Raw genomic sequence first — 72,089 nt, 5'->3', positions numbered from 1 at the left:
GATAATTTGAGTTCTTCCTTTCCAATTTGTGTCCCCTTGATCTTCTTCAACTGTCTTATTGCTCTAGCAAGGACTTCCAGCACTATATTGAAGAGATATGGAGAGAGTGGGCAGCCTTGTCTTGTCCCTGATTTCAGTGGGATCGCTTTAATTTTCTCTCTGTTCTGTTTGATGTTGGCTATAGGCTTGCTGTATATTGCTTTTTCTATGTTTAGATATGTGCCTTGTATCCCTGATCTCTCCAATACTTTGAACATGAATGGATGTTGGATTTTGTCAAATGCTTTTTCAGCATCTAGGGAGATTATCATGTGGTTTTTTTCTTTCAGTTTGTTAATATGGTGGATCACATTGATCGATTTCTGTATACTGAACCACCCCTGCATGCCTGGGATGAAGCCTACTTGGTCATAGTGGATAATATCTTTGATGTGTTCTTGGATTCGGTTTGCAAGTATTTTATTAAGTATTTTTACATCAATGTTCATAAGGGAGATTGGCCGGAAATTCTCTTTCTTTGTTGAGTCTTTGTGAGGCTAAGGCACCAAGGTGACTGTGGCTTCATAAAATGAATTTGGTAATATTCCTTCTGTTTCTATTTTTTGGAATAGTTTGAAGAGAATTGGTGTTACCTCTTCTTTGAAGGTCTGGTAGAATTCTGCGCTGAAGCCATTTGGTCCTGGGCTTTTTTTGGATGGGAGACTTTTGATGTGAGACATTTCCCTGACTAGTTGACCACATGCCCACCTTAATTCTTCCCATTTTTGAAACAGAATCCTGCCATGAAGTCCAGGCTGTTTTCAAGCTTTCTGTGATCCTCCTGTTGTAGCTTCCTGAGGGTGGGAACTACAGGCATGCTTGGATACAAAGCAATTTACTGAAGCCAAAGCCAATTAGTGAGCCAAAGCCATTTAGTTCAGCCAATGCCAATTAGTGGAAAAGTTAACAAAAGCAGCACTACGACCATAGGTCATGGGTGATAGATTTAGGTGAGAACATGTGCTTGTCATTCTTGGATCATCTTTGAGATATCTTAAGGAAACTTTCCTGAGATATCTTGCAGGAGGTATCTCAAACCATAAAACAGTTATGCAATCTTCTGCAGCAGTAAATTAGTAAGAGGTAAGTCAGAATGATGAATTATGGGAGTAAGCATGACTTAATTTTACAGGGTCTCAAGGAGTACCTCGAGATGGGAGGAGTAAGGTGAAGGAGTCTGGTAATTGGAATTCTGCCTCTTGGCCTTGGCAGATACTGGTCTTATCAATAGTTCTATTGTTCAGAGATTGTCCTTGGCACTCATTCTCTGCAAGTGGTCTTCTCTGAGACTGAGAAGTAGATAGCAAGCTCCCTGCACCCTTGGGATCCAGACAGCAAACTTTGTATAACCTTGAGCTAATTCTGAATGCCTTGCCAGGTGGCACAGGTGTGTTGCTACTGTGAAAAAAAAAAAAAAAAAAAAAAAAACTTGCTTGTACCCTTTGCTTTATAAGTGTTGTTTGCATGTTCAGTAAATTGAGACTTGATCAGGCATCTGTCTTGCCTCCATTCTTCACATCTCTGTCTACCAATTTCCCTCTTTCAGGTGGATCCTGTTCATCTAGCCTGTGGGATGGGTCAGTTGGTGCCCAAAAAAGGGACCTTGAAAAAGAGGCGCAAAAGTGAGAAAGATTGGATTTTTGGAGCTCCAGATGCCTAAGTAAAAACAGTGCTTGATGATACCGCCCATTGCACAGAGGAAGATAAGGTAGGCAGGCAGCTCAATCATTGAGCAGAGCAGTAGCAGGGAGTTATTTATGGGACTTTAAACTCAATGTTAAAATAAACAGGATGAATTGGGAGAAATACCCTTATACCATTTAGATTGTAATTGAAGTATGTGCCTCCTTCCCAGTTGAAGGTATGTAAATATGGAAACATGGAGAGTGTAGGGAACCATTTGCAAGAGTTTTACACTAATAATGGTTCTGAGAAGGTAACTGTTATATGGGTTCCTCTGTGGAATCTAATTAGAGATGTGTTGGATCCTAGGCACGAGACTGATAAAATGAAAAATTTTGATCTCACAAGCTAAACAATGACTTAAAGAAATTGGAGCAGCCAAACAGGGAGGAAAAAAAAATTACTTCTAATGTTCTTTCAAATGTTCATAAAGGAGCTCAAACCGATTTGTGTAATTTGAGAGCAGAAAATAATTTAAGAGCTAGATAGTGAGGGTGAAAGGTAGTCAGCCTAAGAAACTGCCAAGTCTCATAATTCAGACTGGCTGCCTGTGCCCTCTGCCTGCCCCCTCCCCCCCATGGCTTTCCCTGTCATATGTGCAGGAGATACAGGACTCTGCAGGAAGATATTACTGTTCTTAAAGAGAAAGTCCAATTGGAAAGAAAAAAAAATTCAGTTAACAGAATTAGACAAATTAAAATAAAAAATAGTAATAATAATAATAGTAAATAATAATAACAATAATAAAATTGGATTGTTTGCACTGGTAAATTTTAAAGTTGGTTTACTTTTAAAATTATAATTGTGCTTTATGAATTCACTCCTAAAGAGAATGCTTTGTTTTAATATTACAAAAACAGGTTTTAAAAAAATATATAAATGTTTAAAAAGCAGGTACCGCCATTGTTCTTTCTCTTTGTCTCTGTTTTTTTTTTGTTTTTGTGTGCTGGCTTTCTGCTTTGGTTTTTGGTTTTGGTTTGCTCTCCAAGTCTAGGAAAACGTGGAGAGTTTGCAATCTAGTCGAGGGAATAAGAAAGACCCTCCAATTCCCTGAGAAGGATCTTATAAAAGCTCTACTTTTTTTTGGCACCAGGAGAAAGGGTCCAGGAGACCTTATTTTGTGTGATAATAGGGCTGCTGGAGCTTACTCTCAATTTGGAAGCTGTGGAGAAGGCCATGGGTGCTCTGCTCCTTCTGGTATCTGTGTGTGTGGAAGGGACCCATGAGAGGGTCCAGTCCGTGTGGAATTCATGGTACATGTGTCCTGTAGAGGCTGGTCAAGCCCTGGTATTTGAGTATTCTAGTTACTCCAAGGTGACAATGGAGGATTTCTATGTTCCTTTGCTATGCCTCTATGTGTGTTTATGTTTATTTGTGGACAAACATGATATTTTCAAATCTGGCTGATGATATTAATATTGTTAGACATATACTAATATTTTTATACATGAGGATGTTTGACTCAACACCTCTGAGTTTCGTCCTCGACCATCAGAGTTAAATTTTACAATATGTTTTAAAAATTATCAGGTATTTTAAAACAATAAGCCTTGGTCAGTCTAACAAGAAACTTAAATCAGTTTCTCAAAACTTTGGGCAAGTTCAAAAGACCTTGGTAATTATTTTATTAATTTTGAGAAGTAAAAATGAAGCCATGCTCTTTGAGACAACTAAACAAAAACCTCAGTTATTACAATACATCATATAAAAAAAAAAAAAAACTATGAAATACATTATTCATTTAAAAAGGCTGAATGTCACCTGCCAGCAGTGTCACCTAATACCACCCGAGATAAAGCTGGACAAAGAGAGAGACAGGGGGACACAGAGAGAGACAGGGCGACCCAGAGAAGGACACCTAGTCTACATGCTGATTTAATGGGTGTCAGGTTAACACTTAACATAGGCAAAAGTGTGCAAACAGTTTCTTAGGCAAATAATTTTATCTAGCCAAAACCTGAGAGGTCTCACTGGAGGTTGCACAAAGTTCGAAGTCTGTCTCAAGGTTGCAGGGAGCTTGTTTGCTACTTCTCAGGCTCAGAGCACCCCACCTGCAGAGACTGACTGCCAAGGACAATCTCTAAGAAATAGAATGATGTATAAGACCGGCACCTGCCAAGGCCAAGAGGCAGAATTCCAATTACCAGACTCCTTCAAGAAGGGTTAAGAAAAAGGATTTAGTTAGCTTCTTTGTTTCAATTGCTAATATTTACCCCTGGTTTCCACAAGAAGGCACTATTGTTGTAAGACTCTGGAAGAAAGATGGAAATTGTCTTAAAAAATTTATGATTCTTCTGGTCCACAAAAGGTGCCTGTCCAGACATTTTATTACTGGAATTTGATTAATGATATTCTTCAGGTCAGACATTCCCAACCTGACTTGGCTGAGGTAGTTTCTCAACTGAAAAGTTCCTCCAAAAGGATTCTAGAGTCAGTCCCAAATCCTTTGAAGTAGGTAGGGACAAGGCTGCACTACCCCAACATTCCCGAGTTCCCTCTCTTTCTCCATAGCTATGTCAGAACCAGAGGCTCCAGTCGTAGTTCAGCCTGCAGCCCATTTCCTTTACCCCTCCCTTACAACTCTTCACTTGTAGACACAGGACCATCATAATGACCTAACTTTCTCTGAAAAGGCCACTCCCCTTGAGGAAAAAGTTGCCAGCTATTGTAATGTAGACTGGCATCACCTTCTGTCTTTCCTGGCTCTGGCAGCTGCCCCATTTTATGGACTCCATATATTAAAGTTCCTCCTTTCTGTGCACCAGCCTTATCTTTTGATTCTGACATAGAGGATGCAGCTCAGTACACTAAAACTAAACTCAGTCAGGAGTTCAAATCCCTCAGGGGAACTGCTTTAAAAGAAAGGAGAGCATTTAACATGTCATAAAGAACTGCAGGAAATTGTCTCCTGTACCAATGAGTTCTATGGCCTCCCAAACTCTTTTTTCAAATTGATTTAATGTCTCTGGTTTTATGTTGAGGTCTTTGATCCACTGGAGGTTTAGTTTTATGCAGTCTGATAAGTATGGATCTATTTGCATTTTTCTACATGTAGATATCCAGTTTGACCAGCACCATTTCTTGAAGATGCTATATTTTTCCATTGTATGGTTTTGGCATCTTTGTCAAAGATCACATGTCCATAAGTGTGTGTGTGTGTATTTATTTCTGCTTCTTCTGTTCAGTCCATTTGATCCTCCATTCTGTTTCTATGCCAGTACCATGCAGTTTTTATTACAGTTGCTCTATAGTACAGCTTAAGATCAGGGAAGGAGATAGCTCCAGAAGAGCTGTTATTGTAGAGGATTGTTTTAGCAATTCTGTTTTTTTTTTTTTTTTTTTTTTTTTGTTATCCCATAGGACATTGAGAATTTATCTTTCCAGGTCTGTAAAAAATTGTGTTGGTAACTTGATGGGAATTGCATTGACTCTGTACATTGCTTTTAGTAAGATGGCCATTTTTACTATGTTAATCCTGCCAAGCCATGAGCATGGGAGATCTTTCCATCTTCTGATCTCTTCTTCTAATTCTTTCTTCAGAAACTTGAATTTTTTTTCAAACAAGTCTTTGACTTGCTTGGTTATGTCATTTGTGGCTATTGTGAAGGGTATTGTTTTCCTAATTTCTTTCACAGCCATTTTATCATTTGTATACACGAGGGCTACTGAATGGTGTGATATATTTGTTATGAGGCCACTTTGGTACAGGTGTTTATCAGCTGTAGGAGTTCCCTGGGAGGATTTTTGGGGTCATTCATGTAAACTATCATATCATCTGCACATAGTGATAATTTGAGATCTTTCTTTCTAATTTGCATCCCCTTGAACTCCTTCAACAATGTTATTCCTCTAGAAAGGAATTCCACAACTATGTTGAAGAGATATGGAGAGAGTGGGCAGCCTTGCATTGTCTCTGATTTCAGTGGTATTGCTTTAAGTTTCTCTCTGTTCTGTTTGATGTTTAGTTATGTGCCTTTTATTCCTGATCTCTCCAAGACTTCAAACATGAATGGATATTTGATTTTGTCAAATACTTTTTAATCATCTAAGGAGATTATCATGTGTACTATTATTTTTTTCATTTAGTTTGTTATTATAGTGGATCACATTGATGGATTTCCTTATGTTGAAACACCCTTGCATGCCTGGGATGTAGCCTACTTGGTCATAGTGGAAGATATCTTTGGTGTGATCTTGTATTCAGTATGCAAGTATTTTGTTGACCATTTTCACAGCAATGTTCATAAGGGAGATTGGCCTGAAATACTCTTTCTTTGTTGGGTCTTTGACAAGTTTACTTTCTGAAGTGACTGTGGCTTCATAGAATGAGTTTGGTAGTGCTCCTTCTGTTTCTGTTTTGTAGAATCTTATGTAGAGAACTGGAGTTAGGTCTTCTTTCAAATTCTGGTAGAATTCTGCACTAATAACCTTTGGCCCTGGCCTTCTTTGGAATGGGAGACTTTTGATGGGAACTTCTATTTCCTTGGGGGATATAGCATTATTTAATAGATTTTCCTGGTCGTGCTTCAGTTTTGGTTAGTGAAATCGATCAAGAAAATTGTCCATTTCATTTAGATTTTCAAATTTTGTGGCATATAGAGATTTGAACTTCCTGAACAGAACACTAACAGCATAGGCTCTAAGAACAACAATCAATAAAGTGGATGTCATGAAACTGCAAAGCTTTTGTAAATCAAAGGACACTGTCATCAAAACAAAATGACTGCCTACAGATCTGAAAAGAATCTTCACCAACTTTTTTTCTGACAGAGCAATAATATACAGTATATACAAAAAATAAAGAAGCTGAAAAGAAGCAAACCATGTAATCCAATTGAAAACTAGGGAACAAAGCTCAACAGAGATTTCTCTGCAGAGGAATATGGAATGGCAGAGAAACACTTAAAGATGCTCAATGTCATTAGCCATCAGGGAAATGCAAATCAAAAAGAACCTGAGATTTCACCTTACACTTATCAGAATGGTCAAGATGAAAAACTCAAGCAAAATCACATGCTGGAGAGGTTGTGGAGAAAGGGGAACCTTCTTCCACTGCTGATTGGAATGTAAACTTGTAAAACCACTCTGGTAATGAATCTGTCTTTTTCTCAGACAAATAGGAATAGTGTTTCCTCAAGATCCAGCCGTACCACTCCTAGGCATATATCCAAAAGAGGCTCAATTACACATAAGGACATTTGCTCAACCATGTTCTTAGCAGCTTTCTTTGTAATAGCCAGAAGCTGGAAACAACCCAGATGCCCCTCAACTGAAGAATGGATGCAGAATGTGTGGTACAACTACACAATGCAGTATTACTCAGCAATGAAAAATAAGGAAATCATGAAACTTGCAGGTAAATGGTGGGATCTGGAATCATCCTGAGTGAGATGTTCCAGAAGCAGAAAGACACACACAGTCTATACTCATGCATTCATACATGTAATATAGGAAGAACCTTTTAAAATCTGTACATCTAAAGAACCTACAAAAGAGAGAGGACCCTGACTAAAATGCTAACTCCCTATCCCGAAAAGCAAAGAGGAAGGACATCAGAAGAAGAAGAAAACAGGAAACAAACTAGAATGCAGCCACAGAGGGCTTCTGAAAGGCTCTTCTCTACAGACTATCAGAGCAGATGATGAGACTTATGGCCAAACTTTGGGCAGTGTGCTTGGAATCTTATGTAAGAAGTGGGAAATAGTAAGATCTGGAGAGGACAATAACTCCACAAGGAGAGCAACAGAACCAGAAATTTGAACACAGGCGTCTTCTCAGAGACTCATACTCCAATCAAGTACCATGCATGGAGATAACCTAGAACAACTGCACAGATGTAGTTTCTGCACAGATGGCAGATAACCTAGAACAACTGCACAGATGTAGTTTCTGCACAGATGGCAGTTTCTTGTCCAATTGGGTTACATAGTAATGGGAAGAGAGACTGCCTTTTACATAATCTGATTGGCCTGCTCTTTAATCAATATCCTCTGAGGGGAGAGAAGTTTTACCAGGCCTCAAAAGATGACAATCCATTCACTCTTGATGAGCTCTGATAGATTAAGATCAGAAGGATAGAGAGGAGTAACATCCTCTCAGTGGACTTGGGGAGGGGCAAGTGTGAAGATGGGGGTGACAGGGTAGGATAGGGAGGGGAGGAGAGAGGGGCTCTATATGAGGGGATTCAAAGTGAATAAAGTGTAATTAATTAAAAAAATATAAAAATAAAGAGAAGAACTGAGGAAATTGGATCTTGAATTGACCCAACCCCTAACTGAAGCTTCTTCCCTCCCTCCGAAGCCAAAGAACAAGGTTCATAATACACTGCGGGTTTTACCTGTAACTCCTAGCAGAGCACAGGCTCCTACCCTTTGCCCTGCCAAAGAGGTTCAGTCCACCTCAGGCCCTGTAGTTGAAGGAGAGGATGAGGAGGAGAATCTTACCTCCAGTGAAGGGGCCCCTGCAGATGAAAATGAAATTTCTGCCACCTCAGCTGGGTAGTGGGATGGAACATATGAAGAACTGTATTGTCTCATTGGGCTTAGATATATCAAAGAAGTAAAAAACGAACTTTCACAATATGGACCAGTTGTTCCCTTCCCACTGTCCATAAATGAAACTCTGAGTGAAAACTGGCTGACACACAATGATGGGTAATTTTTGATTCCAGCTGTATTGTCAGGGGGCGATTTTGTCCTCTAGAAGTCAGAATTTGATGTATTTTGCATGGAAACCACATGGTGTATCTCAGTGGCTTGGCAGCGATTCCAAACACTTGACCTTGCAGAAATTATGAGCTAATAACCCCTATGACACCAATAAGCAACAAGTCAAGTATCCACCTGGTCTTCTTTATCAAATACAAACTGTAGGACTCAAGGCTTGGGAACAGCTTCCCCCTAAGGAAGCCCAAACAAACTCCCTAGGTAAAATCCAGCAAGGACCAGAGGATCCCTACAATAATTTCATCAGCCATATTACTGACATTTCAGAACAGATTCTGGCCTCACATGAAAATGAGAGTGAATTCATAAAACCTCTGGCTTACCCAAATGCTAACCCTCCCTGCCCAGCTGCCTTATGGCCATACCCTGAAGGCAAAGACATTTCTGTTTATATCAAGTACTATGCAGGCATCAGCTCAGCTCATTCTATTGGCATAGCTGTTGGAGCTGCATTCCAGGGCCTACCTCAGGGCACCCTCCCTAAAGCTTGCTTTACTTGCAAACAACCATGACATTTTGCCAAGGAATGCAAGGCCAATAAAACTGAGCACCAGCTGGCTTCTACTAGAGGTCCTCTCAACACTGGCCCTCAGATTGTATGTCTAAAAAGGATACTCAAGGCAATCCCCTACCAAAACAGGGTAACTTCTTAAGGGGCCTGTCTCTGGCCCGAACAAGAAGGAAACCTCTGGGGCTACAGCATTTGTCCCCCAAACATCAACCCCTCACGCTCAGGCATCTCAAACATTTTCCCCATTCCCCAACAATCAAGCCATCCCTCCCTACCCATAGCAACAGGCAGGAAGAACAGGGTTGGACTTGTGTGCCTCCATCAGCACAATCCTAACACCTGGGAATTCAGGTCTTGCATAGGGGAGTTTTTGGCCCCTTGCCTCCTGGCAACTTTGTACTACTTCTTAGTCTCACTAGTTCAATTCTCCAGGGACTACATATCTCTGCCAGAGTTATTGACAATGATTATACAGGAGAGATAAAGATTCTAGCTTCTTCCACTTCTGGTCTCTTAACTTGTAACTAGAAACAAAGAATTGCTCAGCTTTTACTGCTTCCCTCATCCATTTTAACCAGAAAAACTTTTTATAATTCAGAGGCAGCAATAATTTTGACTCCTTCCATGCTTACTGGATTCAGACTATTATTCAATAGGATAGAACCTTCCTCAATTTAAAATTGGATGGAAAAAGCTTTGATGCCACTATAATTATACACACACACACACACACACACACACACACACACACACAAATGGCCTCCCTCCTGGCCCCTTTCAACTTCCTTAACCCACCTCAGGGTCTAGAGATGAAAGTCCAATCCCCAGCATAGTTCGAAACTTTTCAAATGCACAGATGAGGAAGGAAATACAGTGTGTGCCTGGCCTACCAGATAATCTCTGGGGTTGGGATATTGTCTCAGAGTTAAATATCATTATGTGTAGTCCAAATGAAATTTTTACCCAGCAAATGCTAAAAATAAAACAGACCTTCCTTCCCAGGCAAGGCTTATGAAAACATTAGCAGGGAATAAAAGAACCTATCCAGGTAATTGAAAACATGACCATGCAGGATTAGGCAGGACAAATTTTGCCTAATTCTTTAGGTGAGGAGTCCCTAAACTCCATGGAGACAAAATCACTTGGAAATCTGAAGAAGCTGTTTGGGTTGACCAATGGCCTTCAGCCTCAGAAAGGTTAGCAGCAAGTATGGCATTAGTACAGGAACAGGTTGCCACTGGCCACATTGAACCTACTCCTCCTCCTTGGAACAAACCTATTTTTTGTTGTTAAGTAAAAGTCTGGCAAATGGAGGTTAGTGCAAGACCTAAGAGAAGTTAATGAAACTCTGCTTACCATGGGTGCTTTACATCCAGGACTGCCTACCACTGTAGACTTCCCTGCTGACTTTTATAAGACAGGTATGGATATTAAAGCCTGCTTTTTTACCATCCACCTGCATTCACAGGATAAAAGAGCTTTTTTTTAAGCCCGCCAGTAACAAACTTCAAAGGGACTATGCCTTGCTTCCAATGGAATGTTTTGTCCCAAGGCATGGCTAATAGTCCCACTTTGTGTCAAAAGTGTGTAGCCCAGATTATTGATCCTTTTAGAACCTTTTGGCCTTCTGTTTATATAGTATGTTATATGGACGATATCCTTTTAGTTGTACCTGATGGCTCACTGCTGCTTCATTCTTGTCAAACCTTTCACAAAAATTAATAGATTATGGTTTACAACTTACACTAGATAAAATTCAATTAAAAGACTCATATTTTTATTTACAAGTTGAGCTCCATTGTCAAAAAATTACTACAAAAAAGATCCAGTTAAAAACTAGCCATTTAAGACTTTCAATGATTTTCAAAAGATCTTAGGAAATATCAATCAGATAAGACCTATTCTTAAAATCACTACAAGGAGCTTAAACTTCTCTTTTATATTCTCAAGGGAGAATCTAACCCTTCTTCCCTTCACTCTTAAACCACAGCAGGGACAGAGGCCCTTCAGGTTGTGAAAACACCTATCCAAAACAAGCTAGGTACATTTTATTCCTCTTAGGAACCCCTTCTCTTTCTCCTGTGTACCTCATCCCATAAGCACACTGGGGTGTTCTGGCAACATAATCCTCTGTTGTGGACTCATGTCTTCACCTCTCCCAAAGGTTCTTGCCCTTAATACTCCTTTGGTTGCAAAACTCATCCTTGTGGGACACAGACAAAGCTGTAATTTATTTGGCAAAGTTCGTGATAAAATAATACTGCCCTATTCTAAAGGTCAGTTAGAATGGCTCATGCAAACTACTGATATTTGTCCCATTGTCTGTTCTTCCTTTTCTGGGATAATTGATAACCATTATCCTGCTAATGAGTTACTTCAATTATTAAAATCCACACTCTCATCTTCCCCAAGATAACGTCAAATGCACACTTAGTGCTTACAAATGGCTCCTATAATGGGGTCCTTGCCTATACTATTAATGGAAAAACTAATTCTATCCAATCTCCTTTTAAATCAGCACCACTTATAGAGCATTTTGCAGTAGTTAATTTTTTTCATATTTCAGTAAATTTCCCTTTTCATCTATATACTGACAGAGCCTGCCTATATTGGCCACTCTGTTCCACTTCATGAAAGGGTTCCCTATATTAGACCTTCTACAAGTTTTGCTCCTCTTTTTGTCAAGTTCCAGAAGTTAATGAACTCTAGAAGTCAACCCTTTTATCTTGGTCACCTCCTAGAGTAAGCAGACCTTCCAGTTCTATTCTCTTTGGGAAATTCATGTGCCTATGCTTCCACACATTTGGCATTCCCCATTTCAGTAAACCCTGTTGAGCAGGCCAGAATAAAAAATGTGCCCTACATCATTTAAATTCCCATACATTTTAACTGCTTTTTAAAATCACCTGGGAGCAGGCATGCCAAATTTTCAAACACTGTCCCCCCAGTATCACTCTCTTGCCCACTCCCCATTTGGGAGTTAATCCCAGAGGCCTCTTTCCAAATGAAATATGGCAGATGGATGTTACTCACTTACCTGAATTTGGCAATGTTAAATATCTTAGTGAAACAATAGATATCTTCAGTGGATTCATTTTTGCCAGTTTACATACAGGAGAAGCCTCAAAAAATATTATAGCTCATGTTTTAAAATGCTTCTCATTTATGGGCAAAACTAAGGTTTTAAGAACACATAATGGTCGTGCTTACTCTGGAAAAACCTTTAGGAATTTTACCATCAATTACAAATTAAACACATCCTCATGAAATATTCTTTATCATGCACTGTTTGTTCTTAATTTCATAAGCTTGCATGCCTATGGCAAGTCACCTGCTTATCATCGTTGGAGTCCTGAAACAAAAATTATGCCACAGTCATGTGGAAAGACCCACTCACATCCAAATGGATTGGTCCAGACACATCCGGTGTTGAGGATCAGTTTGCCTGATTGACACCAAGGAGGGAGCAGCCAGATGGCGGCCAGAAAGGCTAATATTACAAATAGACAGCTTTCCTCTAAACAGCAGAAAAAAATAAAAGTAGCCTGAGACAAATCATGGACTCCAGACATCCAGGGTAGCCAGCCCTTCTGCGATCCTACTTCTTCTTCTTCTTCTTCTTTTTTTTTTTTTTTTAAGATGATAGCACTTTGGATAATATTCCTGGGAGTGATAATGCAAGGCCAGAAGGTGATTAAGGACCAGAAGAACAATGTCCAACAACCCTATAAATATACTTGGAAAGTTTCTGGAGAAAATTGTGAAGTATATTATGCAAAATCACAAGTCACTTTGGATACAGAGTGGTGCCCTGACATGTCCTTTCTTGCCCCTAAGTCACTCTTCACATGTTAGCAATGAGAACAAGCAAATGGGCTTTATACCTGCCCAGAGTATAAAAGGATTCAGGGATGTGGAGGTGCTGGAGCCTTTTACTGTGCCTTCTGGGTATGTGAACTCTCAGTTGTAATTGCCACAGGAATTTGGGGACACCTTAATAGTGATGATTACATTGTGATAACTAATATATTTAAGATTGATATTAACTCCTGGAAATCACATTATTATTTGACAAATACCTGTGACAGGCTAAGATGGTGCTAGAGTTGGAAGCAGCTCCAGGTCCCCATCTTAGAGCTGTCTTTACTTCTAAAGGAAAACCAAAATCACTTCTCTGGCATAGGGGCCTGACATGGGGCCTACACCTATACTACTGGTGTGCCAAGAATGGTCCAGGAGTTATCATTTACCTCACCCTAAGGAAAGAATCAGGTATTCCACCTGTAGCTATTGGACCCAATCCTGTCCTCTCCCAACCCACATAGTTAGAACCCAGGAAAAAAGATTTTCCCACACAGACAGAGCCTAAAGAAACTGTCCCTGCCTCCCCAACTCCTTCCTTTGCTGGTAAGCCTATCCCCTCCTTATTTGAAGATTGGATGGATACATGCTATATTATTTTAGACTTTGCTAATCATAACTTTTTAGCCCTGAATCATACATTCCTGAGCTTACCTAGTCCTCTAGGTTTTTTTATGATGCTGCCCCTCCCTTTTATGAAGACATTGCTGTCACTGAGGAAATCTACTCCTCTGACCATTCTAAATGCAGATGGTCACAACAAGCTGAGGCTAGATTAACACTGCCTTCTGTTTCTGGGCTTGGGTTATGCATAGGCAATAGTATTCCTCAGATACAGACATCTTTGTAATGGAACCATTACACAGTCAAGCCACTTTACCAATTCTATCCTCCCAGGTGACAATAGCTGATGGAATTCAGTGATGGCCTGACTCCCTGTATATACACACCCCTCACCTCAAAAGCAATACTACAACATCATCTGTGTCATTGTCCCTTTTATTGTCCACAAAACTTATTGTTCTTGGGAAGTTTTTGCCAGTTTGGGGAACCCATTAATGACCATGCATTGCTCAGAACAAAAATAGAGTTTATACTTGCTGTTACACTAACTGTCCTCCTTGGAATCTGAGCTGCTGGTGCTGGGACAGGTATCACCTCTTTCATTCTCTCCAATAAACATTACTTTGTCCTTCTCCTGAAAAGTGAGATGTATGTTGAGAGATTGGAGATTGGCATTACCAATTGGAGGAATCCCTCCTCTCACTGTCTGAAGTTGTCCTATAAATTGAAGAGTTCTAGACTTGCTTGTCTTCCAGCAAGGGGGACTCTGTGCTGCCCTGAAGGGAAGAGTGCTGCTTTATACTGGGATTGTAAGGCACAGCATGGCTAAGGTTAGGGAAGGCTTAGAAGAGAGAAAGAGATAGAGAGAACAAGAGGAAAGTTGGTTTCACAATTGGTTTTCAATGTCTCCCTGGATCACCAGTCTCCTTCCTTCAATTGTGGGACCCATTGGGGGTTTCCTTCTCCTCATATCTATTGGCCCATGGGACATTAAAAAACTTAATTAGTATTATAAAACAGCAAATTGATTCCCTGGCATCTAAACCCTTACAAGTTCATTATCACAGACTTGGTTTGGCTAACAGAGGCTTAGATGAGCTCCAGGGCAACTGCTGAGAGTCTATCTCAACAGTCTTGACTGCTGCATTTGGTCTCATGAGAAAATCAGAAAACTCAGATAAATGCTTGCCTGATGTAGCTTGGGTACCTGTAAGGGGTACAAGATGGTGTAGGGCAGGGGTAGGGCCTAATTGCCATTTTCTGAGTCCCCTGAGAATCAAAACTGACTGCATTGTGTTTGGTGTCTGATTACCCCTAAAGACAATCTGCTGCGGATGCCCTCAGGTGTTGTTGGGGTCTACTTCTCCTCCCCAAAAAGATACCCAAAAAGGCTATAAAATTCCTTTGGAGGATCAGGTCAATACTTCCCACTCTGGTTAATGCCCGCCATTTGTTGGGGGCCATATGAAGGCCCCAAGGAGGTCTGCTCTGGGAAAGTGCATAAGGAACTTTCCCACCAAATTACCACCCCCCAGGACAAGGTCCTGTGAAGAGTCACAATGTGTTCCTGTGATAGGCTTATTGCAACTGCCAACAGGCTTATCTGATCTACTTCCCCTACCCTCTGAAGCCTCTCTTTTTTTTCCCACCACTTATGATGGTCTCTCCACCCCTGCTACCCCCTGTCCTCCAAACCTATAAAAAGCTTAAACTGTTTCAATAAAGTTGAGACCTCTACAAGAAACATTACTGCCTGGTCTCCATTTCTTCTCCTGCCATTCTTATTTTACAGGTAGGTGTCCTCCTAGATCAATCCACCTCAGAGTCCCTGACAGTCAGAAGCAACCATCTGCAAAAGAGCTTATGAGGTCAATGCCTACCTAGTAGACTCTTAAATTGTTTAAGAAAGGAGAAGATGCTGACATCCAAAGCTATTTACTGAAGCCAAAACCAATTATTGAGCCAAAGCCATTTAGTGGAGCCAATGCCCATTTATTGGAAATTTACCAACAGCTGCACTAGGACACCAGGTCATGGGTGATAGATTTATGTGAGAACATCTGCTTGTCAGTCTTGGAACATCCTTGAGATACCTTACGGAAACATTCTTGAGGTAACTTGCAGGAGGTTCCTCAAACCATAAAACACCTTTGCTATCTTCTGCAGCAGTAAATTAGCCTTCCCCCTTTTCCCGCCTTCTCTTATATAGTTGTGTAAAAATTTCAAATAAACGAGGCTTTGATCAGAAAATAGACTTAGTCTCCCTCCTTGTGTCTCTGTGTCCTATCCATTCTTTCCCAACACACATACCTGGACCCCATTTTAGAAACCCAGTGAATTACCGCAGGTCTGGACACAGGCATGTATTACCACACTCAGTCTGATCTCCTTAAGTCTCTTTGTCATAAAGGTCATTCTTCTGTAAGGTGTAGCAGCAGCAGTTATATGCTGCTGCTCCTCCCCCATCTCAACCAGGCCCTATTGGGTCCTCAGGGACAATACTATTTCCTTCCTTAGCATGGAACATCCTTAAGCAAAGTAACTAGTGCAATCTTCTCCTTCTAGAACTTTATCAAAAAGAAACTCTCAGTGCTGTAGCCTTTTGTTTCCTTCTTCATTCAGTCTTGAACTGACATTTAGTGGGTGCCTAGTATGGCTCAGGATGTGGAGCCACTAATGTGGATGAGGTCTGTATCTCACCCTTGAAGAGATATGACAGGAGACTGGACAACACTGACAGGCAGCATGAGATCAGTGCCTGGAGGAAGGGTGGGCAAAAGGGGAAAAGAAGAGGCCAGGGAGGACACTCAAGCTCTCTTCATGCCTGGTGCAATATGAAAATGAGGAAACCTCACTTCCTATATATGCTGTTTGGAAGGAGTCTTTAGGAACTGTCTTCTAGAGCCCCTGCAGAAAGGCTTGTGGGTGGTGAGCCTTGCCAATTAGCAGGCAGAGGAGAGGCTTGAGGGCCTCCCAGTGTAAGTGATTTCTTGGGGTCTCAGGCGCTAGAAGGCTGGTGTGAGACTGGAGGAGGCAGGGAAGGAGGAGGACCTACTGTGACTGGAGGCCACAGAGGAAGGCTGAGATGTCAGGCCAATGTGTGACCAGAGGACAGGAGAGGACTGTGGAGGGCTCTGTGTGATGTGAAGCCATGGGAGGACTATGGAGGGCTGTGGAGGTCTGTGTGTGAATGGATGTCTGGGGAGGACTGTGGAGGGCTTTTTGTGACTGGAGGCAGGGGGAGTCCTGTTCTGGGCTGTGTGCGAACTGAGGCAGGAGGAGGACTGTGGAGGACTGTGGCTTCCAATGTGTGCCTGAAGGACAGGGGAGGTCTGCAGAGTTCTGTGTGGGGTCCGGGACCAGGGGCTGGGGGAGGACTGCAGAGGGTTGCGGTGGCTCTAGGGTGACTGGAGGAGAGGGAACGACTGTGGAGGGCTCTGATGGCAGGCCTGGGTGTGATGGAGGACAGGGGAGGACTGTGTCTCTAGGCACAGGTGTGACCTGAGGCCTGGGAAGGACTGTGGCTGGAGGCTCTGGTATTAAGTGAAGCCACAGGTGAAGACTGTGATGCAAGGCCTCTGTGTGACTAAAAGCCCAGGAAGGACTGTAGAAGGGGTGGAAGCGTGTGACTTAGCTGGGAGTGGGGAGTGGAATGGAGGGATGAAGACATGGCCAGCTGAGGTTGAAGGAGGCAGGTAAGGGCTGGGTTCTCATTCCCAAGATGTGTGTCTTATGCAAATGCTCTTTTAAGCAGAGCAGAACAGTTTAAGAATGTTTCAAGTGCCTGTGGAAAATCTGCACAAGGTCAGAACTATGTGGCCCAGTTCCATGTGGCTTTTAGCCCTCTATCTGTGGGTCAGACCAACCTCACACTGAGGCCTTCATCTCCCTCAACTGACCTTTTCTCAGGCAAGGCTTCACCGAAGAAGCCTGTAGACCCTCCTGCACTATCTGTGAGCCAGCCACTTGGGCCTGTGAATAAGTCTGTTGGAGTGAGCAATCACTCAGTGAGTCAAGCCATCCAGCCTGGGATTTTACCACCCACACAGCCCATGGGGTCTACAAGTTGCCAGCAGGACCTGCAGTCAGATCAGTGGGGCTTAGAAGTAGGCCAGTGGTCTGGTCAGGCATGGTACTCTGACTTCTGTCTTTTCAAACAACCCTGGGTTTCTCCAGACCATGCCACCAGGAACAATTTCTGTGGGTGAGCTGGTCTCATTGGCAGGCCTTCCTGAGGGTCAGATGACCTCTGCTTCTGTGATTCCTGCACAGAGTGCAGCTTCTGGGGTTCTCCCCACTGGTCAAGCAGTCCAGTCCACAGTTCCCCATATAGGTCAGACAGTCTCCTCACAGGTTCTTACCTCTTGTCAGACAATGTCTGATAGGGTTTTATTTACAGGTCAAGTGGTATCATCTGGGTTGCTATCCCCCCAAAATGTGGTAGTCTCAGATGTCCTTGTGAACCAGGGTGTGAGCACTGGTATTCCTCTGCTTGGTCAGCCTGTTTACTCAGGTCCATTTGTTGGGCCCGGTATGCTTCAGCTCAGTGAGTCTGTTGGCACCAGCACTCTGTTGGAGAGCCAGTTTGTAAGAGCTGACACTTCCCAGAAAACCCAGTTCCTCCAGTCAGGCTCTGTTTTCAGGAAGCTGCTTCCAACAGGCTCACAGGTCAAGGGGAAGCCCCTTTATATTCTGGACCCCATGCCTGTCTGCCTATTCCTCAGGGAGCTATTGTCTTGACTGTTTCATCCCAGGTGTCCACCCAATTCCTACACCCCAGTGTGGGTATGCCAATTTCCTGTGCTCCAGCCAGCTTTTCTTCCTCCCTGGGGCTGGTAAGCAATGCAGACCAGAACATATTCATATCCACCTGAAGTGGATATGAATCTTGTTGCCCCCCAAGCCAAGTAGTGGAAAATCTGCCCAGTTTGCAATGTGTTCTTCCCATCAGGTGTGTACCAGGCTCACATGGAAGGGATTCACAGACAAAGTGAGTTCAACTCCAGTGAGAGACTTAAACCAGTAAAGGTGGCCGTGTGTGCACTATTTCTGAAGTGGACAGAGAGAGGCCCATGCATTACCTCTCCTGCAAATGCCTAGTCTCAGAGGAGGAGCTAATGTACTACATACTCACACATGGCTTGGGGTGCCTGTTTTGCCCAGGTACTTTCCAAAGCATTCAGGGTCTCTTGGAGCACAGCAAAATTAAACACCTGGGGAGGAAGAAGCTGTTGTTGGATTATCTTAACAGGGGCTTCCAGTTGAGCCTAGAGGCTGATGGCAACCTGTTGTTCCCCCATCTTGATTTCATCATCACTCTGCCAAGAGAGGAGATTGGAGAACAGGAGGTCCACTGGGCTGTCCTCTCAGGCACATATTCCATATCTCTGGTGCCCTTGTATATTAAGATGTGGTCTTAGGTTAAGGTTGTAATTCAGCTTAGAAAAGGAGAGCTGACCTGCCCCCTCTGTTTGACAACATTTTTGGTAGCCAATGCCTACATGTTACACTTGAAGGACAGACACCATATTATGCCCATGGTCAGTCCTCAGTTTGCCCACCTTTAGGTGTGTCCACTTTGGTGGGATCTACCCTGGAAGCTTGACTATGGAGGCTATCACTCTTCATTTGTTGCATTGTGCACATGCACCCAAAGACAGCTCAGACCTGCCAGTTCAGTCCTGTTTTGTTGAGAAGAGTGAACTGTAGTTTGCCAGTGAGTAAAAGGTTACTGATTCTACCTGTCCCTTCAAAAGAAAATGGCCAGATGGCCATTGGGTCCAGAATACCAGAGGAGGGATGGGAAAGGTCCCTTGTGTGTACTGGGCAATGAAGCATCAGATCCAGAAGAAGGGACTAGTGCTGTGACTTTGAAGAGACAAAGGAATGAAAGTGCAACTAAGGAACTTGAGGCCAGTAATGATTTACACCAGATCCTAGCATTAGATCCTACTGAATGCAAAAATGACTCCTCCAAGGAAAAAAAAAAAAAAAAAAAAAAAAAAAAAAGCAGTTTCTTAGAGAATATTTCCAAAAGAAACCATATCCTAGCAGAAAAGTTGAATTGTTGTCTTTAATCTTGAAGATGGAAAAAATTATTGTGGCTTTGCTTTTTGGCACAAGAAGATATATTTGCTTGAAGACAATAGAAGACCACAGACCCTCAATACTTCTAGGGTTTGATATGTCTGAACTTAAAGATGTTATACACAGACTGAACTTTGAGTATGAACCACAAAAGTCCTAGGCAGTAGTTTGTGCTGATTTTGGTGCCACCTTTGCTCTCTTGTGTTGGTTTTTGCAGCTTTTCTGGATTTTGCAAGGTCTTAGGAATACTTAGGTTAAGAAGTAAATGCTACTCCAGTGCACTGATTGATGTAGTTCTGTCTTTTAGCAGTTACTTCTAGGGGTTCTGTTTTTTTTTTTTTTTTTTCCCAATCATGAGAATGAAGTTTGGTATTTCATATATCCCTTATTCTTAGTATTGTCCATGTTAAATGATAAGAAGAGAAGTCTATAAATACCTGTATTTTCACTTTAGAAAATTTCTGCTTCTTTGTAATTGGCTAGGTGAAAGTAAGATCATCTTCTGTACTGTTAGAGGCAGCAGCCAAGACAGCATTGCTGAGAGATGGGACCACTGTCATGTGTTTTGCTTTCTAAGAAGGCATTTTTGAAATTAACTTCTGTTAATATTTGCTTACCATATTATGAATTTGATTTATGTTTTCAGGGTTGTTTTGAAAGCTGTGTCTGAAAACAAAATTCATATGCCTATGGCATATACAGTACTAAATGTTTTTTTTATTATTATTATTAAAAGATTCCCATTTCAGGAACTGGTATATAACTCTTAATAAGTTCTTTTATAAGTGAGGTATTTGTAAGGACTGGAATGCATTTCTTTGTGAACTTCAAAGGACATGCAAGTTGCTGGACTCTAGTATGAGTTACTTATACATGGCTTGTGCCTGTTTTGCAGAGGAATAGGCAAAGTAACAGCCATGGGGTCCCACATATAAATGGGCTTCCCATTACATGCAGATCTTTAATCTCCAGTAAAGGATAAGACAATTTTTAGAAGAGACATTGAGAAGACACAGAACTCTATCTTACATGACCTACTGATAAGCAGTTTGAGGAAAACACCATGGTCACATCTATGGCATTTCTGCCCTTGTGTGTGGACCCTATTGAAATGGAGTACAAGTTTCAATCTTACTGGTGGAATTGGTTAGATAGGGAAATCTCTCTCCTAGATTGAGTATCTTCCTATATGTGTTAGAGTTGAGAAAGTGGGATTACTTCTTGCCCAGGTATCCATTTGAGGGTTGCTAAGGAACCTGTTTATTACTGGTTTGTGGATGCCAAGCCCTGTGTTTTCCATAGGCTATAAGCACCAGCAGATTGCACAGTAATGCAGATCTTACAGCTTAGTTCAGAATATTTTTTTTTCCTGCAGAACAAACTACATCTGATCATAAGACTGTGCTCATGAAGAAGAAATACACAGAGGAAAGTATACTACTGGTTTTTATTCTGAATAAGGTGGTGATTGTGTCTTTTTCCTGTTGGCTGGGGTCTGACCTCCATCTTACACATTTGGCTAATGTGAATTGAATTGGTGCACAGAAAAATGGAGGAAGGAGAATGGAATCACTGCCTCAGGATATTAAGTTTCTAGAACAGGAATAGGATCTTTTGAATAAACTAAAGTTTGACCTGAGATAGGGGAGGGATTATAACATTTTCAAATTTTATAACATGAGGAAGACAACAATAAAATTCCTAAAAACCAGTTTTATCATATTTGACAGAAAACATTAATGTTTTATATTTCTCTCTTTTCTTTTAAAATATTCTTCATGCAAGAGTAGAGGTCTGATCTCTGATATTAGAAATAAATTGGGACTTTGTACTGATGTTCATTTAGGTCTCATCCACCCAAAGAGCATCAGACCGGTCAGATACCTTTTTCTCAGAGGCAGGACCTGGGGCATCAACCCAGGTCATGCAATCAGACATGCTGTTCTCTGGGTCCAAAGCGGCTGACCCTGAGGGCAGTGCTTAGCCTCGCATCCTGAGTGTAACATTTTGGCTTTTTATGGTAGACAACCATGTTTGGGGAGACAGTCCTGCTTCAATGGCTGTAAAGGCCTGAATGGTCATGGCTGCATTACGCTGTTGTGAGACTCTGATCTTGCATATATACCACAGGCAAACCAAGGTGACCAACACCAGAAGGCCTGCTAATGCTCCCATGCCCACCCTTTCCTTCAGATGATTCATGGCTACAGTAATGCATGATGATAATCCTGTGGCTAGTCCTGCGTCCACTCTGGTAGAATTTACCATGACAATGGCCACTCTCAGCTGCTCCATAATAGTATCGAATTCTCCAGTCCAATTACCTAAAATATAGCTAGACAATTGTTTAGACAGATTTGCAGCACAGGAAAAATTCTCATGTTGTATGCTAGTGACTCAAAGTCCAGCATACTTTCATTGACAGCCAAGTTGAGCGATTTGCCATAGGGTATCAATTTGCTCCTGCACGAGGTCAAACCTCTGATTGAACACCATCAAACTTCCTTTTAGTTGAGCATTAATTCATTTTTGTACATCTAAGGCATGAGCTACATTGGCTAAAAGGTTATTCAGGGTCTGAGCAGTCTGCCCAGTATGGCTCATGGCTAATGCCCCAGTGGTAGCTCCAACAGCCACCAATGAGATGGCAGTAACAATGGGGGCTGTAATTCCAAGATTCCTTTTCTGTCTGAAGAGAGTCATAGCATGAGGGTGTCAATGGGCACAGGCACCCAGCGAGGCATGCAAGTAACCAGCTAGTATATTTACTAGCATTACAGCATTGGGCAAAAAAGCAAGTATCATTATCACAATTACATGGCTCTATCTGGCTAATAATGAATAAAAATGGGGGATATAAACAAACAGGTGTGGGCTTATAGGAAATATTATGAGAAGCCTTAACCCCCTCATTGGAACATCCTGCATCAGGTCTAGAACTAGCAGTGGTGGTGTCTGAGGTCTGAGTATCAGACCTCTAGTCTTGCCTGATGCATCCAAAACAAAAAGGGGGAACTGTAGAGAGCTAGGTAATGCCACGCCTGAAAGATGGAGCTGGTTTCCGCCTTCCACCTTCCCGATGGTGAGTGCTCTCTGTCACAAACAACTCCACATTTGGCTAAGGCTGAGGATCTGGCTTGCTTCCTTGTATGTGGACCTATCTGCATTGCTCACGTGGCATGCTGAGGTTGGCTACCCAGAGGCTATTTAAAGTGGGCTGGCTTTACCCAGGGTCAGATGATTGTTCAAGGTTCCTGAATAAACTGCATTGAAAAAAAAAGTGAAAAAAAAAAAAAAAAAGAAAAGCAGAAGAACATGAGCTGGAGGAGCAAGCCATTAAGCAGCACTCTCCAGTTTTCTGCACTCCAGTTCCTGCCTCTAGATTCCTGCTAATGCTACTGCCTTGACTTCATTTAGTGGTGAACTGTGATGTAGAGGGGCAAAGTGAAATAAACCCTTTCTCCTCAAAAAAAAAAGTGAGAAAAGAAAAAGATATATGATTTATATATACAATGTATGTATCATGATTATAAGGAATCAGTATAAGGAAAAAAACCTGTGGTAAAACAGCATGAAATATGTGAAAATAAGTCATTTGTATTTATGAATGTGTGTATGTTTTGTGACTCAATGATATTCGTATAGTAGTTATTTTTATTAACTTTTTTTATTAATTACACTTTATTAGGTTTGTATCCCTCCATGGGCCTCTCCCTCCTCCCCTCCCAATCCCACCCTCTCTCCTATTTCTGCATGCATGCCCCTCCCCAGGTCCACTGATAGGGGACGTTCAGCCACTTTTGGCGAGAACTGATAGACTAAGATCAGAAAGGAGAGGAGAACCTCCCGTATAGTAGTTTTTTTATGTGCCATTGTTCTTCACCACAATCACGGTGTAACTAGAAGCTGTTAAAGATACCCATCATGTACATATTGGGGTTTTACTCATTGACACAAATACAGCCTGAAGTAATTTTGTGTAGTCAGAGACTTAAGAGTGCTTGATACTATTAGATATTGAATATATTAAATAAAATGTTTGATTTGTAAAAAATTACATAAAATGGAAATATCAGTGCCCTATATAAACTGTTTTGAAATAATAAAAAAAAATAAAATAAAATACTCTTCAATCACATTATGTTTTGTTTTTTCTTTTTCCATCTTGGAATAAGAATTAGCAATTGGGGCTATTAATGGTTGACTCAACTATCCTGTATTAGGCTCCTAGTACAAAGAATTAACTGTTACATTTATTTCCTTACAATGGCTCAAAATGAGCCGCTTCCTCCTAAGGGTATTTCTTTTATCAGGAGATTGAATTACCTCAATTTTAATTATTATCTTATGATGTGTAAAGGAGCAACTTGTTTCCTTCAGTTAAAGCACCTAACATATGGGGCTCTAGGAAGCAGTACAGTGTTGCTAGATGGATTTTTCTTATTTTTTTCTTTTTATTTTTTCAGAGTCATGGCTTTTCTGTATAGCCTTGGCTAGATCTGGAACACACTTCGTAGACCAGGCTGGCCTCCCACTCAGAGATCCACTTCTGATTTCTGAGGCCTGGCATTATTATCCTGTGCCACCATAGCTCAGCTGCTATATGGATTTTTGTTTTTAAACTGTAACATTAGCATGTAGTTTCTGTAACATGCATTCAGGCAGTTTTGAATTTGTTTTGACTCTTGGTAAACTCTTGTCAATTCTGAGACCTTGTCTGGCTTTTTTGTTGTTACTGTTGAATCTCTCTTCAGAGTGTCTGGTGTGAATTAAAATTGGTTTTAGCACTGCCAAAAAATAAAAATAATGTTTGTTGTGGAACACAGCCTCAGAAATTTATTTTACAAGCTGTCTGAGGTCAAATTTGTATTACAATTTAGTATTATCAGCAGACCTAGAAATTTAATATTTGCTTTCTGCTTTCTGTACAGATTTTTTCCCAGCACCTAGATTAGAGGAAGGCAGAAACATTTCTGAGTTTTTGGAAACTTTCTCCCCTGGATCACTTTCTCATCCTTACTAGCCTCATACTTATATTATTCTCCTATCTGTTAAATATTTTATTTACTGAACTTCACCCTGTACTCAGATGTTCCATATAATCTCTCCCAATATCTCTTAACTCACAACAGCTCCATTTGTTCCTGATACATCTGCAAGTGACTTTGTAGATACTGTGAAGAAAGTGGCTAAAGGAGACCGTTATCCCTTTCACCCCTGGCTGGATATACTTCTCTACAATAGTCCTCTATTTTCCCCTGATCTATTCTCGTGATGCTCTGTAGTGCCCTGCTGCTAATTCTAGTTCATTTTATTGCAAGAATGCTGGAAATGGGACTAGTCATGGTCATCCTAAATGAACTCTATGCCCCCTTTCTTTCACTGACCCAGTTTTTTTCTCTATATATCTCAACCTTCCCAGAAAAACCACAGGGATTTATGCTATTACCAAATGATCTTGTAACTCTCTATTTTACAAGTCCCTTCAAGAATGAAGACAGCAGTCAGGGGTGGTGGCACTGTCCTGATTCCCAGTACTCAGGAGTACTGGGAATACAGGAGTACTGTCCTCATTCCCAGTACTCAGGAGACATGGCCAGCCTAGTTTACAAAGTGAGTTCCAGGACAGCCAATGGCTGTTACACAGAAAAACACTTTCTTGTGAAGGTTTAGAGGAGGGAAGAGGACAGACAGCAATTGCATGATTGAATGCAGCCCATCAATTCAAGACTCTCCCATTGCCCTATGACCTTTTCATTGGACCCAGAATTTCTCCCATTACAAAGACTCTTGTCAGCTACAAAACAGCTACAGTGTCCCTACCATATATTTTTATATCCTGTCAGAGTTAGGAAAGATGGTTTCCTGCTAAAAGATTACACTTCCCTCTTTCTCTTGTGGCCAGATCAAGGAGCTGCAGAAGCAAGGGACTATTATGTACTAATAGTTCCCATCCACATAAAGTTCTGCAGTTGCTCATATGTACCATTTGGGCATCCATAGAAGTGGCTGATAAGGTGGCGCTGTGCCATGAACAAACCTTGTCCTAACTGTGGTAGCTATTTTATCTCAACTTGACAAGCTAAAGTCATGTGAGGAGGTGCCTCCTCTCAATTAAAGAAATACCTCCATAATATTAGGTTGTAGTACTGCCTTTGAGGCATTTTCTTATTTAGAGCCCTTAGGGGCAGGGCTCAGTCCATCTGTGGTTGTGCCATCCCTGGGCTGGTGGTTCTTGGTTCTATAAGGAGGCAGAGTGAGCAAGCCATATGAAGCAATTCAGAAAGCAGCAACCCTCCAGGGCCTCTGCATCAGGTCCTGTGTTTGTTCAGGTTCTCACTCTGTTTCAGAGTTCCTGTTATGCCTTCCTTTAATTAGATGAACAGGGATATTGAAGCTTATGCCAAATAGGGCTTTTCCTCCCCAAGTGGCTTTTTGATTATGGTGTTTCATCATAGTAATAGAAATTGTAGTTATGATACAACCTAAAAGCTAGACCTACAAGTTCCTTAACAGTAAAACATAGGTGAAGCTGGGTGGGTTGGGAAACTTCAGGTTCCATAGGCATCACAGATAGGAGAGCTGTGAGGGGATGGTCTGCTAGAACATGGAGGCTTAATATTCATTTCACAACAAAATACACATTTAAGTAGGCCTGTAGTTTGAAAAATCTACCTCTACTTTTCAAGTTTTTAACTCCTGATGGGTACAAAACAAGCCAAGTACTGTGGGCTGGACTTCACCTCCACTCACCCTTTGTCCAAGTGCCTTTATGCAGCACAGAGCCCACATACCTCTACATAATGATCCTAACCATGGAGGAATGATCCCTGTTGACAGAAGAGTTCATGAGGGAGCAGTACAGTCCAGGGGCTAAGAAAAGAACAATCATGAACTTAGTCCACTGACTTATTTTTGAGTGTTGCCTCTTGTGTGACAGGAGGATGATATAGCACTCACTCACATTTTTGCATTATAAGAAACACAAGGAACACCAGGTGGGGGTGTGATAAGTGGAATCTAATGGACCTTCAGAAGTTCCAGTTATCATACCTAGGGCAAGGAATTTGTTCTGCAGTCTCCAGGACAGAGTCACTAAAGGATAGCAGGAAACAGGCATCATGAATAGGATGGATAGTGGTCCAGCCAAGTACATTCTAAACAGAATTTCCCATGGGATTTCAAAGCAAGAAGGGAATCAAGTCAGCATTTATTGAAGGCTCTTTACTGGCAAGCCTTGAAATAGAGGGTGTTATTTAATCTTCACAAAGAAAGATGAATGAAGCTTGGGCTGCAAGAGGCCTGATTGAATCAGTCATCTGGAAGAGGAGTTTGAGCCAGGACAGCTGAGTTGAACCACCCAGCCCAGAGCTCAGAAAGAACTAGAAAGGGGGAGCTTATTAAGCAGTAAGTCTCAGAGGTTAACAGCCTTCCATCTCTAGGTTAGCAGCAGGAGGCAGTGAGCCCTCTCGTCAACAATTGAAACAGTTGAATTACGTTTCTGTTTACACAGTCTCTTTGAGTTTATTAAAAAGAAATGTAGAGGGAATTCGCACAAAGCACTATTCAGAGGAGATTCCTTTAGGTCAGTAACATGGAAATCAATAAGCCAAGGAGGCAGCCTGGGACATCTCTGTCCTTTACTACCCTCTCAGGGAAACAATTCTTGCCAGTACTAATCTTGGCCTGCCAGAGGCCATCAGCACTATGAGGATATCAACTCTTGCTAGAGCCCCCTCATTTGTTGTAACTTTTTTCCTTTTTTAATTTTTTAATTAAATTTTATTAACTACACTTTATTCCTTTTGTATCCCCCCATTAACCCCTCTCCCTCCCCTCCCGTCCCACCCCCATCTCCCTTTCTGCATGCATGCCTCTCCTCAAGTCCACTGATAGGGGAGGTCCTCCTCTCCTTCTTTCTGACCTTATTTTTTATTTTATTTTATTTTTTTTTTTGTTCTTCTCAATGCAGTTTATTCAGGAACCTTAAACAATCTTCTGACCCTGGGGAAAGCCAGCCTCTGGGTAGCCAATCCCAGCGTGCCACGTAGGCAATGCAGATAGGTCCACATACACAGAAGCAAGCCAGATCCTCAGCCTTAGACAAATATGGAGTTGTTTGTGACAGAGAGCACTCACCATAGGAAAGGTGGAAGGTGGAAACCAGCTCCATCTTTAAGGTGCGGCATTATGCAGCTCTCTACAGTTCCCCTTTTTGTTTTAGACACATTAGGCAAGAATAGAGGTCTGATCTCTGATATTAGGAATAAATGGGGACTTTGTACCAATGTTCATTTAGGTGTCATCCATCCAAAGAGCATCAGACCCGTCAGATACCTTTTTTTCTCAGAGGTGGGACCTGGGGCATCAACCCTCATGCAATCAGACATGCTCTTCTCTGCATCAAAAGCAACTGACCCTGATTGCACTGCTTAGCCTAGCATCCTGAGCATAACATTTTAGCTTTTTATGGTAGCCAACCATGCTTGGGGAGACTGTCCTGCTTTAATGCCTGTAAAGGCCTGAATGATCATGGCTGCATTACGCTGTTGTGAGACTCTAATCTTGCATATACACCACAGGCAAACCAGGGAGACCAACACCAGGAGTCCTGCTAACGCTCCCATGCCTGCACATTCCTTCAGATGATTCATGGCTGCAGCCATCCATGATGATAATCCTGTAGCTAGTCCTGCATCCACTCTGGTATAATTTGCTGTAACAATGGCCTCTCTCAGCTGCTCCATCATATTATCGAATTCTTCAATCCGATTACCTAAAATATAGCTAGACAATTGTTTAGACAGATTTGCAGGTCAGGACAAATTCTAATATTTTATGCTAGTGACACAAAGTCCTGGAAACTTCCATTGACAGCCAAGTTGAGCGATTTGCCATAGGGTATCAATTTGCTCCTGCACGAGGTCAATCCTCTGATTGAACACCATCAAGTCTCCATTTAGTTGAGCATTAATTCCTTTTTGTACATCTAAAGCATGACATACATTGGCTAAAAGATTATTTAGGGTCTGAGCAGTCTGCATAGTATGACTCATGGCTAATGCCTCAGTGGTAGCTCCAAGAGCTGCCAATGAGATGGCAGTAACAATGGTGGCTGTAATTCCAAGATTCCTTTTCTGTCTGAAGAGAGTTATAGCGTGAGGGGCATCAATGGGCACAGGCACCCATCGAGGCATGTAAGTAACCAGGGCATACCTAAATTCACTAGCATCCCGGCATTGGGCAAAAAAGCAAGTATTGTTACCACAATTACTTGGCACTATCTGGCTAACAATGAATAAAAATGGGGGTTATAAACAAACAGATGTGGACTTATAGGAAATATTATGAGAAGCCTTAACCCCCTCATTGGAACATCCTGCATCAGTTCTAGAGCTAGCAGTGGTGGTGTCAGCGGTCTGAGTAGGTTCAGGAGACCATTGCCCCCAGGGGCGAGACATGCTCCATGTAAATTGACTAACTCAATGTTTTCCTACACTTTTGAAAGTCATTTAAGGTTCTTAAATAATCTTTTCTTTTTTTTCCTTTTTTTAAATTTTTCATCAATTACACTTCATTCATTCTGCATCCCCCCATAAGCCCCTCCCTCTTCCCCTCCCAATCCCACCCTCCCTCTCCTTTCTGCATGCATGCCACTCCCCAATTCCACTGATAAGGGAGGTACCTTTCACAGTGATCTCTGCAAACTAATAAGATGGTGACTATCTACCATTCAAGCGAAACTGACCTCCATTTTTCTTTTTTTGGTTTCCTTTTTTCACTTACTGGAACCTCTGTTTGCAATTTCTTTGTGATCTTACAAAGGAGGGATACTTGCTTAAACCTGCACATGAGTTCCATGTACAGTGATATCACATGTCATCTGTCACATACTCTTTTGTTAAAATGGGATATTTTTATTTTATTAGACACAGGAATGAACTTGAGAAACATTTGTGATTGATGGTTATCTTCTGTAGGCCAGGACCTTGATGCATTTATTTTGGTACTTGTAGAACTGTTAGCATGCTAGTATAGATGTTAATGTTTTGAAAAAAAATTGAGTGTTTGAAATAAAGTACCTTGGTGTGACTCTAACCACAGAAGTGAAAGACCTGTTTGAGAAAAACTTCAAGTCTCTGAAGAAAGAAATCTAAGAAGATATCAGAAGATGGAAAGATCTCCAGTGCTCATGGATTGGTAGGATTAACATTGTGATGATAAAAAAGCAGTTTTTAAGATCCATATAACATACTATATAAATAGAAGGCCAAAATGTTCTCAAAGAATCAGTTTTCTGGGCTACACACTTTTGACACAGAGTGGGATTATTAGCCATGCCTTGAGGCAAAACTTTCCATTGCAAGCAAGGCATAGGCCCTTTGAAGTTTGTTACTGGCAACCTTAATGAAAAACACTTTTTACCCTGGGGATGCAGGGGGGATGATAAAAAAGCAGTTTTTAAGATCCATAACTGTCTTATAAAAGTCAGCAGGAATGTCTGTAGGGGTAGGCAGTCCTGGTTGTAAAGCACCCATGGTAGGCATAGTTTCAGTAACTTCTCTTAGGTCTTGCACTAACCTCCATTTGCCAGACTTTTCTTAACAACAAAAAATAGGTTTGTTCCAAGGAGGAAGAGTAGGTTTAATGTGACCAGTGGCAACCTGTTCCTGTACTAATGTCATACATGCTGATAACTTTTCTGAGGCTAAAGGCCATTGGTCACCCCAAACAGCTTCATCAGATTTCAAAGTGATTTTGTCTGCATGGAGTTGAGGGATGCCAACCACCATTAGGCTAAATTTGTCATGCCTAATACTGCATAGTCATGTTTTCAATTACCTGGATAGGTTCTTTTATTCCATGAAAATATTTTCCTAAGCCTTGACTGGGAAGGAAGGTCTGTTTTATTTTTAGCATTTGGTGGGTGAAAATTTCATTTGGACTACACATAATGAGATTGAACTCGGAAAGAATATCCCAACCGCAGAGATTAGCTGGTAGGCCAGACCCACACAGTATTTCCTTCCTCAGCTGTCCATGTGAGGAGTTTAGAACTTTGCTTGGGATTGGACTTTCATCCCATGACCCTGATGTGGATTAAGGAAGCTGAAATGGGCTAGGAGAAAGGCCACTTGTTTGTGTGTGTGTGTGTGTGTGTGTGTGTGTGTGTGTGTGTAATTATGGTGGCATCAAAGCTTTTCCCATCCAATTTTAAATTGTAGAAGGGTCCATCCTGAGTAATAGTCTGAATCTAGTAAGCATGGAAGGAACCAAAATTATTGCTGCCTCTGTATTTTCAAATGTTTTTCTGGTTAAAATGGGTGAGGGGAAGCAGTAACAGCTGAGCAACTCTTTGTCCCTGGTTACTAGTTAAGGGACCAGAAGTAGAAGAAACTAGAATCTTTATCTCTCCTGTATAATCATTGTCAATAACTCTGGAAGAGATATGAAGTCCCTGGAGAATTGAACTAGTGAGAAGAAGAATTAGAACAAAGGTGCCAGGAGGCAAGGGGCCAAAAATCTCCCCTATGCAAGACCTGAATTCCCAGTGTTAGGATTGTGCTGGTGGAGGGACACAAGTCTAACCCTGTGCTTCCTGCCTGTTGCTATGTGTAGGGAGGGATGTCCTGATTGTTTGGGAATGGGGGAAATGTTTGAGATAACTGAGCTTGAGGGGTTGATGTTTGGGGGACAAACCCAGTAGCCCCAGAGGTTTGTTTCATGTTTGGGGCCAGAGATAGGCCCCTTAACAAGTTTCCCTGCTTTGGTAAGAGATTGCCTTGAGTATCCTTTTTAGAGATACAATCTGAGGGCCAGTGTTGCAGGGACCTCAAGTAGAAGCCGGCTGGTGCTCAGTTTTATTGGCCTTTCATTATTTGGCAAAATGCCCTGGTTGTTTGCAAATAAATGAAACTTTAGGGAGGGTGCCCTGTGTCTGGCCCTGGAATACAGCACCAACAGCTATGCCAATAGTATGAGCTGAGCTGATGCCTTCACACTACTTGACATAAACAGAATGTCTTTGCCTTCAGGGTATGGCCATAAGGCAGCTTGGGGTTAGTATTTTGGAAAGAAGGGGTTTTATGAATTCACTCTCATTTTCATGTGAGCCCAGAATCCATTCTGAAATGTCAGTATGATGGCTGATGAAATTACATTAGGGCTCCAATGGTCCTTACTGGATTTTAGCTAGGGAGTTTGTTAGGGCTTCCTTAGAGGGAAGCTGTTCCCAAGCTTTGAGTCCTGTAGTTTGTATTTGATAAAGAAGACCAGGAAGATACTTGACTTGTTCCTTATTGGTGTCATAGGGGCTATTAGCTCATAATTTTTGCTAGGTCCAGTGTTTGGATTCACTGCCAAGCCACTGCATTACACCATGTGGTTTCCTTGCAAAATTCTTTAAACTCTGACTTCTAGAGGACAAAATCGCCCCTTGATAATACAGCAGGAATCAAAAATTACCCCTCATTGGGTGTCAGCCACTTTTCACTCAGAGTTTCATTTATGGACAGTGTGAAGGGAACAACTGGGTCATATTGTGAAACTGCATTTTTTAGTTCTTTTATATATCTAAGCCCAATGTGGAAATACTGTTGTTCATATGTTCCATCCCACTACCCAGCTGAGGTGGCAGAAATTTCATTTTCATCTGCAGGGGCCCCTTCACTGGAGGTAAGATTCTCCTCCTCATCCTCTCCTTCAACTACAGGGCCTGAGGTGGACTGGACCTCTTTGGCAGGGGGTAGGACAGGAGCCTGTGCTCTGCTAGGAGTTACAGGAAAATCCTACAGAGTATTAGGAACCTTGTTCTTTGTCATGGGAGGGAAGGTGGCAGCTTCAGTTAGGGGTTGGGTCAATTCAAGATCCAATTCCCCCAGTTCTTCTTTTTTTTATTTTTATATTTCTTTTAATTAATTACACTTTATTCACTTTGTATCCCCTCATAAACCCCTCTATCCTCCCCTTCCTATCGTACCCTCTTGCCCCCTTCTTCACACATGCCCCTCCCCAAGTCCACTGAGAGGGAAGATCCTCCTGTCTTTCCTTCTGAACTTAGTCTATCAGAGCTCATCAGGAGTGAATGGATTGTCATCTTTTGAGGCCTGGTAAAACTTCTCTCCCCTCAGGGGGTAGTGATCCAAGAGCTGGCCAATCAGATTATATAAAAGGCAGTCCCTCTCCCAGTGACTATGTAACCCAATTGGATATGAAACTGCCATGGGCTACACCTGAGCAGTGGTTCTAGTTTAGCTCCATGCATGGTACTTGATTGGAGAATGAGTCTCTGGGAAGACCCCTGTGTTCAAATTTCTGGTTCTGTTGCTCTCCTTGTGAAGTTATTGTCCTTTCCAGATCTTACTATTTCCCAGTTCTTACATAAGTTTCCATGAACACTGCACAAAGTTTGGCCATATGTCTCAGCATCTGCTCTGATAGTCTGTAGAGAAGAGCCTTTCAGAGGCCCTCTGTGGCTGCTTTCTAGTTTTTTTCTGGTTTTCTTCTTCTTCTGATGACCTTTTTCTTTGCTTTTTGGAATAGGGAGTTAGCATTTTAGTTAGGGGCCTCTCTCTTGTGTAGGTTCTTTAGATGTACACATTTTAAAAAATTCTTCCTATATTACATGTCTGAATGCATGAATATAGACTGTGTGTGTCTTTATGCTTCTAGAACAGCTCACTCAGGATGATTCCAGATCCCACCATTTACCTGCAAGTTCCATGATTTCCTTATTTTTCATCGCTGAGTAATACTCCATTGTGTAGATGTAGCACAAATTCTGCATACATTCTTCAGTTGAGGGGCAACTGGCCTGTTTCCAGCTTCTGGCTATTACAAAGAAAGCTGCTAAGAACATGGTTGAGCAAATGTCCTTATGTGTAATTGAGCCTCATTTGGATATTTGCATAGGAGTGGTATGGCTGGATCTTCAGGAAGTGCTATTCCTAGTTGTCTGAGAAAAAGACAGATTCATTACCAGAGTGGTTTTACAAGTTTACATTCGAATCAGCAGTGGAGGATGGTTTCCCTTTCTCCACAACCTCTCCAGCATATGCTGTTGCTTGAGTTTCCATCTTGGCCATTCTAATAAGTGTAAGGTGAAATCTCAGGGCCTTTATAATTTGCATTTCCCTGATGGCTATTGACATTGAGCATTTCTTTAAATGTTCTCAGCCATTCTATATTCCTCTGTAGAGAATTCTCTGTTGAGCTCTGTTCCCTAGTTTTGAATTGGATTACATGGTTTGCTTCTTTTCAGCTTCTTTATTTCTTTATATATACTGTATATTAGCGCTCTGTCAGAAAAAAGATTGGTGAAGATTATTTTTTAATCTATGGGCAGTCATTTTGTTTTGATGACAGTGTCCTTTGATTTACAAAAGCTTTGTACTTTCATGACTTCGACTTTATTGATTGTTGTTCTTAGAGCCTATGCTGTTGGTGTTCTTTTCAGGAAGTTCAAATCTCTATAACCACAAAATTTGAAAATCTAAATTAAATGGACAATTTTCTTGATTGATTCCACTTAACCAAAACTGAATCAACCCAGGTACATCTATTAAATAGTGCTATATCCCCCATGGAAATAGAAGCTCTCATCTAAATCTCCCATCCAAAAGAAGGCCAGTGTCAGATGTTTTCAACACAGAATTCTACCAGAATTTCAAAGAAGACCTAACTCCAGTTCTCTACAAAATATTCTACAAAACAGAAACTGAATGAGCACTACCAAACTCATTCTATGAAGTCACAGTCACTTCAGAATTTAAACCTGTGAAAGACCCAACAAAGAAAGAATTTCAGGCCAATCTCCCTTATGAACATTGCTGTGAAAATACTCAACAAATTACTTGCAAATTGAATACAAGATCACACCAAAGATATCATCCACTATGACCAAGCAGGCTTCATCCCAGGGGTGGTTCATATGCAGGGGTGGTTCAATATAAGGAAATCCATCAATGTGATCCATCATAATAACAAACTGAATTAAAAAACAAAACAAAACAAAATAAAACATGATAATCTCCTTAGATGCTTAAAAAGCATTTGAGAAAATCAAACATCCATTCATGTTTAAAGTCTTGGAGAGATCAGGGATAAAAGGCACATATCTAAACATAGTAAAGGCAATATACATCAAACTGAACAGAGAGAAACTTAAAGCATTCCCACTGAAATTAGAGACAAGGCAAGGCTGCCCACTCTCTCCATATCTCTTCAACATAATTCTGGAACTCCTTCCTAGAGTAATAACAGAGTTGAAGGAGTTCAAGGGGATGCAAATTAGAAAGTAAGAACTCAAATTATCACTAGGTGCAGATGATATGATAGTTTACATGAGTGTACCCAAAAATCTTTCCAGGGAACTCCTACAGCTGTTAAACACCTTCTCCAAAGTGGCTGGATAACAAATATCTCAAAAAGTTCAGTAGCCCTCCTGAATATAAAAGATAAAATGGCTGAGAAAGAAATTAGGAAAACAACACCCTGCACAATAGCCACAAGTGAAATAAACAAGCAAGTCAAAGACTTGTTTGAAAAAAAATTAAGTCTCTGAAGAAAGAATTAGAAGAAGAGATCAGAAGATGGAAAGATCTCCCATGCTCATGCTTGGCAGGATTAACACAGTAAAAATGGCCATCTTAGCAAAAGCAATGTACAGATTCAATGCAATTCCCATCAAATTACCAACACAATTTTTTACAGACCTGGAAAGATAAATTCTCAATGTCCTATGGAATAACAAAAAACCCAGAACTGCTAAAACAATCCTCTACAATAACAGCTCTTCTGGAGGTATCTCCTTCCCTGACCTTAAGCTGTACTACAGAGCAACAGTAATAAAAACTGCATGGTACTGGCATAAAAACAGAATGGTGAATCAAATGGACCGAACATAAAAGGCAGAAATAAACCCACACACTCACTTATGGACACGTCATCTTTGACAAAGATGCCAAAATCATACAATGGAATAAGATAGCATCTTCAAGAAATGGTGCTGGTCAACCTGGATGTCTACATGTAGAAAAATGCAAATAGATCCATACTTATCAGACTGCACAAAACTAAACTTCCAGTGGATCAAAGACCTCAACATAAAGCCAGACACATTAAATCCCTTAGAAAAAAGAATGGGGGAGGCCATAAAACACATTGGTACAGGAGACAACTTCCTGCAGTTCTTTAAGTTGTGTTAAATGCTCTCCTTTCTTTTGAAGTAGATTCCCTGAGGGATTTGACCTCCTGACTGAGTTCAGTTTCAGTGTACTGAGCTGCATCCTCTATGTCAGAATCAAAAGGTAAGGCTGGTGCACAGAAAGGACGAACTTTAATATATGGAGTCAATAAAAAGGGGGCAGCTGCCAGAGCCAGGAAAGATGGGAGGCGTTGCCAGTCTACATTACAGGATCTGGCAGGGTTTTCCTCAAGGGAAGTGGCCTTTTCAGGGAAAGTTAGGTCATTAAGACCGTCCTGTGTCTGCAAGTGAAGAGTTGTAAAGGGAGGGTAAAGGAAATGGGCTGCAGGCTGAACTAGGACTGCAGCCTCTGGTTCTGGCATAAGTATGGAGATAGGTAGGGAACTCAGAAATGTTGGGGTAGTGCAGCCTTGTCCCTACCTACTTCAAGGGATTTGGGACTGCCTCTAGAATCCTTTTTGAGGAACTTTCCAGTTTGAGAAACTATATCAGCCAAGTCAGGTTGGGAATGTCTGACCTGAAGAATATCATTAATCAAATTCCAGTAATAAAATGTTTGGACAGGCACCTTTTGTGGACAAGAAGAATCATAAATTTTTTAAAGACAATTTCCAACTTTCTGTCAGAGTCTTAAATCAATAGTGACTTCTTGTGGAAACCAGGGGCAAATATTAGTAATTGAAACAAAGAAGCTAACTAAATCCTTTTTCTTAACCCTTTCTGAAAGAGTCTGGTAATTGGAATTCTTCCTCTTGGCCTTGGCAGATGCGGGTCTTATACATCATTCTATTTCTCAGAGACTGTCCTTGACATTCAGTCTCTGCAGGCGGGGTCCTCTGAGCCTGCAAAGTAGATAGTAAGCTCCCTGCTACCTTGAGAAACAGACTGCATACTTTGTGCAACCTCGAGTGAGACCTCTCATGTTTTGGCTAAGTAAAATTGCCTGCCTGAGAAACTGTTTGCACACTTTTGCCAATGTTAATTGTTAATCCGACACCCATTAAATCAGCATGTAGACTAGGTGTCCTTCTTTGGGTTGCCCTGTCTCTCTTTGTGTCCCAATGTCTCTCTCTGTGTCCAGCTTTATCTCAGGTGGTATTTAGCTGACACTGCTGGCATGTTCCATCCAGGCTTTTTAAATGAAGAATATATTTCGTAGTTTTTTTTTTTTTTACATGATGTATTGTAATAACTGAGTTTTTTTTTTAGTTGGCTCAAAGAGCATGGCTTGCTTTTTTCTTCTCAAAATTAATAAAATAAATACCAAGATCTTTTGAACTTGCCCAAAGGTTTGAGAACATCCAGCCTTTTTAAATGAAGAATGTATTTCATAGTTTTTTTTGTTTGTTTGTTTTTTTAACATGATGTATTGTAATAACTGTGGTTCTTGTTTACTTGGCTCAAACAGCATGGCTTGATTTTTACTTCTCATAATTCATAAATAAAATACCAAGGTCTTTTTACCTCCCCTAAAGGTTTGAGAAACTGATTTAAGTATCTTGTTAGACTTACCAAAGGTTATTGTTTTAAAATACCTGACAAATTTTAAAATGTATTGTAAAATTAAACGCTGATTGTCCAGGACCAAACTCAGAGGTGTTGAGTCAAACTGTCTCGTGTAAAAATATTATTATCATCAGCCAGATTTCAAAATATCATCTGTTTGTCCACAAATAAAAATAAACACACATATAGACATAGCTAAGGAACATAGAAATCCTCCATTGTCACCTTGGAGTAACCAGAATACTCAAATACCAAGGCTTGACCAGCCTTTACTGGACACAAGTACCACAAATTCCAGAAGGAGTCGACCCTCTCATGGGTCCCCTCCACACACATAGATACCAGAAGGAGCAGAGCACCCATGGCCTTCTCCACAGCTTCCAAATGGAGAGTGGGCTCCAGCAGCCCTATTATCACACAAAATACGGTCTCACTGACCCTTTCTCCTGGTGCCAAAAAATGTAGAGATGTATAAGCCTCTTCCCAGGGAATTAGAGAGTCCTTCATATTCCCTTGACCAGATTGCAAACTCTCCCAGTTTCCCCAGACTTCGAGAGCAAACCAAAACCAGAAACCAAACAGACAGCCAGCACACAAAAGCAAAATCAGAGACAAGAGAAAGAACAATGGCGGTCCCTGCTTTTTAAACATTTACCTATTTTTTTAAAACCTGTTTTTGTAATATTAAAACAAAGCATGCCCATTAGGAGTGAAATCATAAAGCACATTTATAATTTTAAAAGTAAACCAACTTTAAAATTTACCAGAGCAAACAATCCAATTTTCTTATTGTTATTATTATGTACTATTACTATTACTTTTATTATTATTATTATTAAGGATTGTTTTTATTGAAGTTTTTCTAATTCTCTTTTTTTATTTTTTATTTTTTTTATCAGTTACATTTTATTAAGTCTGTATCCCAGCCGTGTCCCGATCCCTCATTCCCTCCCAGTCCCTCCCTCCCTCCCTCATCTCCACCATGCCCCTTTCCAAGTCCACTGATAGGGGGGACCTCCTCCCCATTCATCTGATCCTGTTTTATCAGGTATCTTCAGGACTGGCTGCAAAGCCCTCCTCTGTGGCCTAACAGGACTGTTCCTCCCTTTGGGGGTGGGGAGACCAAAGAGCCAGTCATTGAGTTCCTGTTAGAAATAGTCCTTGTTCCCCTCACTTTGGGAAATCAATTGGTTACTGAGCTACCACAGGCTACATCTGAGTGGAGGTTCTAGGTTATATGCATACATGGTCCTTGGTTGAATGTCAGTCTCAGAAAAGACCCTGTGCCCAGATATATTTGGTCCTTGTGGAGCTCCTATCCTTTCTGCATCAGACTAACTCCCCTTCTTTCTTATGATTCCCTGTACTCTGCCAAACGTTTGGTCATGATTCTTTGCTTTGAAAACATTGCTAGTTAGAGTCTTTCAGATGCACTCAGTAGACTCCTGTCTTAAAGAAGATGAAAAGCAGCAATCCAAGTAATCCAATTAAAAAATGGGGAACAGAGCTAAACAGAGAATTCTCGACAGAGGAATATCGAATGGCAGAAAAACACTTAAAGAAATGCTCATCCTCATTAGCCATCAGGGAAAGTTTATTAATATTAAGTTTCTAGAACAGGAATAGGACCTTTTGAATAAACGAAAGTTTGACTTGAGATAGGGGAGGGATTATAACATTTGCAAATCTTATAAGATGACGAAGACAATATAATTCCTAAGTACCAGTTTTATGCTATTTGTTAGAAAAGACTCATGTTCTATATTTCTCTTGTTTCATTTAAAATACTCTTCAAACACATTATGTTTGGTTTTTCTTTTTCTATCTTGGTATAAGAAATAGCAATTGGGGCTATTAATGGTTGACTCAACTATCCTGTGTTAGGCTCCTAGTACAAAGAATTAATTGTTACATTTATTTCATTAGCATGGTTCAAAATGAGCCCCTTCTTACTAAGGGTATTCCTTTGACCAGCAGATTAATTTACCTCCATTAGAAATATTGCCCTTTGATGTGTAAAGGAGGAACTTGTTTCCTTCAGGTATAGCATCCACAGATGGGGCTCCAGAAAGCAGTACAGTGTTGCTAGATGGATTTTTCTTTCTTTCTTTCTTTCTTTCTTTCTTTCTTTCTTTCTTTCTTTCTTTCTTTCTTTCTTTTAAGACAGGGCTTCTCTGGCCTTGGTTAGTTCTGGAACACACTTTGTAGACCAGGCTGGCCTCCCACTCAGAGATCCACTTCTGACTCCAGAGTCCTGGCATTACAAGCCTGTGCCACCATAGCTCAGCTGCATGGATATTTTTTTAAACTTTAACATTAGCATGTATTTTCTGTAACATGCATTCAGGCAGTTTGGAATTAGTTTTGACTCTTGGTAAAAACTAGTCAATTTTGAGACCTTGTCTGGCTTTTTTGTTGTTACTATTGTTATCTCTCTTGAGAGTTTCTGCTGTGAATTAAAATAGTTTTACCACTGCCAAAAAATAAAGTTTGTTTTGGAACACAGTCTCAGAAATTTATTTTACATGGTGTCTGAGGTCAATTTTGTATTACAAAGGCAGAGTTGAATAGTGATAGAGATCAGCTGACCGGGAAATTTAACATTTGCTCTCTGGTTTCTGTACAGATTTTTTCCCAGCACCTAGATTAGAGGAAAGCAGAAACATTTCTGAGTTTTTGGAAACTTTCTCCCCTGGATCACTTTCTCATCTTTACTAGCATCATACTTATATTATTCTCCTATCTGTTAAATATTTTACTTACTGAACTTCACCCTTTACTTAGATGTTCCATATAATCTCTCCCAATTACTCTTACCTCACAACAGCTCCATTTGTTCCTGATACATCTGCAAGTGACCTTGTAGATGCTGTGAAGAGAGTGGCTAAAGGAGACCTTTATCCCTTTCACCCCAGGCTGGGTATACTTCTTTACAATAGTCCTCTATTTTCTCCTCTTCCCTTCTCTTGATGCTCTGTAGTACCCTGCTGCTACTTCTAGTTCATTTTGTTACAACAAACCTGGCAATGGAACTAGTCACAGTCATCCTAAATAAACTCTATGCCCACTTTCTCTCACTGAGCCAGTTTTGTTTTGTTTTTGTTTTTTTTTTTTTTTTTTTTCTCTTTATATCTCAACCTTCCCACATGGCTTTATGCTGTTACCAAATTATCTCTTAATTCTCTATTTTCAAATCTCTTGAAGAATGCACACAGCAGTCAGGGGTGGTGGCACATACCTTATTCCCAGTACTCAGGAGACATGGCCAGCCTAGTTTACAAAGTGAGTTCCAGGACAGCCAAGGGCTGTTCCACAAAAATAAATAAATAAATAAATAAATAAATAATCTTTCGTGTGGAGGTTTGGAGGAGGGAGGAAGACAGACAGCAATTGCATGATTGGATGCCGCCCATCAATTCAAGCCTCTCCCATTGCTCTATGTCCTTTTCATTGGTCCCAGAATTTCCCCCATGACAAAAACTCTCTTCAGCTACAAAAGAGCTACAGTGTCCCTACCCTGCATTTTTATATCCTCTCAGAGTTAGGAAACATGTTTTCCTGCCTTTAGCTCATTTTCTTATTTAGAAGAACAGGGATTTGGAAGCTTATGCCAAAAAAGCCCTTTCCTCCCCACGTGGCTCCTTGATTATGGTGTTTCATCACAGCAAAAGAAAGTGTAGTTATGATACAACCTAAAAGCTAGACCTACAGTTTGCTTAACAGTAAAACATTGGTGAAGGGGAGTGGGGTGGGAAACTTCAGATTCGATAGGCATCACAGATAGGAGAGCAGTGAGGAGATGGATAGTGGTCATGCCAAGTACATTCTAAACACAATTTCCAATGGGATTTCAAAGCAAGAAGGGAATCAAACCAGCATTTATTGAAGGCCCTGTACTGGCAAGCCTTGAAGTAGAGGGTGTTATTTAATCTTCACCAAGAAAGATAAATGAAGCTTGGAGCAATTAGATGATTTCCACAAGATTATTCAGCTAGTGAAGAACTCAGACTCTATCATTTTAACATACTTTGTAGATATGGACTGTGTGGGAAGGACTCTGATGAGTTGGGAATCACTATTCCATGGTGATAAGCTCAGAGTAAGAGGTGGGTTGAGGTGCCATCTTACTAAGGAAGCCCTGTCTATCCAAAGTATGTAAGAATGGAGAAGAGGTGAGTGTGTATATTTTGTGTTCACTGAGCCTGGAGTTCGGTATTTCATCTGGCTGGCTAAAGATCATTTTGTTTCTTCTCCTCTGTGCTGGGGTTATAGATCCAGGAAACTGTAACCAGCTTTTTATGTGGACACCAACAGTCTGAATTCAGCTCTGAATTCAGCTCTGAATTCAGTGTGTGACAAGCAATTTACCTACTGAGCCATCTCCACAGTCCAATTTTATGTGCTTTTAATTATATTTTATAGGCATTTTAGTACTCTGGAAAGCAAGACTAGAGAGAAAACTGTGGTAAGCAGTGTCACTTGGCAGCATATGGAATCATAATTTCCCATAAAAGTTAAATCTGTTGCTTAACACTGTTGTGAGAAAAGTGTCTGGGTAATGCAGGAGGATTGGAAGGACGGTCAAAATCATGGAGACTTCCAAACATCCACTCTTTTAAACAAAAATTGTCCAGTTATGGTTTTAAAAATGGAGGATATAAATGCCAAATGAGAACAATTTATTGAAAATACAAGGAAATAATTCTCTCTCTAGACTTACACCTCCTGAATGTTTCCTGTGTGCTTGAAATTTCTTCTAAAACGAAGATCTTAACATAGTAACTGGAACTCATGTGTTAGCTGACAACTCATTTTCCATGTTTTTCTTCTTTTTCATGCCTATGAGTACTTTTGAATTGGGATGTAGGTTGAAAAGTGAAAATCTTTTGGATGTTTTCCTAGTTTTCTTTCCATTATATTCTTCTATTCCTATTCTTTCATAGGATACCTTATCACAGGGAGGGGAGTGAATAATGATAATCAATGTCTTTCGCTCTTATTCTTGATTTTAGACTTGTGCCTCTTAAGATGTTTCCATGTGCAAGAGAGAGAATATGCAGGAGGCAACATGAAACAGAGGCCCTGCTGCCAGAGAGGTGGGGTGAATTAGAGAGCAGTGTCTGATTGAATGGAGAGAGCAACATGAGATTCTAGCAAAGATAGTGAAGCACAGTCAGACTCATTTGACAAACTACACTATAAAGGACGGCATCACAGAGGGGAAGAAACTCTGCCAGGTGGGAGGGGGCATCTTTACCTTGTTGATGATGTGTATCACTCCTTTTGTTGCTGCATTGTTACCGTCCACAATGGATGCCCCCCAATTGTGATATTTTGCAAGTGCAAATTCAATGGGAAAGTGAGTGCACTTGATTTTGTATTACCTCTGGGTTTTCTGCCTTTTGAGCATCCTTCTCCATGTAGTTTTGGGCCATTAAATACTTTAACTTGTGACCAATTGTACATCACAAACCAATAGACAATCATATTCTACATGAGAGGTATTCTCTGACTGTCAGTCTATTCCACTCTTGCAGAGGAATTTTCATTCAAAACATGGCTTCTCTGGCAAGAGATCACATCCAAACACCACCTAGGCTGGAATGCAAACAGCATCTTTAATCCAGGAGACAGAGGCCAGCAGATATGAATTGAAGGCCAAGAGGCAAATAAAGAAAAGCTTAGTTCAATGTGTGGTGATACATTCATTGTTTAATCCCAAACAATGAAAGGAATGGTAGTTTATACAAGAAAGCACCCACTTTTGAAAATGATGTCTAATTGAGTGACAGAAACGTTGATGATTAGAGAAAGATTTGACAGAAGAGGATACGCCCAACTCTCATGAGAAGAAAGGGAAGGGAATTTCCTTAGAGAAAAGAGAAAGAGAGAGAGAGAGAAGAGAGAGGAGAGAGAGAGAGAGAGAGATGACAGGAGACAGTTTTACTGGGACAGTTATAGGTAGGTTTCAGAGAGAGAACAAGCTAGACTGAGGTGAAGAGCAAATGAGGTAGAGAATGAGAAGATTAAGCAGATTGCTGGAGTTAGTCTGAGGTCAAGCAGAGCAATTCAGGGGCTGAGAGAGAAGCCAGATTGAATCAGTCAGCTGGGAGAGGAGTTTGAGCCAGAAGAGTTCAGTTGAACCATCCAGCCCAGACCTCAGAAAGAACAAGAAAGGGGGAGCTTATTAAGCAGTAAGGCTCAGAGGTTGACAGCCTTCCATGTCTAGGTTAGGAGAAGGAGACAGTGAAACAATTGAATGAAGTTTCTGTTTACAAAGTCTCTTTGAGTTTATTTAAAAAAATGTAGAGGGAATTCACACAAAGCATTATTCAGGGGAGATTCCTATAGATCAGTAATATGCAAATCAATAAGCCATGGAGACAGCCTGGAACATCTCGGTCCTTCACTACCCTCCTGGAGAATAATTCTTGCCAATACCTATCTTGGCCTGCCAGATGCCTTCAGCACTATGAGGATATCAACTCTTGCTAGAGCCCCCTCATTTGTGGTAGCTTTTACAGAGATCTCTGCAAACTAGTAGAGACAGTGACTATCTACTGTTCAAGAGAAACTGAGCTCCATTTTACTTTTTTTTTTTTTTCTGGTTTCCTTTTTTCCCTTACTGGGACTTCTGTTTGAATTTCTTTGTGATCTTACAGAGGAGGGACATTTGCTTAAACCTGCACATGAGTTCCATGTACAAAGGCTGTGGTATTACATGTTATCTCTAACATTTTTTTAAAATGGGATATTTTTATTGTATTAGACACAGGAATGAACTTGAGAAACACTTGTGTTTAATGGTTATCTTCTGTAGGCCAGAATCTTAATGGATTTATTTTGGGACTTGCACAACTTGTAGCATGCCAGGGTAGATGTTAATGTTTCGAGGAAAATTGAAGGTTTGAAATGCCAATGAATTTACAAAGCACATTATATGAGTACACAAAGTCATGCTGTAAATTAAGAAAATTAATAAGGATAATTACCTCTTGTGAGCAGTGTGGTGTTTCAGAGCAATTTTATATATTATGCAGTGGTCTGATTACGAAACTCAAGCTCTCTGTCATCCTCATCCTTTATTTCTTCCTGGGATGACAATGTTCAAATCCTCTATTCCAGCTATTCCGTTGATTTACATGGGAGCTCTAGAGATTACATGTGGGACTTAACACAAGTGCTCACAGAGATCCACTTGCCTCTGTTTTTTCCGGGGCTGAGGTTAAAGTCTTTTTTCACAGTGCCCTATTGTACTCCAAATTTGTATTTAAACAATTCAGAAAATAACATGAGTGTCCCTGGAATTTCCAAAGATTTGTAAGATATCCATGAAAGCACATGTAGGCTATCACATGTCCCTGCTGTGTAGGCTCAGCTCACTAGATTCTTTTGCCAGTGCTCATAGGCAGACGGGGAAGCTGGGATGCTCTGAGCCATTGCTGCCTAAGGAGTCATTGTGACAGTAGTTGTTTGCTAGAACCCTCGCATATTTGTACCTTGTCAACTCATGGAAAGACTTTAACACCCAACCCCTCATAGGCATCAAGTCAGACTTACCCCTTGAAGTGGCATGGGAGTCCTTGACAGACTATAGGAAACTGGAAAGTGACAACCAGGTTCTCTAGAGCTCTACACTTCTGTGGACATTGCCCTTGCTCTATCACCAAGATACCTGTGTCTGCAGAGTTGGCCCTCACCATAGGCTTGTAGTTTAGCTAACTTACATGACATCCTGTTACTGGTGATGGATCCACTGGGAGGTTTGTGTCAGTACACACCAGAATGAAGTGTGTGGAATTGAATATGTTCACCCTTTCCAGGTCATGTCAGGAGGAGCTTGCTGCTCTGCATTTTGGTTTACTGCTTCAGAGAGCTAATCCTTTTCTTTTTCCTTTTTTCTTTATTCTTTTTCATATAATATATTTTTTAAAGATTCCCTTATTTTATGCATATGAGTGATTTGCTTTCAGGGCCACCAGGAGAGGGAGTTAGATTGCACTACAGAGAGCTGGGAACCACCATGTGGTTGCTGGGAATTGAACTCTGGAAGAGCAGCCAGTGCTCTTAACTACTGAGCATTCTCTACAGCCACATACAATATATTTTGTTCATGTTTTCCTGTTCCCTTAACTCCTCCCAGATCCTCCTCCTTTTCTTCCCCACATAACATTTGTTTTTTCTCTCTTAAATACACAGACACACACAAATGAAAATCAAAACAAACAAAAAGGCAGTAAGACAAGAAAAATAAAGAGCAAAGAAAAAAAAATCTCACAAAACCTGAAATACAACGATGGGATTTGTTTTGCGGTGACCATAAACTCCCAGTCATGAGGCCAGCCCTGGAGTATGGTTAATATACACAGTGACACTCCATTGGATAAAAGTGATTTTTTCTTTTGTAATAGCAAGTCTCAATGAGCTCTGTATTCGCCATGGAACAATCCCCAAGGCACATGCACAAGGAAATAGGAAGAAGTACCTTAAATCTCAGGAATATCAGTTCCTGGGCTGGAGCCCTGAACTTCACAGAAGGTAGAAAGCTAGCCAAGCACCCTCCCATTCAGCTCTCCTGCTGTGTGCAATGTGAGCATCTAATTTCTGCTCTTGCCATGGTAACATCGCCTTGATTTTAGACTGTTTCCTCAAACTCTGAGCCAGAATAAACCCTTAAGTTGCTTTTGTCGGACACTTGGTTAATTTCTTGGGCAGAAAATTAATGAATATATTGGTGTAGCCTAGTTGTTTTTGTTGTTGTTGTTGTTGTCATTGTTTTCCTCTCTTTCTATTTCTTCTCTTAAATATGTGTATATGTGTGATCATTGTTGTAACTGGGTGATGCTCACACAGGCATCTAATTTCTCTGTGTACATACCTGGAAATTTCCATCACAATAATTCAGAAAAGTACCACTTCCCAAAGAGCTAGATGACAGTGCTCTTACCCCATCTGCCTTGTCCAGGTGAAGGAAGATTCCCAGCAATGATGTTGCTAACATGTGCAAGGACGACAGGGTCTGCAGATCCAACACTCTGTAAGTGCCTGGGACTGTGTGGTATCTAAAGCACCTAGTCATAAGGGTCACAATAAAAAATAAATCCATGCACCAGGGATAAATGCAACAGGAAAATCAGCTCTGAAGTCAAATTATGACATGCAAATTTCATGTTCTCCCATATACAAACTTCACACTCACTTTTGCAGTGGTGAGCCTTAGCTGGAATTAGTCTTTAACCACCGTGCCTCACTTTTCACATCTGTCAAAAGTGTAACAACCATCTCAAAGGTGTTCAGAGCGTTAACTTAGCTGTAGTTTTTTTTATTTTATTTTTTATTGTTCTTTATTTTTTTTAATTTTTCATCAATTACACTTTATTCATTCTGCATCCCCCCATAAGCCCCTCCCTTCTCCCCTCCCCATCTCACTCTCCCTCCTCCCTCTGCATGCATGCCACTCCCCAAGTCCACTGATAGGGGTGGTTCTCCTCTCCTTTCTGATCTTAGTCCATCAGTTCACATCAAAAGTGGCTGCATTGTCCTCTACTATGGCCTGGTAAGGCTGCTCCCCCCCCAGGGGGAGGTGATCAAAGAGCAGGCCAATGAGATTATGTCAGAGGCAGTCCCTCTTCACATTACTATGTAACCCAATTGGATTCTGAACTGCCCTGGGCTACATATGTGCAGGGGTTCTGGGTTATCTCTATGAATAGTCCTTGGTTGGAGTATGAGTCTCTGGGAAGTTCCCAGTGTTCAAATTTTCTTGTTCTGTTGATCTCCTTTTGGAGACCCTGTCCTTTCCAGCTCTTACTATTTCCCAGTTCTTACCTAAAATTCCATTCACTCTGCCCAACAGTTGCCCATCAGGCTTAGCATCTGCTTTGATAGTCTTTAGGGCAGAGGCTTTCAGAGGCCCTCTGTGGTAGGTTCCTAGGTTGTTTCCTGTTTTCTTCTTCTTCTGATGTCCATCCTCTTTGCCTTTCAGGATGGGGATTGGACATTTTTGTTAGGGTCCTCTCTCCTGCTTAGTTACTTTAGATGCACAAGTTATAGTGGGTTTGTCCTATGTTGTATGTCTCTATGAGTGAGTATATACCATGTGTGTCTTTTTGCTTCTGGGACAACTCACTCAGGATGATCCTTTCTAGGTCCCACCATTTACCTGCAAATTTCATGATTTCCTTTTTTTTCATTGCTGAGTAATATTTCATTGTGTAGATGTACCACAATTTCTGCATCCATTCTTCAGTTGAGGGGCATCTGGGTTGTTTCCAGCTTCTGGCTATTACAAATAAAGCTGCTACAAACATGGTTGAGCAAATTTCCTTTTTGTGTACTTGAACCTCTTTTGGATATATGCCCAGTAGTGGTATGGCTGGATCTTGAGGAAGCATTATTACTAGTTGTCTGAGAAAGCTCCAGATTGATTTCCACAGTGGTTGTACAAGTTTACATTCCCACCAGCAGTGGAGAAGTGTTCCCCTTTCTCCTCAACCTCCCAGCATGTGTTGTCAGTTGAGTTTTTGATCTTGGCCATTCTGATGGGTGTAAGGTGAAATCTCAGGGTTGTTTTGATTTGCATTTCCCTAATGGCTAGTGAGGTTGAGCATTTCTTTAAGCGCTTCTCTGCCATTCGGTATTCCTCTACAGAGAATTCTCTGTTTAACTCTGTTTCCCATTTTTTAAGTAGATTACTTGATTTGCTGCTTTTCAGCTTCTTTACTTCTTTATATATACTGGAGATGAGTCCTCTGTCAGAAAGGGTTGGTGAAGATTCTTTCCCAATCTGTAGGTGGTCACTTTGTTTTGATGACGGTGTCCTTTGCTTTGCAGAAGCTTTTTAATTTCATGAGGTCCCATTTATTGATTGTTGCTCTTAGAGCCTGTGCTGTTGGTGTTCTGTTCAGGAAGTTGTCTCCTGCACCAATGAGTTCTTGGGTATTTCCCACTTTTTTTTCAAGCTGATTTAATATGTCTGGTTTTATTTTGAGGTCTGTGATCCACTTGGACTTCAGTTTTGTGCATGGTGATAAGTATGGATCTATTTTCATTTTTCTACATGTAGACATCCAGTTGGCCCAGCACCATTTGTTGAAGATGCTATCTTTTTCCATTGTATGGTTTTGGCATCTTTGTCAAAGATCAGGTGTCCATAAGTGTGTGGGTTCCGCCAGACGCTTGGCTGCCGGCCGCCAGGCTCAGCCACAGCCCAGAGCCACAACCCAGTGTCTGTGGTCACGCTCCCAGATTGAACCATGTGCTCCACACTATCAGACTGGAATTTTCAGTCAAGGGATAACCCCAGGGTACAGGAAACGATTGGGACCTGCCTTAGGTCACCCAGACATCCCCTGTAAACGACTTGGCTTTCACAGGCACCCGAGGAGCCAGCCCGGAGCCAGAGCTGTTATGCAGTTGATGCTAAAGCTTGTTTAATCACTAAGAACTTTTGGTTGTGGGGGATTATAGATGCTCCACAGTGTTTGCTGTATCAGCAGCACCTAGTGGTTGTGCTTGGTGTTGTCAGTCGGAGCCTGTGCTAATGCTAGCAGATGGCCTGCCACCATGATGGTTCAGCAATTGAAAGCATGTGAAGCTGTAGTTCGGCTGCCATATTTGCTTAAGGATTCCAGCTGAGTTCGGTTGCTCTTGGCCAGCTGCCATGCTGGTCCGGAGATGAAGAGGGTGGAGCTATGAATTTGCCACCATTTTGTTCAGGGATCTCAGTTATGTTTAGTCATATTAGTGCTTAATGCAAAGCTTTTTACTGTTCAATTTTAATGCAAGTGGTAGGAGCAGCAACAAGATTTGCTAGCCTCTCTATGAACTGTATCAGAATAAAAGGCTTGCTTTGATTTTAGTTCAGAAAGAGCAGATTTAAAGTGATGCTAAATACTGCAGTTGAGCCTTACCTAGTCTCCTTGTTCAAGTTTTTTTTTTTTGTTTTTTTTTTTAAGGTTAAGCCTAGGATGGGTAACTATGAAGTTTGCCTATCTGTCTTAAAATAGATACTTCTAGAACATACACCTCAAAAATATGCTAGAATTAGAGATAATAGCATTCTGTTTTATAGGACACAGGTTAGAGCAGATAATAAAAACAGAGTAACTCAGATATGCTGGCCCTCAAGCTTGCCAGAGATCTGAATATGGCATTTTAAAATGTGTAAGCTTATTGTGACAGGAAGTCCCGCAATCCTGGCAGTAGCTCCCCCAAGGTCTCCAAGAAGATTTGGGCACAACGACAGATGACTGCCACTCTGGATTGTGGTATGCTAACAACTGGATAATACTGCCACAACTGGCCCATTGTTAGGGCCCAGCCAAAACTGTGGACACCTGGAGTCAATGTTTCACATTGCTAAGGGCAAGGTGAGACCATTCTCTTGTTTCTTTCTCCACAGAAACAGTCTCTCATCTTATGTGCCTGGCAGAACTGCCTCTGTTCAGGATGCCGTGAGACACAGGAGCCAGGGACACTGCCTAGGTAATGGACTAACTAGTCATCCCTGTCATTTTGATTGGCACATAGATTGGTATTTATTTAGCTTATAATTTATCCTTCTCAGGTCTCTGAACACCTTGACGGCTATGCTAAGATTACAGTAGCTTTGAAGCTAGAGAGAAGACAATTACATCAACTGTTAGCTCATTGATCAGTTCATTAGCTAAAACTACTGGGTACTAGATCTCTTATTTAGAAGAAAAGACAGGTTTGCCTTGCTCACAGGACTCATGTTAGTTGCCTGTGTCTTAAGATAAATAAATGGAGTTATAGGAGTTTAGGTTGTAAAAATCTAGAGTGCTATTATTTAATTAAAAAAAAATGTTTCAGAGTTGATAAATGCAAAAGATTAGAGAGTCTAAATAGGTTTTTAAAGGTATATAATTATAAATAATAAAGATAAAAAATATTTTAAAGCAGATTATTAGATCTCCCCCCTCTTTGCTACTGTTGTGCTTATGTTATAAGATTTCAGAAGTTCAGAGTTTTGGCATTGATCAATAGAGTTCTGATAAGTTAATGGAACATTAACTGCTTATTATTCAGTCACCAGGTTAAAATTTTAATTTCCTTTGTTGGCTTCTAGATATAGACTAAAGGTGCTTCTCGTTATTTTAAGAACATCTGTTTAATGTGTATATCTGACCCAAAAGTCATACCTTTTACTATTCTTAATATCTGCCATTTCTGGGGTTGATTTTGACACAGAAATATCTTAAATCTATTCCTTCTAGTTGTTTTGTTAAAAAGAGTCCAAGCATCCAGAGTTTAGTACTAAAGCAAATAAGGTATTTCTGCCTAACTTTCCATAAACATGGAAGTGGGAGCTAAAAGTATATGCTGAGTGCATAAAAATGGCCAAGCTCCATTGGTGGCTAATTACCAACAGCTATGCCCACAGAAAAAATTGTTACTGTGGACACACTTAGGTTGTATATAAAGGTTATAAAACAAACAGGTAACTGATACTCATTCAGTGGGATGCAGTTTTACCTGTTACTCTCAAAATGTTTGATTTGCTGATATGTTACTTTTCTGAGTATTTAAAATTATGTATATTTCCTTTTGTGTACTAAAATTTCTTATGAGTTTCAGGATGTGACCTGGTTCTGGCATAGCTCAAAAGGATCGCAGATGAGATTTTCCCTGATCTTTCCCATTTAATAGACAAATTTTAACATCTGTCTCCAGTCTAAATTTGTCTCAGCAGACTTTCACCTGTTTAACTCTGTTCCGGGATCAGCTGTGGAGTGCAAGCTGAAATCTGGACTTCCTGGAAACTGACCTGATTGCTCCCTGCATCTTAGGGTGGTTCAACTAACCAGATGCTTGGGACTTCCCCATTTCCCAGCCTTTGACTGGCATTTCAGCCTCCCTAGCCCCATGCCTACAGTCCAACGGTCAGCTTGAAGAAGCTCCAGAAGATGGATCTTCGCCCAAATCCCCCCTAGCAGGTTGAAATGCTAAGTCAAAAGGGGATCCCTGGCATTAGCTATTATCTTGGACATCTGTATAGCTGAAATGGACACTAATATTGCAGCAACTGGGCTAAAAGCCTACAGAGACCCTATAATAGTTCTCCTTGGCTTACTACCCCTATATCTACCCTGAAGGGACCCCAGATCCCATTATAAAAAAATAAATCTATAAGATACAAGGGATCATATCTGGAAGACCCAAGATTGGGTCTTCAAATGATCATGGGAAAGGGGGAAATGAGAGACCAAAAAGATTAAAAATTAGCAGCTATTATTAAGGGCTAAAGTATGTGGGTGGAGAAGTCTGTTGATGCCCTGAGGGGAAGGACTGCCTCACTGCATTCTTTCCCCACCTACTAGAGATAACAATTGCTAGGAAACTGGCCCATCCCTCTAGGGAGGGACACCAGGTCATTATGGTCTGGGGACCTTCCTATAGCCAATCAATTCAAAATATAGCATTTTAACAAATAGATGCTTGCCAGGCAGGAATCACCCCTGCCTTGGGCATGCTGGGAGGGACCAAAATCTATAAATCACCCAACTAACCTGGGGCAGCTCGCTCAGCTCCCACCACTTTGGCGGTGGGGCTGTGTAGCCCAAGCTGCAGCTTGTAATTCACAATAAAAAAAGACCCTCATGTGTTTTGCAATGGAGTCGATTTCTGGAGATCTTTTGGGGGCTCTCAAACTGGGTGTAACAAAGTCAGACACAGGCAGTTTCTGCCTACCAGACAGCTGGCAGAAACTGAGAGCCGCCATCCCTCAGCTGTGCTCCAGGAACAGGCAGTTTCTGTGGCCAGCCAGCTGGCGGACACTAAGCAGTGTGCACCAGGGCAAAAAAAAAAGACACTGGGAGTCTGTGTCTCCAGAGAATCCACAAGGAAGGAATGAAAATGTACCGACTTAAAACACTCAATCCTTCCCTAGAAAAAGTCTAGCAGACCAGTGGTGCCAAGGAGCCAACACTCAGCTATCCTCCAGACACAGGCACAAACAGTTGCTGTGCACCTGATGACCAACTGGGTCACAGCAACTGATCATTAAAATTACAACAAGAAACCCAGAAACAGGGAAGCTGCCCTCAGGACTTCCCTGGGTGAGAGGAGAACCCTCTCGACTAAAAAAGACCACAGTTACCACTCAGGTCTATATGCCTGAGGTGAGCAACTCCTGAGAAAACACCAGCCATCCAGGGACTATACCCAAAAAGCTGAGAAGACATCCTCATCCTTCAGGAAAAACCAGCTTTCTACAAAGGGATTCTCTCCACCACAGGATCCCCAGGAACCACCAGAAAATAACCCCAAATACCTAAGATAGCACAATAGGTAGAGGCCAGCATAAAAGCTCAAGCAACAAAAGACAGAGCGATATGGCATCTCCAAAACCCAGTTACCCAGGGGCAAGTAGCCCTGGACACCCCAGCATAACTGAAATCCAAATAGATGACCTGACAACTATGGTCATGAAGATGATAACAGAGGAAACAAATAAGAAACGTAAAGACATAGAGGAAGATAAACTCAAACAGAATATTGCCATCCATAAAGAAATAGAGGAAGCTGCAGCCAAACAGTTTATGACCTTTCGAAAGGAAATGCTTAAAGCACTGAATGAAATGAAAGAAACAGAGTTTGGTCATGAGTCTTTGCTTTGAAATCTCTGCTAGTTTGGCAGAGTACAGGAATCATAAGAAAGAAGGGGAGTTAGTCTGTTGGAGAAAGGATAGGAGCTCCACAAGGACCAAATATATCTGGGCACAGGGTCTTTTCTGAGACTGACATTCAACCAAGGACCATGTATGGTTATAACCTAGAACCTCCACTCAGATGTAGTCTGTGGTAGCTCAGTAACCAATTGGTTTCCCAAAGTGAGGGGAACAAGGACTATTTCTAACAGGAACTCAATGAATGGCTCTTTGGTCTCCCTACCCCCAAAGGGAGGAGCAGTCCTGTTAGACCACAGAGGAGGGCTTTGCAGCCAGTCCCGAAGATACCTGATAAAACAGGATCAGATGAATGGGGAGGAGGTCCCCCCTATCAGTGGACTTGGAAAGGGGCACGGTGGAAATGAGGGAGGGAGGGAGGGACTGGGAGGGAATGAGGGATCGGGACACGGCTGGGATACAGAGTTAATAAAATGTAACTGATAAAAAAAATAAAATAAAAATAAAAAAACGAAAGAAACAGAGTTGAAGGAACTAAAAGAAAAACTGGAAAGTACAATCAGACAGGTGAAGGAAGTAAACAAAACAACTCAAGTCCTGAACGATAGAATTGGAAAAATTAAAGAAAACACAAATGGAAGAAATAATGGAAAGGAAGAATCTCGGGAAGGAAACAGGCACTACAGAGGTAAGCATAACCAACAGACTACAAGAGATGGAAGAAAGAATCTCAGGTGTAGAAGATACAATGGAAGAAATCGATGTATCTGTCAAAGAAAATGTTAAATCCGAAAAATTCCTGACACAGACCGTCCAAGAAATCGAAGAAAATATGAAAAGATAACTGAGCTTTATTGAAAGCATATTGCTTGGTTTACCAGTGGTTCTTCAAATGTGGGTTGCAAAACCTTTGGGGGTCCCATATGAGATACCTTGCCTATCAGACTTACATGATAATTCATAACACTGGGAAACTTACAGTTATGACATGGCTATGAAAATAATTTTATGCTTCCGGTCACCAGAACATGAGGAACTATATTAAAGGGGTGCTACATTTGGAAGGTTGAGAATCACTGGTTGAGAGTCAGCTGTTAACATATAAATTGTCCTGACTCAGGGAAGGGTTACTTGTGCCATCCTGGTGAAGGATCTTGTCCCTTTTCTGCATCAGATTAAGGAATGATCAGCCAGACTACAGTCATATAGCATGGAAGATAAGATAAAGGACACCCACCTTATCAGGGCTGGATTATTGTTCTGTCACAACCAGAAGGGTTTCTCTTTCTGGTCCATGTCCTCAATGGCTTGCTGGGTTGGCACAAGGAAAGTGAGATTTGAGGTGGTAGTCAGCATGGACTGAAAGGAAACATTCTGAGTCACAGGAGGAGAGAAAGTGGCCTGAGTAATGTTAATTACTATCTGGGCAGACTTACAGGATATCAGAGATAATGGCATCCCATGCAATGTAACTCCAGGCACACTGGGAAGATCCTAGGCTTTCCTTCCCCACTACAAACAGACCTTGGCTTGATGACTCACTTTCACTTTTGAGACTCAATCTTTATTTCCTCTTTAATGTGTGGATCTTTATGACAGTGAAGATTTTCCTGATTGGGTCATAGGTGTAAATTATCTGTAAAAAGGCAGATGAAGAGTCTGGTGTGTGTGCATATGTGTTTGTGAGCGCAAATGTTTACAAAGGACTATGTGACTTCTACTATGTCTTTAGAGTAAGAAGATAGCAGAGAATGAAGCCTGTCTCAAACTCAACAATGTCTCATTCATGCCCAGAAAGTTTATTGTTATGTTCAACAATTGGATAGAAAAATATTCAACCAAAAATAAATAAAAAACAACCCAAATCCCCTAAATCTTGGTTTATAGAACTTACTGAAGCCATATATATTGGTGTGTACCTGTATTCCCATCACTCAGGGAGTCAGAGGCAGGTGCATCTCTGTGAATTAGGGACCAGACTGGTCTACAAATTGGGTTCAGGATGGCCTAGGCCACACAGAAAATCCCTGCCTCAAAACAAAACAAAACTAAACAACTACAACAAAACCCAACAAAGAACTTACTGATTTCTGGTGAATATTCTCCTTGGAAAGATTTTCAAGTTTGAACATAAAAACATTTAAAGAACGTTGTGGGGAAATGTGACCTATCTAACCTGCTCCTGGCCTGGCATTGCAAAAGTTGAGACTGGGCATAGCCACAGGGAAGCCAGCATGCCCAGAGAGGAAGCAGTTCCCTGCCTTGCTTTATGGAGAGGGTTGTACTGAGCCTCCACTGTTTGCCCCAGGTCCTGCCTCTGAGAAAAAGGTATCGGACAGGTCTGGTGCTCTTTGGGTAGATGACACCTAAATGAACATCGGTACAAAGTCCCAATTTATTTCTAATATCAGAGATCAGACCTCTACTCTTGCCTGATGTGTCTAAAACAAAAAGGGGGAACTGTAGAGAGCTGCGGAATGCTATGCCTTAAAGATGGAGCTGGTTTCCGCCTTCCACCTTCCCGATGGTGAGTGCTCTCTGTCATGAACAATTCCACATTTGGCTAAGGCTGAGGATCTGGCTTGCTTCCATGTATGTGGACCTATCTGCATTGCCCACGTGGCACGCCTGGGTTGGCTACCCAGAGGCTCTTTAAGCTGTGGGCTGGCTTTCCCCAGGGTCCGAGGATTGTTCAAGGTTCCTGAATAAACTGCATTGAAAAAAAAAAAGAACGTTGTGGGGAAATGTGACCTATCTAACCTGCTACTGGCCTGGCATTTCAAAAGGTGAGACTGGGCATAGCCACAGGGAAGCCAGCATGCCCAGAGAGGAAGGAGTTCCCTGCCTTGCTTTATGGAGAGGGTTGTACTGAGCCTCCACTGTAGAAGCAAGTGTTTCCTCAGGATACAGGGAGCTGTTCTCTGAGTGACTGCTGCTGAGGAAGACCAATTTTGGCCCATACTTACATAGAAGGACAATCTGTTATGATGTCTGGCTAGGTCAGACATCCCAATCCATTCAGCCCAAAATGACAGAGATCTAGACAATTGGGCAGGGTGAGACTGGATTCTTGTAGCTTTGCTTTTGACACAGTGTTTCTGGGTGTAACAGTCCTGACTATCCTGGACTCTCTCTATAGAACAGGCTGGCTTGAACTCATAGAGAACAACCTGCAGCTGCCTCCAGAGGGCTAGAATCAAAGGCATGCCACCAAAACCTGCTTGAGATGAAATTTTTTATTTGATCCTATTTATGGAAGCCAAAGCCAATTAGTGAGCCGAAGTCATTTAGTGGAGCCAATGCCAATTAGTGGAAATGTTACCAAAAGCTGCACTAGGACCCTAGGTCATGGGTGATTGATTCAGGTGAGAACATCTGCTTGTCAGTCTTGGAGCATCTTTGAGACATCTTAAAGAAAAATTCTTGAGATATCTTGCAGGAGGTATTTCAAATCATAGAACAGTTTTGCAATCTTCTGCGGCAGTAAATTAGTAAGAGGTAAGTAAAAATGATGAATTATGGGAGTAAGCATGACTTATTTTTACAGGGTCTCAAGGAGACCCTCAAGATGTGAGGAGTAAGGTGAAGGAGTCTGGTAATTGGAATTCTTCTTCTTGGCCTTGGCAGATACTTGTCTTATCAATACTTCCATTGCTCAGAGATTGTCCTTGACACTCAGTCTCTGCAGGTGGGCTTCTCTGAGACTGAGAAGTAGATAGCAAGCTCCCTGCACCCTTGGTATCCAAGGAGCAAACTTTGTATAACCTTGAGTTAATTCTGCATGCCTTGCCAGGTGGCACACATGTGTTGATAGTTAAAAAACAATGCTTGATCCTTTGCTTTATAAGTGTTGTTTGTACATTCAGTAAATTGAGACCCGATCAGGAATTGTCTTGCCTCCATTCTTCACATCTCTATCTCCCAATTTCCCCCTTTCAGGTTTATCCTGTTCAGCTAGCTTGCATGCCCATGGCAAGTAACCTGCTTATCACGTTTGGAGTCCTGAAACAAAAATTATGCCACAGTCATGTGGAAAGATCCCTTCACATCCAAATGGACTGGTCCAGACACATCCACTGTTGAGGATCAGTTTGCCTGATTGACACCAAGGAGGGAGCAGACAGATGGCTGCCAGAAAGGCTAATATTACAAATAGACAGCTTTCCTCTAAACACCAGAAAAAAATAAAACTAGCCTGAGACAAACCATGGACTCCAGACATCCAGGGTAGCCAGCCCTCTGCAATCCTACTTCTTTTTTTTTTTTTTGTTGTTGTTCAGATGAAACCACTTTGGATAATATTCCTGGGAGTGATAATGCAAGGCCAGAAGGTGATTATGGAGCAGAAGAACAATGTTCACCAATCCTATAAATATACTTGGAAAGTTTCTGGAGAAAATGGTGAGGTATATTATGCACAATCACAAGTCACTTTGGATACCAAGTGGTACCCTGACATGTCTTTTCTTGCCCCTGAGTCACTCTTCACCTGTTAGCAATGGGAACAGGCAAATGGGCTTTATACCTGGCCAGATTATAAGAGGATTAAAGGATGTGGTGGTGCTGGAGCCTTTTACTGTGCCTCCTCGGGATGTGAATCCTCAGTTGTAATTGCCACAGGAAGGTGGGGACACCTTAATAGTGATGATTATATTGTGATAACTAATATATCTAAGATTGATATTAACTCCTGGAAATCACATTATGATTTGACAAATACCTGTGACAGGCTAAGATGGTGCTGGAGCTGGAAGCAGTTCCAGGTCCCCATCTTAGAGCTGTCTTTCACTTCTAAAGGAAAACAAAAATCACTTCTTTGGCATAGGGGCCTGACTTGGGGCCTACACTTATAGTACTGGTGTGCCAAGAATGCTCCAGCAGTTATCATTTACCTCACCCTAAGGAAAGAATCAGGTATTCCACCTGTAGCTTTTGAACCCAATCCTGACCTCTCCCCACCCACATAGACAGAACCCAGGAAAAATGATTTTCCCATACAGACAGAGCCTAAATAAACTGTCCCTGCCTCCCCGACTCCTTCCTTTGCTGCTAAGCCTATCCCCTCCTTATTTGAAGATGGGATTGATAGATGCTGTATTATTTTAGACCTTGTTAATCATAACTTTTTATCCCCGACTCATACATTCCTGAGCTTACTGAGTCCTGTTGATTTTGTTATGATGGTGCCCCTCCCTTTTATAAAAGCATTGCTGTCACTGAGGAAATCTACTCCTCTGACCATTCTAAATGCAGATGGTCACAACAAGTTGAGGCTAGATTGACACTGCCTTCTGTTTCTGGCCTTGGGTTATGCATAGGTTATTGTATTCCTCAGATACAGACATCTTTGTAATGGAACCATTACACAGTCAAGCCACTTTACCAATTATATCCTCCCAGGTGACAATAGCTGATGGAATAGCAGTGATAGCCTTACTCCCTGTATATACACACCCCTCACCTCAAAAGCAATACTACAACAATCTGTGTCATTGTCCAATCAATTCCCCACATAACTTATTATTCTTGGGAAGATTTTGCCAGTTTGGGGACCCCATTAATGACCATGCATTGCTCAGAACAAAAATAGAGTTTATACTTGCTGTTACACTAACTGTCCTCCTTGGACTCTGAGCTGCTGGTGCTGGGACAGGTATCACCTCTTTCATTCTCTCCAATAAGCATTATTTTGTCCTTCGCCTGAAAAGTGAGAAGGATGTTGAGAGATTGGAGATTGGCATTACCAATTGGAGAAATCCCTCCTCTCACCGTCTGAAGTTGTCCTACAAATTGAAGAGGACTAAACTTGCTTGTCTTCCAGCAAGGGGGACGCCATGCTGCCCTGAAGGGAAGAGTGCTGCTTTATACTGGGATTGTAAGGCACAGCATGGCTAAGGTTAGGGAAGGCTTAAAAGAGAGGAAGAGATAGAGAGAACAAGAGGAAAGTTGGTTTTATAATGGGTTTTCAATGTCTCCCTGGATCACCAATCTCCTATTTTCAATTGTGGGACCCATTGGGGGTTTCCTCGTCCTCATATCTATTGGCCCATGGGACATTAAAAGACTTAAGTAGATTTATAAAACAGCAAATTGATTCCCTGGCATCTATACCCTTACAAGTTCATTATCACAGACTTAGTTTTGCTGACAGAGGCTTAGATGAGCCCCAGGGCAACTGCTGAGAGTCTATCTCAAGGGTCTTGACTGCCTGCATTTGGCTCTAATGAGAAGAGCATGAAACTCAGAAAATGCTTGCCTGAAGTAACTTGGGTACCTCTAAGGGGTACAAGATGAGGTAGGGCAGTGGGAGGACCCAATTGCCAGTTTTTGAGTCCCCTGAGAATCAAACCATTGAGGTTGGTGTCTGATTACCCCTAAACACAACCTGCTGGGGACACCCTCAGGTGTTGATGGGGTCTACTTCTCTTCCCCAAAAAGATACCCAAAAAGGATATAAAATGCCTTTGGAGGATCAGGTCAACACTTCCCCCTATGTTGGAACCATATGAAGGCCCCAAGGAGAAGAGTCACAATGTGTGCCTGTGATAGGCTTATTGCAACTGCCAACAAGATTATCTGATCTACTTCACCTCCCCTCTGAAGCCTCTGGTATTTTCCCACCAGTTGTGGTGGTCTCTCCACCGCTGCTACCCCCTGTCCTCCAAACCTATAAAAAGCCTAAACTGTTTCAATATTGTTGAGACCTCGACAAGAATCCTTACTGCCTGGTCTCCATTTCTTCTCCCACCCATTCTTATTTTACAGGTAGGTGTCCTCCTTGATAACTCCACCTCAGAGTCCTCGCTATTCAGGGGCAACCATCTGCTAAAGACCTTATGAGGTCAAAGCCTACCTACTAGACTCTTAAATTGTTTAAGAAGGAATGAGATGGTGGGATCCAAAGTTATTTACTGAAGCCAAAGCCAATTAGTGAGCCAAAGCCATTTAGTGGAGCCAATGCCCATAAGTGGAAATTTACCAACAGCTGCAATAGGACCCTAGGTCATGGGTGATAGATTTATGTGAAAACATCTTCTAGTCAGTCTTGGAACATCATTGAGATATCTTAAGGAAACATTCTTGAGGTAACTTGCAGGAGGTTCCTCAAACCACAAAACACCTTTGCTATCTTCTGCAGCAGTAAATTAGCCTTCCCCCTTTTCCTACCTTCTCTTATATAGTTGTGTAAAAATTTCAAATAAATGAGGCTTTGATCAGACAAACAGACTTAGGCTCCCTCCTTGTGTCTCTGTGTCCTACCCATTCTCTCCCCACACACATACCCGGCCCTCCATTTTGAAAGCCATTGAACCCCCGTGGGTCCGGACACAGGCATGTATTACCACACTCAGTCTGAGCTCTTTGAGTCTCCTTTGTCATAAAGGTCATTCTTCTGTAATGAGAAGCAGCAGCAGTTATATGTTGCTGCTCCTCCCCCATCTCAACCAGGCCCTATTGGGTCCTCAGGGGACACTACCATTTATGAGCCTAGCATGGAAATCCTTGGGCAAAGTAACTAGTGCAATCTTCTACTTCTAGGAACTTGTCACACAGAAACCCTCAATGCTGTAGCCTTTTGTTTCCTTCTTCCATCAGTCTTGAACTGACATTTAGTGGGTGCCTACTATGGCTCAGGATGTGGAGCCACGAATGTGGATGAGGTCTGTATCTCACCCTTGAAGAGATATGACAGGATACCAGACAACACTGACAAGAAGCATGAGGTCAATGCCTGGAGGAAGGGTGGGCGGAACGGGAAAAGGCAAGGCCAGTTTGGACCCTCAAGCACACTTCATGCCATTGGTAGCCTGGTGCAAATATGCAAATGAGGAAACATCACGACTCTCTTCTAGAGCAGAAATCCTCAACTTTCCTATTGCCATGAGACTTTAATACAGATCCTCAAATTGTGGTGTACTCACCACAGCAAAAATTATTTTCTTTGCTACTTCGTAACTATAATTTTACAGTGGCAAATACCTGTGCTTTTTGATGGTCTTAGGAGAGTCCCATGAAGGGGTCATTCTACCTCAAAGGGGTTGTGACCACAGGTTGAGAACTGCTCCTTTACAGGTAGGCATGTGCAACCTATTGCCACTACAAAACCCTGGTGTTGTCTACAAAGTTGACACTTGGAAACCATAAAACAAACAACAATTACAAAGAAAAATGCAAGAGCAGGCTTGATAATGGACTTAGTTAATAATAATAATGATCATGAGAAGGTACCTGTTATATGTGTTCCTCTGTGGAATCCAATGAGAGATGTGTTGGATCCTAGGCGTGAGACTGATAAAAAGAAAAATTTTGATCTCACAAGCTAAAGAATGGCTTAAAGAAATTGGAGCAGCAAATCAGGTGGAAAAAATACTTCTAATGTTATTTCAAATGTTCATAAGAGCTCAAAAGATTTGTGTTATTTGAAAGCAGAAAATAATTTAAGAGCTAGATAGTGAGGATGAAAGGGAGTCAGACTAAGAAACTGCCAAGTTTCATAATTCAGATTGGCTGCCTGTACCCTCTGCCCGCCCCCGCCCCCCCCCCATGGCTTTCCCTGTCATATGTGCAGGAGATACAGGACCTCTGCAGGAAGATATTACTGTTCTTCAAGAGAAAGTCCAATTGGAAAGGAAACAAGTTCAGTTAAGAGAATTAGAAAAATTAAAATAAAAAATAGTAATAATAATAATAGTAAATAATAATAACAATAATAAAATTGGATTGTTTGCACTGGTAAATTTTAAAGTTGGTTTACTTTTAAAATTATAAATGTGCTTTATGATTTCACTCCTAAAGAGCATGCTTTGTTTTAATATTACAAAAACAGGTTTAAAAAATATGTAAATGTTAAAAAGCAGGTACCGCCATTGTTCTTTCTCTTTGTCTCTGTTTTTTTGTTTTTGTGTGATGGCTTTCTGCTTTGGTTTTTAGTTTTGGTTTGCTCTCCAAGTCTGGGAAACTGGGAGAGTTTGCAATCTGGTCAAGGGAATATGAAGGACCCTCCAATTCCCTGAGAAGGGGCTTATAAAAGCTCTACTTTTTTTTTTGGCACCAGGAGAAAGGGTCAGTGAGACCGTATTTTGTGTGGTGATAGGACTGCTGGAGCCAGCTCTCCATTTGGAAGCTGTGGAGAAGGCCATGGGTGCTCTGCTCCTTCTGGTATCTATGTGTGTGGAAGGGACCCATAAGGGGGTCCAATCTGTTTGGAATTTATGGTACTTCTGTCCAGTACAAGCTGGTCAAGCCCTGGTATTTGAGTATTCTGGTTACTCCAAGGTGACAATGGAGGATTTCTATGTTCCTTAGCTATGCCTCTATGTGTGTATATGTTTATTTGTGGAAAAACAGATAATATTTTCAAATCTGTCTGATGATATTAATATTGTTAGGCATATATTAATATTTTTAGACATGAGGAAGTTTGACTCAACACCTCTGAGTTTGGTCCTGGACCATCACAGTTAAATTTTACAATACATTTTAAAATTTATCAGGTATTTTAAAAGAATAAACCTTGGTCAGTCTAACAAGAAACTTAAATCAGTTTCTCAAAACTTTGGGCAAGTTCAAAAGATCTTGGTATTTATTTTATTAATTTTGAGAAGAAAAAAGCAAGCCATGCTCTTTGAGCCAACTAAACAAAAACCTCAGTTATTACAATACATCATGTACAAAAAACTACGAAATATATTCTTCATTTAAAAAGCCTGAATGGAACCTGCCAGCAGTGACAGCTAAATACCACCTGAGATAAAGCTGGACAGAGAGAGAGACAGGGCAACCCAAAGAAGGATACCTAGTCTACATGCTGATTTAATGGGTGTCGGGTTAACAATTAACATTGGCAAAAGTGTGCAGGCAGTTTCTCAGGCAGGCAATTTTACTTAGCCAAAACATGAGAGGTCTCACTCGAGGTTGCACAAAGTTTGCAGTCTGTTTCTCAAGGTTGTAGGGAGCTTGCTATCTACTTCTCAGTCTCAGAGCATCCCGCCTGCAGAGACTGACTCCCAAGGACAGTCTCTGAGAAATGGAATGTTGGATAAGACCCACATCTGCCAATACCAGGAGGCAGAAATCCAATTACCAGACTCCTTCAATAAGGATTAAGGAAAAGGATTTAGTTAACTTCTTTGTTTCAATTAATAATATTTGCCCCTGGTTTCCACAAGAAGTCACTATTGATGTAAGACTCTGGCAGAAAGATGGAAATTGTCTTAAAAAAATTATGATTCTTCTGGTCCACAAAAGGTGCCTGTGCAGACATTTTATTACTAGAATATAATTAATGATATTCTTCAGGTCAGACGTTCCCAACCTCACTTGGCTGAGGTAGGTTCTCAAACTGAAAAGTTCCTCAAAAAGGATTCTAGAGGCAGTCCCAAATCCCTTGAAGTAGGTAGGGACAAGGCTGCACTACCCCAACATTCCCAAGTTCCCTCCCTATCTCCATACCTATGCCAGAACCAGAGGCTGCAGTCCTAGTTCAGCCTGCAGCCCATTTCCTTTACCCCTCCCTTACAACTCTTCACTTGTAGACACAGGACAGTCATAATGACCTAACTTTCCCTGAAAAGGCCTCTTCCCTTGAGGAAAAAGCTGCCAGATACTGTAATGTAGAATGGCATTGCCTTCTGTCTTTCCTGGTTCTGGCAGCTGCCCCCTTTTTATTGACTCCATATATTAAAGTTCCTCCTTTCTGTGCACCAGCCTAACCTTTTGATTCTGACATAGAGGATGCAGCTCAGTATACTAAAACTGAACTCAGTCAGGAGTTCAAATCCCTCAGGGGAACTGCTTCAAAAGAAAAGAGAACATTTAACATGTCATAAAGAACTGCAGCAAGTTGTCTCCTGTACCAATGAGTTCTATGGCCTCCCAAACTCTTTTTTCCAATTGATTTAATGTTTCTGGTTTTATGTTGAGGTCTTTGATCCACTGGAAGTTTAGTTTTGTGCAGTCTGATAAGTATGGATCTATTTGCACTTTTCTACATGTAGACATCCAGTTAATGTTATTAACCATTATTATTATTATTAACCAGTTATTAACCATTATTATTATTATTATTGGACTTCCAGAACTATGTTGAAGAGATATGGAGAGAGTTGTCAGCCATGCCTTGTCTCTGATTTCAGTGGGATTGCTTTAAGTTTCTCTCTTTTCAGTTTGATGTTTAGTTATGTGCCTTTTATCCCTGATCTCTCCAAGACTTTAAACATGAATGGATATTTGATTTTGTCAAATACTTTTTAATCATCTAAGGAGATTATCATGTGTATCATTTTTTTTCATTAAGTTTGTTATAATGGTGGATTACATTGATGGATTTCCTTATATTGAACCACCCTTGCATGCCTGGGATGAGGCTTACTGGGTCATAGTGGATGATATCTTTGGTGTGATCTTGTATTCAGTTTACAAGTTTTTTGTTGAGTATTTTCACATCAATGTTCATAAGGGAGATTGGCCTGAAATTCTCTTTCTTTGTTGGGTCTTTGACAGGTTCTGAAGTGACTGTGGCTACATAAATGAGTTTGGTAGTGCTCCTTCTGTTTCTGTTTTGTAGAATATCTTGTAGAGAACTGGAGTTAGGTCTTCTTTGAAATTCTGGTAGAATTCTGTGCTGATAACATTTGGCCCTGGCCTTCATTGGGATGGGAGAATTTCGATGAGAGCTTCTATTTCCTTGGGGGATATAAAACTATTTAATTGATTTACCTGGTCTTGCTTCAGTTTTGGTTAAGTGAAATCGATCAAGAAAATTATCCATTTCATTTAGATTTTCAAATTTTGTGGCATATAGATTTTTGAACTTCCTGAACAGAACAAGAAAAGCATAGGCTCTAAGAACAACAATCAATAAAGTGGATGTTATGAAACTGCAAAGCTTTTGTAAATCAAAGGACACTGTCATCAAAACAAAATGACTGCCTACAGATTTGAAAAGAATCTTCACAAACCTTTTTTCCTGACAGAGCGCTAATATACAGTATATATAAAGAAATATAGAAGCTGAAAAGAAGCAAACCATGTAATCCAATTGAAAACTGGGGAACAGAGCTCAACAGAGAATTCTCTACAGAGGAATATAGAATGGCAGAGGAACACTTAGAGAAATGCTCAATGTCATTAGCCATAAGGGACATGCAAATCAAAAAGACCCTGAGATTTCACTATACACTTATCAGAATTGCCCGGATAAAAAACTCAAGTGACAACACATGCTGGAGAGGTTGTGGAGAAAGGGGAACCATCCTCCACTGCTGATTGGAATGTAAACTTGATCAACCACTCTGGTAATGAATTTATCTTTTTCTCAGACAACTAGGAATAGTCCTTCCTAGAGATCCAGCCATACTACTCCTAGGCATATATCCAAAAGAGGCTCAATTACACATAAGGACATTTGCTCAACCATGTTTTTAGCAGCTTTCATTGAAATAGCCAGAAGCTGGAAACAGGCCAGTTGCCCCTCAACTGAGGAATGGATGCAGAATGTGTGGTACAACTCCACAATGGAGTATTACTCAGGCATGAAAAATAAGGAAATCTTGAAACTTGCAGGTAAATTGTGGGATCTGGAATCATTCCTAGTGAGCTGTTCCAGAAGCAGAAAGAAACACACAGTCTATACTCATGCATTCAGACATGTAATAAAGGAAGAACCTTTTAAAATCTGTACATCTAATGAAACTACACAAGAGAGAGAACCCCCACTAAAATGCTAACACCCCATCCCAAAAAGCAAAGAGGAAAGACATCAGAAGAAGAAGAAAACAGGAAACAAACTAGAAAGCAGCCACAAAGGACTTCTAAAGGCTCTTCTCTACAGACTGTCAGAGCAGATGCTGAGATTTATGGCCAAACTTTGGGCAGTGTTCATGGAATCTTATGTAAGAAGTGGGAAATAGTAAGATCTGGAGAGGACAATAACTCCATAAGGAGAGCAACAGAACCAGATATTTGAACACAGGGGTCTTCCCAGAGACTCATACTCCAATCAAGTACCTGTATGGAGATACCATAGAACCCCTGCATAGATGTAGCTCCTGGCAGTTTTGTGTCCAAGTGGGTTACATAGTCATGGGAAGAGGGACTGATTTTACATAATCTGATTGGCCTGCTCTTAGATCACCTCCCACTGAGAGGAGAGAAGTCTTACCAGGCTTCAAAAGATGACAATGCAGTCACTGCTGATGAGCTCTTCTGATAGACTAAGATCAGAAGGATAGAGAGGAATAACTTCTCTCTCAGTGGACTTGGGGAGCATCATATGTGAAGAAGGGGGTGAGAGGGTAAGATAGGGAGGGGAGAATAGAAGGGCTCATGAGTGGATATAAAGTGAATAAAGTGTAATTAATTAAAAGAAATACAAAAATAAAAAAAAAAAAAAGAACTGAGAGAATTGGATCTTGAATTGACCCAACCCCTAACTGAAGCTGACTTTCTCTCTCCCAAGACAAAGAACAAGGTTCCTAATACCCTGAAGGATTATCCTGTAACTCCTATCAGAGCACAGGCTCCTGCCCTACCCCCTGCCAATGAGGTCCAGTCCACCTCAGGCCCCGTAGTTGAAGTAGAGGATGAGGAGGAGAATCTTCCTCCAGTGAAGGGGCCCCTGCAGATTTTCTGCCACCTCAGCTGTGTACTGGGATGGAATATATAAACAACAGTATTGCCACATTGGGCTGAGATATATAAAAGAAATAAAAAATGCAGTTTTACAATATGGCCCAGTTGTTCACTTCACACTGTCCATGAATGAAACTCTGAGTGAAAAGTGGCTGACACCCAATGATGAGTAATTTTTGCTTCCTACTGTATTATCAGGGGGTGATTTATTCCTCTACAAGTTAGATTTTAATGAATTTTGCAAGGAAACCAAATGGTGTAACGCAGAGGCTTGGCAGAGATTCAAACACTGGACCTTGCAAAAATTATGAGCTAATAACCCCTATGACACCAATAAGCAACAAGTCAAGTATCCTCCTGGTCTTCTTTATCAAATACAAACTGCAGGACTCAAGGCTTGGGAACAGCTTCCCTCTAAGGAAGCCCTAACTAACTCCCTAGCTAAAATCCAGCAAGCACCATTGGAGCCCTATAGTAATTTCATCAGCCATCTTACTGACATTTTGGAAGAGATTCTGGGCTTACATGCAAATGAGAGTGAATTCATAAAACCTCTGGCTTTCCAAAATACTAACCCTCCCTGCCAAGCTGCCTAATGGCCATATTCTGAAGGCAAAGACATTTCTGTTTAGATTAAGTACTGTGCAGGCATCACCTCAGCTCATTCTATTGGCATAGCTGTTGGAGCTGCATTCCACGGACTAACTCAGGGCAACCTCCCTAAAGCTTGCTTTAAGGGCAAACAACCAGGACATTTTGCCAAGGAATGCAAGGCCAAATCCAGAGGCAGCAATAATTTTGGTTCCTTCCATGCTTACTGGATTCAGACTATTACTCAGGATAGACCCTTCCTCAATTTAAAATTGGATGCAAAAAGCTCTGATGCCACCATAATTACACACACACACACACACACACACACACACACAAATGGCCTCCCTCCTGGCCCCTTTCAGCTTCCTTAACCCACCTCAGGGTCTAGAGATGAAAGTCCAATTCCCAGCAAAGTTCTAAACTCCTCAAATGGACAGATGAGGAAGGAAATAAAGTGTGTGCATAGCCTAACAGTTAATCTCTGGTGTTTGGATATTCTTTCCCAGTTAAATGTAAAATCAGATTGTTTGCACTGGTGAATTTTAAAGTCTGGTTTACTTTTAAAATTATAAATGTGCTCTATGATTTCATTCCTAAAGAGCATGCTTTGTTTTAATATTACAAAAAACAGGTTTTAAAAAAAATATGAGAGAAGGAAGAACGAATCTCAGGTGTAGAAGATACAATGGAAGAAATCGATGTATCTGTCAAAGAAAATGTTAAATCCAAAAAATTCCTGACACAGACCATCCAAGAAATGCAAGACAATATGAAAAGACAAAACCTAAGAATAATAGGTATAGAGGAAAAAGAAGACTCCCTTCTCCAAGGCCCAGAAAACATTTTCAACAAAATCATTGAAGAAAATTTCCCCAAGCTAAAGGAGAGGCCAATTAGAATACATGAGGCCTACAGAACACCCAACAAATTTGACCAGAAAAGAAAATCCTCCCTCCACATAATAATCAAAACAGTAAGTATACAGAACAAAGAAAAAATACTAAAAGCTGCAAGGGAAAAAGGCCAAGTAACATATAATGGCAAACCCATTAGAATCACACCTGACTTTTCAACAGAGACTATGAAAGCCAGAAGGGCCTGGACAGATATCATGCAGACCCTAAGAGAACACAGATGTCAGCCCAGGCTACTATACCCAGCAAAACTCTCAGTCCTCATAGACGGAGAAAACAAGATATTCAATGACAAAAACAAATTTCAACAATACCTACAAACAAATCCAGCATTACAGAAGACACTTGAAGGGAAAATACAACCCAAGAAAGCTAGCTACATTCAAGAAAACACAGGAAATAAATAACCTCACTTCAGTAAAACAAAAAGCAACCAAGCACACAACCTGATGACCACAGCCAACATCAAAAATCAAGAGATCTAACAGCCACTGGTCATTACTCTCTCAACATCAATGGACTCAACTCTCCAATAAAAAGACACAGATTAACAGAATGGATACGTAAACAAAATCCAGCAATCTGTTGCATACAAGAAACACCTAAGACACAAAGATAGACATTTCCTGAGGGTAAAGGGTTGGAAGACGATTTTCCAAGCAGACGGAACCAAGAAGAAAGCAGGAGTAGCCATTCTAATATCTGATAAAATAGACTTTCAACCAAAATTAATCAAAAGAGATGGGGAAGGACACTTCATACTCATCAAGGGAAAATTCCACCAGGAAGACATCACAATCCTGAACATCTATGCCCCAAATACAAGGGCACCCACATTTGTGAAAGAAACATTGATAAAATTTAAAGCACATATAGATCCAAACACATTAATAGTGGGAGACTTCAACACCCCACTCTGAACAAAGGACAAGTCAACCAAACAGAAATTAAACAAAGAAACAATGTCTCTGACAGAGGTCATGAATCAAATGGACCATACAGACATTTACAGAACTTTACACCCAAACACAAAAGAATTTACCTTCTTCTCAGCACCTCATGGAACCTTCTCCAAAATAGACCACATAGTGGGTCACAAAGCGAGCCTCAACAGATACAAGAAGATTGAAATAATCCCATGTATCTTGTCTGATCACCATGGAATAAAGCTGGACCTCAACAATACCAGAAATAACAAAAAGCCTACACACACATGGAAAATGAACAACTTGTTACTAAATGACAGCTGGGTCAGGGAAGAAATAAAGAAAGAAATTAAAGTCTTTCTAGAAATCAAGGAAAATGAAGACACAACATACCTGAACTTGTGGGACACAATGAAAGCAGTGCTAAGAGGAAAGTTCATAGCACTAAGTGCCTTCAAGAAGAAATTCGAGACAGCTCATTCAAGCACCCTAATGGATCACTTAAAAACCCTAGAAAAAGAAGAAGCAGACACACCAAGAAGGAGTAGACAGCTGGAAATAATCAAACTCAGGGCTGAAATCCATCAATTGGAAACAAATAAAACAATTCAAAGAATCAATGAAACCAAGAGCTGGTTCTTTGAGAAAATCAACAATATCGACAAACCCTTAGCCAGGCTAACTAAAAGGCAGAGAGACACCACCCAAATCAACAAAATCAGAAATGAAAAGGAGGATATAACTACAGACACTGAGGAAATCCAAACAATCATTAGGACTTACTTCAAAAGTCTATATGCCACAAAATTTGAAAATCTAAATGAAATGGACAATTTTCTTGATCGATTTGACTTACCAAAGCTGAACCAGGACCAGGTAAATCAACTAAATAGACCTATATCCCCCAAAGAAATAGAAGTGGTCATCAAAAGTCTCCAATCCAAAAAAAGCCCAGGACCAGATGGCTTCAGCGCAGAATTCTACCAGACCTTCAAAGAAGAGCTAACACCAATTCTCTTCAAACTATTCCACAAAATAGAAACAGAAGGAATATTAGCAAATTCATTCTATGAAGCCACAGTCACCTTGGTACCTAAACCTCACAAAGACTCAACAAAGAAAGAGAATTTCCGGCCAATCTCCCTTATGAACATTGATGCAAAAATACTTAATAAAATACTTGCAAACCGAATCCAAGAACACATCAAAGATATTATCCACTATGACCAAGTAGGCTTCATCCCAGGTATGCAGGTGTGCTTCAATATACTGAAATCCATCAATGTGATCCACCATATTAACAAACTGAAAGAAAAAAAACCACATGATAATCTCCCTAGATGCTGAAAAAGCCTTTGACAAAATCCAACATCCATTCATGTTCAAAGTATTGGAGAGATCAGGGATACAAGGCACATATCTAAACATAGTAAAGGAGATATACAGCAAGCCTATAGCCAACATCAAACTGAATGGAGAGAAACTTAAAGCAATCCCACTGAAATCAGGGACAAGGCAAGGCTGCCCACTCTCTCCATATCTCTTCAACATAGTGTTGGAAGTCCGGAAGTCCTTGCTAGAGCAATAAGACAGTTGAAGGAGATCAAGGGGATACAAATTGGAAAGGAAGAAGTCAAATTATCACTATTTGCAGATGATATGATAGTATACATGAGTGACCCCAAAAACTCTACCAGGGAACTCCTACAGCTGATAAACACCTTCAGCAAAGTGGCAGGATACAAAATTAACTCAAAAAAAAATCAGTAGCCCTCCTGTTATCCAAAGATAAAAGGGCTGAGAAAGAAATTAAGGAAACAACACCCTTCACAATAGCCACAAATGACATAAGGTACCTCAGAGTAACCCTAACCAAGGAAGTCAAAGACTTGTATGAAAAAAATTTCAAATCTCTGAAGAAAGAATTAGAAGAAGATATGAGAAGATGGAAAGATCTCCCATGCTCATGGCTTGGTAGGATTAACATAGTAAAAATGGCCATCTTACCAAAAGCAATCTACAGATTCAATGCAATGCCCATCAAATTACCAACACAATTCTTTACAGATCTGGAAAGGAAAATTCTCAACTTCATATGGAATAACAAGAAACCCAGAATTGCCAAAACAATTCTCTACAATAAAAGATCTTCTGGAGGTATCTCCATCCCTGATCTTAAGTTGTACTATAGAGCAACAGTTTTAAAAATTGCATGGTACTGGCATAGAAACAGAATGGTGGATCAATGGAACGGAACAGAGGACCCAGAAATAAACCCACACACTTATGGACACCTGATCTTTGACAAAGACGCCAAAACCATACAATAGAAAAAAGATAGCATCTTCAACAAATGGTGCTCGTCTAACTGGATGTCTACATGTAGAAAAATGCAAATAGATCCATACTTATCACCCTGCACAAAACTGAAGTCCAAGTGGATCAAAGACCTCAACATAAAAGCAAACACATTAAATCGGCTTGAAATAAAAGTGGGAAATACCCTAGAACTCATTGGTACAGGTGAAAACTTCCTGAACAGAACATCAACAGCACAGGCTCTAAGAGCAACAGTCAATAAATGGGACCTCATGAAACTGAAAAGCTTCTGCAAAGCAAAGGACACCATCATCAAAACAAAGCGACCACCTACAGATTGGGAAAGAATCTTCACCAACCCTTTATCTGACAGAGGACTCATATCCAGTATATATAAAGAACTAAAGAAGCTGAAAAGCAGCAAACCAAGTAATCCACTTAAAAAATGGGGAACAGAGCTAAACAGAGAATTCTCTGGAGAGGAATACCGAATGGCAGAGAAGCACTTAAAGAAATGTTCAACCTCACTAGCCATTAGGGAAATGCAAATCAAAACAACCCTGAGATTTCACCTTACACCCATGAGAATGGCCAAGATCAAAAACTCAAGTGACAACACATGCTGGAGAGGTTGTGGAGAAAGGGGAACACTTCTCCACTGCTGGTGGGAATGTAAACTTGTACAACCACTCTGGAAATCAATCTGGCCCTTTCTCAGACAACTAGGAATAGCGCTTCCTCAAGATCCAGCCATACCACTACTGGGCATATATCCAAAAGAGGCTCAAGTACACAAAAAGGACATTTGCTCAACCATGTTTGTAGCAGCTTTATTTGTAATAGCCAGAAGCTGGAAACAACCCAGATGCCCCTC

Source organism: Meriones unguiculatus (assembly GCF_030254825.1).
Source record: "Meriones unguiculatus strain TT.TT164.6M chromosome Y unlocalized genomic scaffold, Bangor_MerUng_6.1 ChrY_unordered_Scaffold_32, whole genome shotgun sequence".
NCBI classification, from domain to species: Eukaryota; Metazoa; Chordata; class Mammalia; order Rodentia; family Muridae; genus Meriones; species Meriones unguiculatus.
The sequence above is the reverse complement of the archived record's forward strand: the minus strand, read 5'-3'. Positions refer to the sequence as shown.